Genomic DNA, 62,115 nt, shown 5'->3' on the forward strand with positions numbered 1-62,115 from the left:
AAATATATTCTAAAATATTTCATTATTTTAATTTTAAGTCGTTCGATTTTTGCATTTATTCAATTAATTTTCACCGTTTACTTTTTTTTTCGTTATTTCGCGATTTAATTTTTTTTTAATTTTTCACATTTCTTTTTATTGATTTATTTCTCAGAAAAAAATTATTTTTATTTTTCGTTTTATTTACAGTACATTTTTTTTTATTACACTTTTATTTATTTATTTATTAATTATTCAGGTTTTTTATTATTTACTTTCCCCCGGTTTTAATTATTTATTGCTTTATTTTTTTCGCTCTTCGTTTATTTATTTTTATATTTGTTTTATATATGTGTATCGCAATAAATAAATATTTTCATTATATTCCATATAATATTTTATATTTACGTTCCATCATATTTTTAATTTATATATTCATATACTTATTATGTATGCGTATCGGAACGATAATAATAAATATAGATATTACGTAATTATATCACGTACTATATATTTCATATATTTTATATTGTAGTATTATCATATTATATTCCACAGATTTTATTTTTCATATTTATATATATATATATATATATATATATATATATATATATATATATATATAATATAATGATAATAAATAAATAAAAAATATATACACATAGGCGTAAATTTTTAATCAATTTTTTTCGTCATTTAATTTTCCGTATCTTAATTGTTTTTTCGTTCTTTAGGTCACGATTTTAATATTTTAGTTATCTTTTCTAATTTTTCGCTGTTGATTTTTTTATCTTTTTCACGCGTTTATTTATTTATCTCAAAATATTTATTTCGCTTTTTTTTTTTAATTAATTAATTAATTAATTAATTAGTCCGCTACATATATTTTTTTTTCTTTTTAATTACTTATGCTTTTCGCACTTTCGAACGATTGATTTTTTTTTTTATTTTTTTATTTTTTTCACGAAAACGTACTTTAAATTTTGTGATTTATGTATGTATTTTCACCCTTGGTTATTATTTTTCGTTTTTTAAATTATTTTTCGATAAAAGTATCTATATATTTTTTAAAATTTCTCGTTTATTATTCATATATTCGTATTTAATTATTTATTTGTTTGTCTCTCGGAAGTAGATTTTTTTTTTAATTATTTGACTATTTGTTCATTTCTTTCATTATTTTTCCTATACGTGCACGTATATTTCATTTATTTATTTATTTATTTATTTATTTATTTTACCGCGATCGCCCCCCCCCCCCCCCCCCCCCCCCCCCCCCCCCCCCCATTGTCTGCGGCGGCTTCTTCCACGAGGGCTGGCTGGCTGGCTGACCCGTCGGCCCGCTCGATTCCCCCTCCCCGTCCCTCTGCCCCGTTTTTTTTTGTTTTTTGTTTTTTTTTTCACGTATTTATTTATTTATTCCCGTTTTTTTTTTGTTTTTTGTTTTTTTTTTCACGTATTTATTTATTTATTTATTTATCTATCGCGACTGTTTTTAATTTTTACTTGTTAATTATTTTTGTCCGGCTGAAGCTTCCTTCTTCTGCTGGGTAGACGTGATGAGGCGGCTGGGCTCGTCGTCCTCCCACCCTCAACACCTACCCCCCTCCCCCGCCCCCCCAACACACACACACACACACCCCCGCTCCTCAACCTTACCCCCCAAAGATTCACCCCGCCCGACATCTGTGTCATGTTTTTACCCGTCTCTTTTAGTATTTCTATTTTAAGTACTATTTTTTTTTTTTTTTGAGGAAGGGTTTATTTTTTTTTGTGGTGGTGAAAGGCGTTTTTCTCTTTTTAATTAGATGACTACTTATTTAATAGAAATTGAAACAAACGCCTTCTTTGGGTTTTTGTCTTAAGATAAAAATATGCCTTTATCTTTTTATTTTTTTTTCCTTCTATTTATCTTTTATTTGTTTTTAGTTTCTGGCCCTTTTTTTTTTTTGGGGGGGGGAAGGGGTTTGTCGTGAGGGGCACCTTTTTATTTTTATATTATTTATATACGCATTTAGTATCTATGTATTTAGTATGTATATATGTATGTACGTACGTACGTATGTATGTATGTAAGTATTGCACCACCGCCCCCCCCCCCCCCCCCACCCCCCCCCGAACCCATTTCTTTTATTTTTTTCTTTTTTTCCTTGCCTGCCCCCGGCAGGGCAGTCACGACCCTTTGTCCGGACAACAGCCGGGCTCGGCGACCGGCTCTGCTCGAACCCCCATCCACCACCCCGGATCTGCCCGCCAGTTGTTTTTTATTTTTTCCTCCCCCCGGATCCTTCCTTCCGTGGTGAGATCAGTCATCTTGTCAGCCGCCCGTTCTTCCTTCTTCTCGCCGGGACGCCGCTTGCTCGAGCGAGCGAGCCGCGGGCTTTAGCCGTCTTCTTTTGGTTTTTCCTTCCTTCTCCCTTCCCTTCCCTTCCTTCCTTCCCTTCCCTTCCCTTCCCTTCCCTTCCTTCCCTTCCCTTCCCTTCCCTTCCCTTCCCTTCCCTTCCTTCCCTTCCTTCCCTTCCCTTCCTTTCCCCTCCCCTCCCCTCCCAGCGTCCTCCCCGTTTCCCGCCCTGGTAGACATCACGTCGGGCGGGCGGCGTGAATCGACCACCCCATCTCCCTCACCGTGGACCCGCTCCGGCCCGCCACCCGTCTTCTGGGCTGCCCTTCCTTTTTTTTTTTTTTTTGGCGGGAAGGAAGGGGCCGCACGCCCGTACTGGCGCGCTTTTCCGTTTCTTCCTGTCGCGGCGCCGACCCGTGTCCCGAACGACCGTGTCTTCTGGGAGGTGGACTGCCCTCCCGCCGGCCGGGAGAGAGGCTCAGCGGGAGCCCGGAGACGCGACTAGTCGAACGAACCCCCGGCTCTCCCCTGACCCCCCTCCCCCACCAATCCCCTTCCGACGTACGAGGCCGTCTCCCACCGGCCAACTCTGCTGCAGCCTTCCCGCCGTTTTTTTTTTTTTTTTTTTTTGGTGCCAGCGAGCGAACTGAGCGTGTGTGCGTGCGTCCGCTGGCGAACCCGCTAGAACTTTCCTGCCCGCGCTCCCTCTGGAGGTCGGGGACACGCCCCCGCCTCGTCCCCGTCCCTCGCCTCTCCCCCCCACCCCGCCACCGTACCTTAAGGAACCCCACCAAATCGCGTACGCCTGGATACCGCTTGGACGGCCGTCCGCGGGCATGCCGAGGTCTGGGGCTTGCTTTTCTGCCCGCTCCTCCCCGAGCCCGTGCGGCGGCCCGGGGTGGCCGTGACCGACCCTGAGCTCCCGCCGCTTGGCCCCTTCCAAGCGCTTACGGCTTACTCGGCCCGTCCGCCCGGGTCCCTCCGCAGCACCCGCCGCGAGCCCTAGGTGCGCTTAGGTCTCAAATACCCGACCTAGGATGCGTCCGTCGGGAGTCAAAGGAAACAAACGCGAGAGCGATGCCGACACGCAACGGGAGCGCTCCCGTCCGACCGCGCCACGCGGCCGCCGACAAGATGGCGGACGGTCGCTTCCGGTTCCGGCTCGGGAATGTCGGGAGGGCTCCGCCCGGCCCCTGCCGGCCCCGCCCGACTCGCGCGCTCCGCAGCGGCGGCAAGAGGGCGCTGCCGGCGGGAGCTCGCCATCTCCGGCCAGGTCTACCCGGCGCCGCACACGCACCCGAAAGTTCCGCATCGGGTCGGCCCGGCCCGCGGCGAACCGTGCTTCCCGTACGGCGGCGGCAGCCCGAGTTCGCTGCCGTGCGGCTCGGGAACGCCGGCCAGGGCTAACCGGCCGCGGACCGCTCAGGCTTCCGTAACGGTGGCAGACAGAAGCCTCGCTGCCGGTGCGGCTGGTGTTCCCCGGGCCAGGTCGGCCCGGCTCCGACGGAGTCGAGGGCTCCGCGGCGGCGTGGAGATGGCGCAGCCGGGTGGCTTGCCGTCTCCGGCCAAGTGTGCCCGGCACCGAGCAAACCTCTCGTGCTTCCCGAACGGAGGTGGCGAGAGCTCGCTGCCAGTGTGTCTCGGAAACGCCGGCCAATTCTACCCGGCTACAGCCGCCTCACGCGCTTCCCGAGCCGCGGTGAGCGAGCGCTCGCGGCGCGGGAGGCTTAGAAACGCCGGTTCTGCCCGGCAAAGGGGAACACGCGCGTCTCGAATGGCGGCGCCCGCTGCAGATGCCAGTGCCGCTTTTGAACGCCGGCCACGTCTTCCCAGCTATGGCCGTTCCTTGCGAGCAGCGGCCACGGACGGAGGCGGCTGCCGGGCCGCCGGGCCATCTCCAGCCACATCTGCCCTGCTCTGAAGGAGCCGAGCTCCCGAACGGCGGCGTCTGGAGGATGCTGCCCGGGCGGCTCGCTGCTCCGGCCGCTTACCGCCGGGCACCTGGCGTGACCCACGCTTGCTGAACGGCGTCAGTGGGAGCTCGCAGCCCAGGTGTTTTAGAAACGCTGGCCACATCTAGCCGGCCACCGCCGTTCTCGCGCTTCCCAAACAGCAGCGGGGGCGGCGACGGTGGTGCCGGAGAGAGCTCTCCTCCGGTGCGGCTTGCCCACCTCCAGCAACGTCCACGCGGCAACGGCACGACTCTTTTGTCCCGAGCGGCGGTGGCCAGATGTGTGTGCCGCGGCCCGCGGTTTGCCATCTCTGGCAAACACGTCTACCCTGCTCTGACAGAGTTGAGCGCGCCATACGAACGGTGGCAGACAGAGCTCGCCGCCGGTGCGGCTTGCGATCTCATCCAGGTCAACCCGGCTCCGGCCGACTCGCACGCTCCGCGCCCAAGGCTGGAGGCTGCTGCCGGGGCGGCTCGCGGTCTACAGTGACGTCTACCCGGTTTCGGTTCTCTTGTTCTCCTTCCCGGTGCGGCTTGGGTGGGGGGGGGGCGGCTGCCGCTTCGTGCCTCCACTTACGTCTACGTCAACTGCGGCTGGTGTCCGAACCCCTGCGGTAGTTGACGTCCTCTTTGCTCGGCTTTTTTTCCTGTCCGCCTGGAGAGAGTGCATACTTTGCTCCGGAGGCGGCGATGCGTGGGTGCTCACGAGCACATTCGGAGAGAAAGGGGGGCGGCAGCGACGGCAGTGCGGTTTTCTGGGGCGCCGGTTCATTCTACCGGGTCAGGTCGCCTCGGTCGATGTGCGTGTCATCCCTCCCAGCACGGCCCAGCCCGGCCCACCACTCAGACGACTAAGATGGTCTGCCGGGCCACGAGAGAGAGGAGAGAGAGAGAGAGAGAGAGAGAGACAGAGAGAGAGAGAGAGAGAGACAGAGAGAGAGAGAGAAGAGGGTGAAGCCAGTTCCTGCGGCACCAGGGCAAACGCTGGAGAGAAAACGAGCGGGAGGGAGAGAGAGAGAGAGAGAGAGAGAGAGAGAGAGAGAGAGACAGAGAGAGACAGAGAGAGAAAACGAGCGGGAGAGAGACAGAGAGAGAGAGAGAGAGAGAGAGAGAGAGAGAGAGAGAGAATTTTTCTTCTTTATTTTTGTCGGGTTTTTTTCTGGGGGGTGGGTGGTGTAAGGCGTTGTTTGCCTTCCAATTGAAATTAATTAAATAATTAATTTAAACATTTGATCAATCTTTTTATTAGGCGGTGTGGGGGGCAACTGGTCGTGACGGGTGCCTCATTCTTTTTACGTTATTTATGTACGCAGTTAGGTAGTTACGTGTGTGTGTGTGTGTGTGTGTGTGTGTGTGTCTGTGTACACGTATGCACCTATTCCGACCCCCGGCCCCGTTTCTTCCCTATCTTTTTCGCTCGCCTCTGCCAGGCGGCGCTAACGACGGCTGCAGGCAGGACGGTGGCAGGACTTGGCGTCTGCCCCCCCCAGCCTTACCCTCAATGATCCGCCCCGCCTGAGGTCCGTGTCATGCATGTTTTTACCATTTTTAATCATTTTTATTTTTTTTCATTGACTTTTAATTTAAAATCGTTCTTATATTTGGGGGGGGGGGGGGGGGGGGGGAAGAGAGGGGGAGGGAGTGACAGTGAGGGGCACCTCTTTATTTTTATATTATTTATGTACATATTAAGGTACGTACGGGTGTGTATGTGTGTGTGTATGTACCCTATCAGACCCCCGGCGGAGTTTCTTTTCTTTCTTCTCGCTCGCCTCCGCCAGGCGGCGCTAACGACAGCTCGGCCTAATAACGGCGGCAGAACTCGGCGTCCGGCCCTCATCCTTTCCCGCCCACCCCTCCCCCCCACCCTTACCCCCACAGATCCAACCCCCACCCAGATCGAGATCCGTGTCGTGTTTTTACCCATATCTTCTATCATTTTTGTTTTTTTACCACCTTTTTATTTAAAATCTTTTATTTATTTCTTCTTTTTTTTTTTTTTGTGGGTGGAGGGGTGGGGGTGGTGAGGGGCATTTCTTTATTTTTATATTATTTTATACATACGTATTTAGGTACGTACGTATGTACGCGTGTACGTGTCCCGCTCCCCGAGCCCAGTCTCTTTCCTTTTTTCTTGCCCGCCCCCCCGGGCAGGGCAGTCACGATGCTCCGGCCGGAGTCGGTGGCCAGCTTCCCCGAATCCCCCTCCACCCCTGGATCCGCCCGACAGTTGGTTTTTAGTTTTTCCTTCCCTGTATCCTTCCTTCGTTCCGTGAGATCAATCGTCTCGTCAGCTGCCCGTCCGTCCTTCCTTCTTCTCACTGGGACGTCGCTCGCTCGAGCGAGCTGCAGGGGTTTTTCCGTCTTGTTTCCCCCCCCCCAACCGTGGACCTGCCCCGGCCCACCGTCCTGCTTTCGGGCTGCCCTTCCTTGGGTTCTTTTGGGGTTGTTTTTTTTTTTTTCATTATTATTATTATTATTCTTTTTTGCGAGGCAGTGGCGCGGGGCAGAGATGCGGCGCAGGTAACACCATCAGCCTCATGGCTGCACCACGGGGCTTGTCAGTGCCCCACTGTTCCCCCATAGATTCAGTGCCGGGTCCCACATCAGCCCCGTATCACCTGTGCCCCATAGTTTCCCCAGATCCTTCTCCACATCCACCGCACGGAGGCCTCACGCGTCCCTCGAGAGTTCTCCCCCCAAAGAAAGCCTGTCCCACGGAAACACCATTAAGACCCCATAGTGCCCCATCAAAACCCAGAGAGCCCCACAGAGACCCCTTAGAAGACCACTGAGCCCCACGGAGGCCCCACAGAGACACACTGAGACCCATAGAGCCTCACAGAGGCCACTTAGTGCACCAAAGGGACCCCATAGGGACTGACTGAGGACCATAGAGATAACAATGTGCCCCGTAGAGCCCCATAAGGACCCTAGAGAGCCCCACAGGGACACGTAGAACCCTGCTCGGCTGCCCGGGCATGCTGCTGGCTCCTGCTCGGACAGCTGTCAGCGGGCACGCCGAGGTGCCTCCCCGTCAGGTGCTTTTCCACCCGCTCCTCCCCGAGCCCGTGCGGTGGCCTGGGGTGGCCGTGACCGACCCTGAGCGCCTGCTGCTTGGCCCCCCTTTCAAGGACGTACGGCTTTGCCTCGGCCCATCCACCCGCTCTGCCCGGGTCCCTCCGTAGCGCCATTCTCCTCAAGGTGTGTGTGTGTGGGGGGGGGGGTGCAGAGGCAAGTGCAGCACGGCACGGCGGCAGCAGCTTTAGCGGGGGAAAGTCATTCGCAGGGCCCCTCTCGCTCTGTGTGGCTTAGGTCTCAAGTCCTGGACGTTCAACCGCATCGAGAGTCACCCGGGCACCTGGTGAAAAGGAAACATAGAGCAAGAAGAGAGACGAAGAAAGAAACAAACCGGCGCAGGAGGGACACCGAGACTTTACGGGCGGTCTCCCACCGGACGAGGCCGCTGAGATTCTCGTCCTCCTCACCTGTGCCGCACAGCCGTCCCATAGCTGGCCCAGATCCTTCCCCACGTCCGCTCCACCGATGCCCCACATTTCTCTATGGAGTTCTTTCCCCCCCCCCCAAAAAAAGACCCGTCCCACAGAGACCCCATTAAGACCCCATAGTGCCCCATCCAAACCCCTAGAGCCCCACAGACACCCCATAGAGCCCCATAGGGACGCACTGGGACACACAGAGTTCCACAGAGACCCTATAGAGCCTTACAGAGACCCCTTAGTGCCCCATGGAGAGCCATAGGGACCCCATTGTGCCCACAGAGTGCCCCATAGGGACCCACAGAGAGAACATTGTGCCCCCGAGGGGCACCTAGAGCCACACAGGGGCCCATGCAGAACTCATAGCGCCCCATAGAGACCCGCAGCGACCCATAGGGTCCAACAGAGAGCGATTGGAACCCCGCTGTGTCTGCACAGCGCCCCGCAGGAACCCATAGAGACCCATAGGGATCCTTTTCTGGGCGGAGGGAGGGGCTGGACGTCTGCACGCCTGTAGCGCCTCGCTTTCCCGCTTTTCCATTTTTTCCCGCTCGTGGCGCCGACCCAATGGCTCCCCGGCCGCCCGGCTCTTCCGGGAGGCCGAGGTCCCACCCCGTCAGGCGCTTTTCTGCCCGCTCCTCCCCGAGCCCGTGTGGTGGCCCGGAGCGGCCGTGACCGACCCCGAGCTCCCGCCGCTTGGCCCCCTTCAAGCGCATAGGGCTTACCTCGGCCCGTCCGCCCGCTCTTCCCGGGTCCTTCCGTAGCACCCGCCGCGAGCCCGGTGCCGCTTAGGTCTCAAATACTCGATCTAGGATTGCGTCGGGAGTCAAAGGAAACAAACGGGAGAGCGACGCCGACACTCAACGGGTGCGCTCCCGCCCGACCGCGCCACGCGGCTGCTGACAAGATGGCGGATGGTCGCTTCCGGTTCCGGCTCGGGAATGTCGGGAGGGCTCCGCCCGGCCCCTGCCGGCCCCGCCCGACTTGCGCGCTCCGCAGCGGCGGCCAGAGGGCGCTGCCGGCGGGGGCTCGCGGTCTCCGGACAGGTCTACCCGGCGCACACGCACCCGAAAGCTCCGCATCGGCGTAGGTTCCCGTGTGTGCACAGGGTGGCTCGCCGGGTCGGTCCGGTCCTTCAGCGAACCGCGTGTCCCGTACGTCAGCGGCAAGAGTCCGCTGCCGGCGAGTTTGGCATTCCCAGGACCAGGTCTGCCCAGCTCGGATGGCTCCATGCCGGTGCCGCTTGGGGATACCGGACCCGACCCGCGTCCCCGGCCACGGACGATCCGGTCGCGAGCGGAGGCGACGGCGGACGGAGGTGTCAGCTGGGGAGCCGTGCGATCTCTGCCCACGTCTACCCGGTTTCGAGGGAGCTGAGCTTGCCAAGTGGAGGCGCTTGGAGGGCGCTCCGGGGTCGTCGTGCAATGTTCGGCCACGTCTACCCTGCTCCGACGGAGCTGAGCGTTCCGAGCAGGGGTCTAGAGGGCGCTCCCGGGGCGGCTTGCGTTTTGCGGCCACGTCTACCTGGTTACGACGGAGCTGGGCGTACTAAGTGGTGTTGCCTAGAGGGCGCTCCGGGGTCGTCGTGCAATGTCCGGCCACGTCTACCTTGCTCCGACGGAGTCGAGCGCTCCGAGGAGGCGCCTAGAGGGCGCTGCCGGGGCGGCTTGCGGCCTCCGGCCACGTCTACCCGGTTTCGAGGGAGTTGGACGTGCCAAGCGGAGGCGCCTAGAGGGCGCTGCCGGGGCGGCTTGCGGCCTCCGGCCACGTCTACCCGGTTTCGAGGGAGTTGGACGTGCCAAGCGGAGGCGCCTAGAGGGCGCTGCCGGGGCGGCTTGCGGCCTCCGGCCACGTCTACCCGGTTTCGAGGGAGTTGGACGTGTCAAGCGGAGGCGCCTAGAGGGCGCTGCCGGGGCGGCTTGCGGTCTCCGGCCACGTCCACCCGGTTTCGAGGGAGTGCGTAAAAAACGGGAGATGCCTAGAGGGCGCCACGTGGTTGTCGTGCAATGTCCAGCCAGGTCTACCCAGCTCCGACGGAGTCGAGAGCTCCGCGGCGGCTTGGAGATGGCGCGGACGAGTGGCTTGCCGTCTCCAGCCAAGTTGTGCTAGGAACCGGGCGAACCTCTCGCGCTTCCCGAACGGCGGCAGCGAGAAATCACAGCGCGTGTCTTTAAAAAACGCCGGCCACGTCTACCCGGCAACAGCCGTTCCGCGCTAACCCGAACGGCGGCGGCGAGAGCTCTCTGCCCGTGCTTCTCGGAAACGGCGGCCACGTCTACCCTGCTAAAGCCGTCTCGAACGTTTGCGTCCGGTGCTCGATGCCGGTGCCGCTTGGGAACGCCGGACCCGCGTTCCCGGCTACGGCCGTTGCGGTCGCTCGTCGCGAGCGGCGGCGCCGGCGGACGGAGGCGTCAGTCGGGGCGCCGCGCGGTCTCCGGCCACGTCTACCCGGTTCCGACGGAGCTGAGCGTTCCGAGGGGTCTAGAGGGCGCTGCCCTGGCGGCTTGCGTTTTGCGGCCACGTCTACCCGGTTTCGACGGAGATGGGCGTACTAAGTGGTGTTGCCTAGAGGGCACTCCGGGGTCGTCGTGCAATGTCCGGCCACGTCTACCCTGCTCCGATGGAGCTGAGCGCTCCGTGGAGGTGTCTAGAGGGCGCTGCCGGGGCGGCTTGCGGCCTCCGGCCACGTCTTCCCGGTTTCGAGGGAGTCGGACGTGCCAAGCGGAGGCGCCTAGAGGGCGCTGCCGGGGCGGCTTGCGGTCTCCGGCCACGTCTACCCGGTTTCGAGGGAGTGCGTAAAAAAACGGGAGATGCCTAGAGGGCGCCACGTGGTTGTCGTGCAATGTCCAGCCAGGTCTACCCAGCTCCGACGGAGTCGAGAGCTCCGCGGCGGCTTGGAGATGGCGCGGACGAGTGGCTTGCCGTCTCCAGCCAAGTGTGCCCGGAACCGGGTGAACCTCTCGCGCTTCCCGAACGGCGGCAGCGAGAAATCACAGCGCGTGTGTTTAAAAAACGCCGGCCACGTCTACCCGGCAACAGCCGTTCGGCGCTAACCCGAACGGCGGAGGCGAAAGATCACCGCGCGTTTTGAAAACGCCGGCCACGTCTACCCGGCAACAGCCGTTCCGCCCTAACCCGAACGGCGGCGGCGAGAGCTCTCTGCCCGTGCTTCTCGGAAACGGCGGCCACGTCTACCCTGCTAAAGCCGTCTCGAACGTTTGCGTCCGGTGCTCGATGCCGGTGCCGCTTGGGAACGCCGGACCCGCGTTCCCGGCTACGGCCGTTGCGGTCGCTCGTCGCGAGCGGTGGCGGCGGCCGATGGAGGTGTCAGCCGGGGCGCCGCGCGGTCTCCGGCCACGTCTACCCGGTTCCGACGGAGTCGGACGTGCCAAGCGGAGGCGCCTAGATGGCGCTGCCGTGGCGTCTTGCGGTCTGCGGCCACGTCTACCCGGTTTCGACGGAGATGGGCGTACTAAGTGGTGTTGCCTAGAGGGCGCTCCGGGGTCGTCGTGCAATGTCCGGCCACGTCTACCCTGCTCCGACGGAGTCGAGCGCTCCGACGAGGCGCCTAGAGGGCGCTGCCGGGGCGGCTTGCGGCCTCCGGCCACGTCTTCCCGGTTTCGAGGGAGTTGGACGTGCCAAGCGGAGGCGCCTAGAGGGCGCTGCCGGGGCGGCTTGCGGTCTCCGGCCACGTCTACCCGGTTTCGAGGGAGTGCGTAAAAAACGGGAGATGCCGAGAGGGCGCTACGTGGTTGTCGTGCAGTGTCCAGCCAGGTCTACCCAGCTCCGACGGAGTCGAGAGCTCCGCGGCGGCTTGGAGATGGCGCAGACGAGTGGCTTGCCGTCTCCGGCCAAGTTGTGCTAGGAACCGGGAGAACCTCTCGCGCTTCCCGAACGGTGGCGGCGAGAAATCACAGCGCGTCTTAAAAACGCCGGCCACGTCTACCCGGCTACAGCCGTTCCGCGCTAAACCGAACGGAGGAAAGGGTCTATGATTTCTGGGGAGGGGGGGACTTCGCTGATTTCCGCCCTCCCGGGGTCTCTCAGTGCTTTGTTTCTTTCTGGGAGGGTCCCCGCCCGTACCTTTCCCGGCGGGGGGCAGCCAGGGGGGGGCTGTGCCACGCGCAGCGCCAGCCTGTACCCCCCCGGAAGGAGGTGCTGTCGCGGACGAGGAAGGCGCCGGGCTCACGGTCCTTCAGCAGCGCCACGGCTAGGGGGCACAGCGTCACGGGAGGGGCCCTAATGAACGCCCCCCCCCTAGTTAAACCCCACGGACCTTGCTCCCGCGACATTCCTGGTTTGTACCAGAACCTGGACGTGTCCTGGGCGAAAGCGGGGGGGTCGGCCGCGGCGGGAGGCGGGCAGGGGGAGGTCGTGCCCCCCCCTGGGGTGCTGCGCTCCTCTCGGGGAGGTCCCGACATGGGAGGGGCACAGTAAGAAGAGGGGGAGGAGAAGGAGGGAGAAGGGGAGGACTCCCCCTGGGGGTGGTCCTGAGTGGGGGAGTCCTGGGGGCTGCCGGGCTCTGTTAGGGGGATGGGGGAGCAGTGAACCCCTGAGAGCCCCCCATAGTCCCCCACAAGAACCCACGCAACCCCCATTTTCCATAACCCCCATCACCCTGACTGCCTTCCCCTATGCCTCCTCCCCCCCAATACCCCCCCACCCTCATAATGCCCTAAAGCCCTCTGCTCCCAACTCATCAAGTCCCCCATAAACCCCCCCTGGCCCCACCCTTCCCACACCCCCCATTTCCCTCTTGCCGACCCCACCGCAGGGCCCCCCCGACCGTCCCATGAGCGCCCTATAGCCCCCAGCCCACCAATAGCCTCCTCCGTATTCCCCTGCAACCCCCCCACAACCCCAACACCCCCTCCCCGTAGCCCCCCCCATTCCCTACCACTCCCCGCACCCAGCCCGTATCCACTCTCAGCCCCACCGCCCCTGCCCACATCCATTTTAGTAGTTGGGTAGAGATAGTGATAGGAGGATGGTTGGACTAGATGATCTTATAGGTCCTTTCCAACCTTATGAACTTATGAACTTATGAACTTATCCCCCCCCCCTCACCTCCCGCGCTCTCCCCGGGGCTCCCGGGGGTTCCACTTTTGGGGAGGGGCGGTCCCACAGGGAAGGGGCGTGGCTCGCAGAGGGGGCAGAGGGGCGTGACCAAAACAGACCCCGCCCCTTCAGACAGCGACCGCCGCGCGCGACGCCACCCCCCGTCCTCGACCCCGCCCCCCGGGCACGGACAGGGATGGGGAGGGGCCAGGCTGGGGCGGCGCTGGAGGGCGTGGCCTAAGTGGGCGTGGGCATGGGGTGCCATTGAGGTTTGGGTGCCATGGGGCATGGGGGCACTGTGGGGTGTCAGAACACTGCTGTGGTGCAATGGGCTGCAAGGGGTCATCGGGGGGCTGTTGTAGGCACTATGAGGGACATGGGCACTGTGGGGCGCTGAGGCGCTGCTATGAGTTGACGGGGTGCTATGAAGTGGCACATGAGTCCTATGGGCAGTTTGTGTGCTATAGGGTGCCAGAGTGTCATAAGGCACAGTAGGTCTATAGGGTGTTGGGGGACTATAGGATGCTGTGGGGCTATATGGTGTCAGGGGGCTGTGGGGTGATGGGGGGCTGTACGATGCTGTAGGGCTGTAGGTCATTGGGGTACTATAGGGTGTCAAGGTGCTATAGGGGTGGGAAGGGCTGTAGGGTGACGGGGGGCTATAGGATGCAGGGGGGGTACAGGATGTTGGGGGGCTGTGGGGTGTGGTGGGGGCACTATAGACTGTGGGGCTGCTATGGGGTGGTGTGGCACTACAAGGCACTGAGTCACTATAGGGTGTTGGGGTGCTATGGGGCATTAGGGAACAACAGGGTGCAGCAGTGCTATGGGGCACAGCATCACCATGAGGTGGTAGAGCACTATAGGACTCAAAGCAGCTGTGGGGCACAGGGTCCCTGTGGGGTGGCACAGTGCTATAGGGTGCTGCAGTGCTATGGTGCAAAGGGCAGCTATAGGGCATGGGGTCTCCGTGGAGCACTACATTGCCGTGGGGCACCAGAGTACTATAGGATGCTGCAGTGCTATGGGGCACAGGATCCTCGTGTGGGAGAGGGCAGTTATGGGATGCTATGGTGCTATAGGATGCTGTGGTGCTATGGGACACGGGGCTGCTATGGAGTGCAGGGCCACTATGGGGCACTGCATCACTGTGGGGTGCCAAGGTGCTATGGGGCACAGGGTTTCCATGGGCCGCAGGGCTAATATAGGGCACAGGGGTTCTGTGTGGGGCACCAGGGGGGCTCTCCTCCTGCCCCCCCCCCAGCCCACAGCCTCCCAGCAGCTGCTCCAGCTCCCAGTGCTCTGCAGCCGTGGGGGGCGGGGGGTGCCCTGGAGAGCTCTGCAGTGGTGGGGGTGCAGCCGTGGAGGATTCCTCTTTCCATGGGTTGTCCCCGGGGGCCCCCTTGTCTTGCACGAGTGTGTGGGGGCTCTCCTCCTGCGGTCCCCCCTTCTGCGTCAGGTCTGTGGGAACACAGCACCATTGGGGGGGATGGGAGGGGTCCCAGGGGCATCCCACTGGAGTTTGGGGCCCCATGGGATGGGGTCCTATTTGGGGTTTGCAGACCCACAGGGGCTGGAGGTCCCATTCAATTTTGGGGTCCCATAGGGTACCCTTGCTTCCCATTGGGAACTGTGGTCCCACCGCATCCCGTCGGGGTTTGGGATCCCTCTGCTGTCCCACTGAGGGGCAGTACCGGGGTGGCCCTTGGTGTGGGGTACTGTTGGGGGGCAGGGAGTCCTGTGGGTGCTGGCCCCTCACCGTCACTGCTGTCCTGGTGCCGCACATTGAAGCCATGGAAGGAATCGCGCCGCACCGTGGGGTCCCATGTGCACAGATCCACACACACAGTGCCACAGGGGGATGCCCAACCTGGGGGGAGATGTGGGGGTGGGGTTATAGGGGCTATGGGGGTTTATTATGGGCTGTGGGGGTGACCCCCTCACCTTCCACTTTGTCAGGACTAGATGAGAACACAAACTCCACGGCAGCATCGGGGGGGAAGCGCTCATCTGAGGGGGGAAAGTGGGAACTGGGGGTGTGCAGCCCCACACCGCAGCAGAGCCCCCACCCATTGAGTCCCCGTGAACCCCCATGACTCAACGGAACACCCCCCTGACCCCCTCCCCCCATAACCTCTGACTCCCCCCAAGCCCCAACCACCAATGAATGACACCAAACCACTATGACCCCTCCCTGACCTCATGACACCTAATGACCCCTGACCCCCAGGGACCCCATTGATTCCCCAACCCCAGAACCCAAACGACCCCATAACTCCCCAACCATTGACACCCCTGACCCCATCACCCCCAAGGCCCCCCTGACCCCGCCGTGCCCCACCCTCGCACGCCAAGTCCAGCTCCTCCTTGCACAGCTGCAGCCGCTGCCCCTGCAGCGCACACGTGTGGAACTGCGCCCAGAACACAGCGCGGCGCGCGGAGCCCCAGCGCTGGTAGCACTGCACCTGCACGCGTGTGGCACGTGGCACGCTTCACGGCACACATCGTGGCACACACTGTAGCATGTTATATCACATCATATCGCATCACACACGTAACACACATCACAGCGTATCGCAGCATTTTCACACCTGCCATATCCACATCACACACGTCCATGTCACATGCACACAGTACGGGGGGTCCTGCACTGCCCCCATCCCATTCCCCTGTTGTATGCCCGTTTGGCACTCCCCCCTTGCACACTCACCAGGACATCGCCCTTCAGCAGCAGCGTGGGCTCCAGGCTGATGCAGACACTCTGTGGGCCGGGGGCACTGCGGGGTGGGGGGGGAGGGGAGGGTTTGGGAACCCAAACTGGGGCAGGGGTTGGGGAGGTCAGGGGGCTCGGGTCCCCCCATGGGGTGGGGGCACTCACTATACGCCTGAGGTGTGCACCAGCTGCAGCGCCTGGTACAGCTTCAGGAATGGACGGAAGTCTGTGGGGCACAGCATGGGAAAGGGGGGTGTGGGGGCAGGGTTGAGGGCCACTTCCTGGGTGGAGTCACATTTGGGGATCACTTTAAAGGGGAAGGACCCCACTGTGGGGTCCCAATGGGGTGGGACACTCACCAGGCTGGAATCGGGGCAGGGGAGGCAGCAGCACATGGTGCAGGAATACAGGGCGGCTGTTCACCCGTGTGGCGCCTGACAGCAGCGCCCCAAAGTGCGCTATGTACCTGGGGGGCAGCGCCCCACATCAGCACCCCACAGTGCCATGCCCCAAACTGCATGCAGCCCAATACCACCCCACATCTCAGAAACAAGCATGTGCACCCAAACCTTACCCACCCAAACCCACACCCTGCACACCCCACACCTCTGCCCCCCAAATTCCACCTCCAACCCCCCTCCCCCCGCCCCTGTACCCCTCCCCACCTGCGCTGGGATGGCAGCATGTCACCCCCCACTCTCTCTTCACAGAACTGCTTCATGGTGGCGGTGCCCAAAGCCTGCTCCGCACTGTGGGATCAGCACAGCCCCACTGGGCCCCATAGATCCCCGCAGTCCCCGCCACTGTCCCCTGCAGCCCCATGCCCCAGAACTCTCCCATATCAGCCCCCATTCCCCATAAGTCATAGCCTCCCATAGCCCCCAGACCCCCCACCAATGCCTCCCCCAACCCTCAGCCCCCCCCACCTCCCATAACCCCCCAGATCCCCATCACTTCCACATACCCCGTAACTCCCCGCAACACCCAACGCTAACACCTCCCCCCATAATCTCGCCCTTCCCCACTCCATATCCCATATGTCATAGGCCCCCCCACCCTACATCTCATAGACCCAGCCAGCCCCCACCCTGCACCCCAATCCATAGACCCCACATCCCTCACCCCATACCCCATAGTTCTCTGCACCCCACTATGACCCCCCTACCTGGCGCAGACGTGGCTGTAGTGCATATACGCTGCCACCACGACGCCCACTTTCCCCGTTGCCCTGAGGGAGTTGTGGGTCAGTGCTCCTCAGCCCCCCATCTTACAACCCCCTGTGACACTCCACTCCCCCCAAGACTCCACAACCCCGAGGCCCTATATAGTCCTGCCCCTACAAACACCAAGGCCCTATACCTCCCCCCCAACCCCCCCCCACGATGCTGTGACCCCACCCCACGCACCCGGCAGTGCAGCACGGCCACACGGGGGGGCAGCGCACGCAGGCAGCGCTCCAACGCTTTGCAGATGGCGCACAGTGTGTCCAGGGGGGGGGCCAGCAGGTCTGGCCAGCCAAACTCCTGTACCTGTGGGTGGCCACGGAGTGACCCACAGCACGACCCATGTCCCTGACCCCACAGTCCGATCCCCCGAGGGCTCCACATCACGACCCATACTCCAACTCTGTGGCCCAAACCTCCCCAGGACCCCACACTCCAATCCCACACACCAACGCCACTGGAACCCCACATCTCAACCCCCACACTCCCCAAAACCCCACACTCCATGCCCCCCAGGACCCCAATGGTCCTGATTCCATAGCCCCAACCCCACACCATGGGACACCCTCGGACTCCCCCCCTGCAGTGCTGACCGTGGGGTGCAGGTGGATGAGGTCATGGCGCTTCTCTGAGAGGTTGAAGAGCTGCAGCAGAGAGGACACTGAGTCACAGCCCATGGTGGAGCCCCCCTCCTCCAACCGTCCCCAGGGATCCCCGGCCCATCTTTATGGGGCTCTGTGTCCCCAGCGTCCTGTTCCCCTCTGCCCAGAGGACCCCATGTCCTGTTCCCATGTCCCCCTGCTTTGACCCTACATACCCCCATGTCCCGTCCCCAGTCCATCCCCACAGTCCCTGTCCCCATGTCCCCCAGTGTCTTATGTCCCATCCCCAGTCTCCACATACCATTCCAAGGACCAACCCCCCCGCCCCCCCCCCACTGTGTATCCGTCACGGTGCCGCGCACGCAGGAGGAGTGCGACATCACGGAGATCTCCGTGGAAGCGCCGCTCATCCGTCCCCACCGGGAACCGCACTGCGATCATCCGCTCCGTCACATAGCTCAGCTCCGCAGGGGGGGCACTGGGCACAGCCGGGGGGGGCAGCCTGGGGGCGTCACAAGGCAATAGATGGGGTCACTGGGGACTATATGGGGACACGGAGTCATGGGGGACTGTACAGGGACACGGGGGACTACATGGGGACACGGGGTCATGGAGAGATAAATGGGGCTATGGGGTCATGAGGGGTTACGAGGCTATAGGACATGGGTCCACATCCATGCTGGGGGGCAGGGGATGTGGGGACCGGTGATGGGGACAGTGCCCACAGAACCCCCCCCCTCCCCACATCCATCGCACCTGGGCAGGGAACGATGCTGCCAGGGGGCACTGGAGGGCAGACTTCTGTCCTGGGGGCACACAGAGCTCCAGTCCACACCCCACCCCAGTTCCAACCCCACCCCAATCCCACCTCAACCCCCAACCCCAATCCCACTCGCCTCTCACCGGCTTCTCTCCATGCCTCGGTGGGGCAGTGTTTCTCCGCTGTGGGGCACACAGAGCTTAGGGGGCACTGTAGGGTGCGCCAACATTGCTGCAGGGTGGGGGTGGGGGTGCGGGTGGGGGTGGGCCCCAGCCCCATAACTTACCAGCTCGGGAGGGGGCGGGGGGTGGCACGGAGATGTGACCTACAGGGGCAGAACAGTTACTGTAGCTCCATAGAAAAAATCTGGCCCCATAGCGGGCCTCCAGCCCCACAGACGTTCCTTCCACAACCCACAACCCAAACCCCCAGGGGAACTGAGGCATGGAGCAGTGCTTCCCCCGCCCATGTCCGTCCGTCCATCCGCTGTTTATCCAGCTGCAGCCCCTGGCGCACAGCCAAGCGCTCTGCGTGGGGGCACAGGGACATCACGGGGATGTGGGGACAGGGAGTTGTGGGGAAGCAGGGACGTGGGTCTTTCTCTGCCTACAGAATCCCAGTGGCTCTGGGGACCTGGAGGGGGCATCCCTGGACCACCAAACATCACCGAATGTCACCCCATGGCCCCCGTGCCCCCCCGGTCCTCACCTTGGCCTCACAGCGCTTATGGGATACGATCTTGCAGACTGTGGGGACAAGGACATAGGAACATGCGGACACGTAACTTTGAGACCACGGGCACACAAAGACATGGGTCATTGGGACACTGGGGACACATGGGGATACAGTGCTGCGTCACCTCGGCAGAGCAGCCCATGGGCGCCCACGCTGTCCTGACAGACGGCGCAGGACCGGGACCTCTTCCGGAACGACTTCTCCTGGAAAGTGTGGGGCGGCACTGGAGGGGGGCTGTGGGGCGGTATAGGGAGACAGCGAGGGAACGGGGAGACATGTGGACACAATGGGGATGTGGTGCTTGGGGATGACCCCCCCCCGCTGCCTCCGTGTTTGTGACCCACATCCCCCACACGCAGTGTCCCTCTGCAGGAAGCAGTTCAGGCACAGTCCAGGAAATGGCCCTAGGGGGAGCGGGCGTGGGAAACGGGTGGGGGGGACACAGAGCGGAGCGCACTCCCAGTGCACACTGTAGGGCAGCCTCACAAGGGAGAACACAGCAACGGGGTGAGCACACACCACACTTGTCTCCCCCAATGGGGGCACCCTGATCCCAAATGTGACCCTCTCTGCCCCATGTGTGTCCCCATCCCCATGAAATTCCACTGCCCCTCAACTCTGTTCCCCCCCACTCCATCCTTGATCCCCAAACCCACAGATCTGCCTCCCCCTCTGCCCCCCTCCCCATGTCCCCACCACAAAGGGAGCTGCAACGCAAAGTGTGACCCACTCTTCCCCCCCACAGTCCAAATCTGCAGTGCCACTTCCCACCCCATTTCTGATCCCAAACCCCATAGAGCTGTCCCTCCACTCACAGCCTACCAGTGACTGTTTTAACCCCAGGAGTACACTATCACCTGACATGTGTCCTCAATCCCTGTGGACTTCCAACCCCCCATAATCCCCCACCCCTCCCCAGTCCCCCATCCTGGTCCTCATGTCATTGCCCCACAGTGCCCCCACCCCACACATGACAGACCCCATCGTCCCATCTGCACGATCCACCACGGAGTTCCTATTATACCATATATCCCCCCACACTGTGCCACCCATCCCTCCACTCCCACACGTGACCACACCTCACCCCACGACCCCCCCACTAGAGACCCCTACAAATGTGACGCACTTCTAAGATTCCACGTGGGACCCTCTTATACGCCCTCAAACCCCCTCTCACGTAACACCCCCCCCTCCCCCCATTCCCACACACACTCAACTCATGCGATGCCGCGCGGGACTCCCCCAACCCCCATCCACGCCCTCCCCACCCTCCCGTGTCCTCCCCCTCGTCTCCCTGTACCGGGTGGGGTTCTCTCCGCCCCAGGACCCGCAGGAGACCCCCCACGGCCCCGCGTGGGTTCATGGTGATGCGCACGGCACTCGGGAGGCGGTGTGTCTAGGGGGGCCCTGTGCTCCACCCGCTGCTGCCGTTTCCCGTCCAAAGTGCCCCCCCGCGAGGTGGAGGAAATGGGGAGGGAGGGGTCGGACCCACACCATGGCCCCACCCCCTTCACCGCCCCCCTGCCCCACTTCAGGGCTGTTTAACCCCTTCGGGGCCAGAGGGGAGACAAGCGGAAGCCCCCTCCATGTGGTCATGGAGTGTTGTATGGAGTGCCCTATAGGGCTGTGGTCGGGGGGACATCCCCTCACGGGGATGCTCCCATAACCCACATTGCACCTCCACCCTGCAGCCCCCCTAATGCTACCACAGAGCTCAGAACTCCACAGTCCCATACCCACAATGGTTCAAGGACTTTGCTGCCTGAACATCTCATTTCTTCTCTGTTCCGTCCCCCGGTGGAACCACAGCCCCCAGCCTACACAATGTGGCTGCCGCTCCCTTTCCTCCTCGGGGGAGGTCCCTCCAATTGGAGCTTCATCCACACATCGATGACATTTCTGTCTCTGAGGCTGTGAAACAGTAAAAGTTCAGCACAGGTAGCGTGAGCGGGGGGGGGAAGATGCATACACCCCCGTGGGGTCTGATGACACTGTAGATGTCCCCTCCTGGGTGAAAGTGAACGTTTCTTTGTCCTCTTCCTGCAACAGAACCATCAAGAATGTACCTTTCCCCTCTAACACAACTGTTGTCCATGGCCGTGTGGCTGCTCGCCAAAGAGTGGTGACGTTGGCCACATTCGTGACGGCAGCTGCTGGCGGGGCTCTGTGGCAGCATTCAGGCACCAAGAACCGATTGTTCATCGCCACCTTCTGTCTGGTTTCCGAAGTGGACACACAGACAGGTTCTATGGGGTGTGTGTCCTGGACTTCATCGGTCCGTTCTCTCTGAGCTCTGTGACATGAGAATTCCTGCATTGTGGTGCAGCAGAAATGGGGAACTGTGGTACGGAGCGACCTTTGATTCAAGGAGCGCACTGTAAAGCATCGCTATTTGGGGTCTGGGACTGACGCTTGAGCCAGAAGACTGCATGCCGCCATGCAGGTGAGCACCAGGTTCGCCTATTGAGGACGCCTGCAAAGGCAAAGCAGCACAAAGAAGGAGGTGCTACAGAAGGAAGGAAAGGGAATGCTCACCTGCCTCTGAGGACTGAGGCTCACAGGGAAAGAGCACTGAAAGAGGGAGCTCCAACAAAAGACCCTTCCTCAGTGGCAGTCAGCACTGGGAGCACAGGTGGAAACAGTTCAGCTGTGGGAGAGGATACGTGGTTCCACAGCTCCCTACCCACATTTAAGGGCTGACTGCCACAGGAGTAGGATCTCTACCTGCAGTCTACCTGCCATGCACTGTGAGGTGAGCTCCAGTCCTCAAGAAAGGATACGCGATTCCTTCTTTATCACTGAATTGTGATCTCCGCATTTATTGGGGGGTTGGACACTGCTTGAAGGCAGCTGTAAGCACCCTAAGGCTGCAGCAGGCCGACTGCATTCTGCAGTTCCAGGAATGCTCTTTTCCACGAAGGGATTCTGTGTCCTCATGATCCAGTTTGAACATTTCCTGTTAATTCTTGATTGTCTGGAGATTTCTAAGGGCCATAAACTCCACCTTTTATTGCACACCAAAAAAAGCAAAAATAAATGCTTTTCTTGTACTCCATATTTAGTAAACAAATGCATGAAAACACAAACAAAATGGAGACTGAGAGGACATCCCTATAGCCCTGTGCTTTCTGCTAACGAGCCGTCGCTTCGTAACCATTACACTGCCACAGTTGTAGGAGTTTGGTGCATGAATGTTAAACAACAGTGTAACTGATACTGGCAAAACAAAACAAAAAAACCCCAAACAAACAAAAAGCATGACCACGCCAATTTTTTGACCATTTTCTACAGATATTCATGAGGACTTAACACAGGTTTCTTGGGTTTGAAAAAGATTTCCTTGAGTACATTCATGGTTCATTTTGTTTATTTATACGTTTCCGCCCATCTCCTAAATGTGATCTTCTCTGACATCAAAAGGAGAACGGAACGTCAGGGGCGGCGCTACGGATCCGCGTCAGTGCCGAAGAAGTTCTTTACGCGGTCTCTGCTGCCGCCGCGTGGACACTGCGCGGAACTGCCACGAGGTTGTTTGGTCACGGTGGCAACAGAACGCATGCGCGAAGAAGCAGCGAACGTACGTTCTGATCGCTCAGCGCTGTTATAGTTCAGTGGTGGTGCTCTCAGTGCAGGTGTGTACAGGTGGGGTGGGGTTGTGGGGCCCATCCTGTGCTGAGATGGTTGTCAGCCACTACACTACCAAACTGGAAGACACCACGTAAGCTGGGTGACACTGTGAGTACTGAAGCTCCTACTTCTTGAGTAAATGGGAAGCGTGGCTTTTTGATAACAGTACCTATAGAGCCCTAGAAGTGGGGATGAATGCAGTGCAGTCAGCACACAGAACTGCAAAGCGACCCTGCTAACTGATGCAGGGCTGTTTGGGAACCCTATGAACCTATGCACAGCCAGTCCGCCAATCTTTATCATGCTTACTCCTCAGAACGATACTACGCATGCACAAAAAATTTTTATAACATAATCAAACTGCTGCTTCCTCTGAAGTACCGGCGAGCAGCTCGTTTGTGGCCCGCCAGACCAACAATGTTTGCCGCCTCCACGTTTAGTATTCCGCCTCTTTTTTCTTGCCTCTTATGTGCTGATGGCGATTCCGATGCGGGAAGCGGCCATTTTCGTTCAGTTTTCCCCTATGCACGCCGCAGGCACCCGATTGGCTGGTCTCCGCACGAGAGCACCAGGAGCCTGCCCGGGCCACGGGCACACGCAGTAGCCACCACAACTATCACCAGGAACAGCATCTCCCCCCCCCAACCAACACCAGGAACAGCATCTCCCCCCCAACAACAACACCAGCAACATCACCTCCCCCCCAACAACAACACGACCAACAGCGTCTCCCCCCCAACCAGCACCACCAACAGCGTCTCCCCCCCAACCAACACCGCCAACAGCATCTCCCCCTCATCCCCTTTCTCTCCCCCCCACCTCCGTGTCTTCTCTCAGTATGACTCCCTGATCTCACCCCCAGTGATACCTCAACATCACCCCAGTGATAGCAAACAATGTCCCCCCAAAAACGTCATCTTCCAGCATCTCCCCAGTGTCACTCCTGGACTTCAGCCCCCACTGATACCCCAACATGACCCCCCCATGTCACTGCTTTTTGTCACCCTCCAACAGTGTCACCCCAAATCTCCCCCACGTCTCTCCTCAATGTGACCCATTAGCAGTCCCACAGTGCCCCATCACTTTATGACCCCCGGAAGGTGGCAAAGCGCCGGAAAGCAGAGAGCAGGACCCGGCAGCAGGGGGTGGGACAGGCAGTGCCAGCAAGGCGTCCCCTGCACCAAAGGGCACTGTGCCCCTCCCCCACAGCTGCCTCTCTCCAGCTGTGCTTCTCCCCAGGGTCTGCAGGGTTTGTTCCATTGCGGCACCACATCTGCGTGGCCAGCGCAGGACACGGAGCCCAAGTGGAACTCCTGCTCGCACAACAGCTCTTGGTTTGGTGCCCTGACACAGCTCCCAACAATGTCACCCCAAAATGTCACCCCACAGCCACTCCCTGATTCCACCCTCAGTGGTTCTCCAACATCACTCCCAGCATGACCCCATCATCCACACCCCACATCAGTCCAAAACAGTGCCCCCAGTAACATTCCCAGCATCTCTCTCCTAAGTCCCACCCAGTGTCACTTCCCAACATCACAACAATGTCACTGTGTCACTCGGGGATGTCCCCAGGAGCGTCACCCCCACATCACTCCTTGCTGTTAAACATCAGTGGTATTCCAACATTACCACACCACTTTGCTCTCCAGTGTCCCCCCAATATAAGCGCAGTACCATCCCTCAGTGTCACCCATCAGTGCCACCCCAACCAACACCAGGATCAGCATCTCCCCCCCCCAACCAACACCAGGAACAGCATCTCCCCCCCCCAACCAACACCAGGAACAGCATCTCCCCCCCCCCAACCATCATGAGGAACAGCATCCCCCCGCCAACAACACCACCAGCGACAGCATCGCCCCCCCCAGAAACACCACCAGCGACAGCATCGCCCCCCCCAGAAACCACACCAGCGACAGCATCGCCCCCCCCAGCAACAACACCAGCGACAGCATCGCCCCCCCCAGCAACAACACCAGCGACAGCGTCTATCGCCCCGCAACCAACACCACCAACAGTGTCTATCCCCCCACAACCAACACCACCAACAGCGTCTATCCCCCCGCAACCAACACCACCAACAGCGTCTATCCCCCCGCAACCAACACCACCAACAGCGTCTATCCCCCCCAACCAGCACCACCAACAGCGTCTATCCCCCCCAACCAGCACCACCAACAGCGTCTATCCCCCCCAACCAGCACCACCAACAGCGTCTATCCCCCCCAACCAGCACCACCAACAGCGTCTCCCCCCCAACCAGCACCACCAACAGCGTCTCCCCCCCAACCAACACCGCCAACAGCGTCTCCCCCTCATCCCATTTCTCTCCCCCCCACCTCCGTGTCTTCTCTCAGTATGACTCCCTGATCTCACCCCCAGTGATACCTCAACATCACCCCAGTGATAGCAAACAATGTCCCCCCAAAAACGTCATCTTCCAGCATCTCCCCAGTGTCACTCCTGGACTTCAGCCCCCACTGATACCCCAACATGACCCCCCCATGTCACTGCTTTTTGTCACCCTCCAACAGTGTCACCCCAAATCTCCCCCACGTCTCTCCTCAATGTGACCCATTAGCAGTCCCACAGTGCCCCATCACGTTATGACCCCCGGAAGGTGGCAAAGCGCCGGAAAGCAGAGAGCAGAACCCGGCAGCAGGGGGTGGGACAGGCAGTGCCAGCAAGGCGTCCCCTGCACCAAAGGGCACTGTGCCCCTCCCCCACAGCTGCCTCTCTCCAGCTGTGCTTCTCCCCAGGGTCTGCAGGGTTTGTTCCATTGCTGCACCGCATCTGCGTGGCCAGCGCAGGACACGGAGCCCAAGTGGAACTCCTGCTCGCACAACAGCTCTTGGTTTGGTGCCCTGACACAGCTCCCAACAGTGTCACCCCAAAATGTCACCCCACAGTCACTCCCTGATTCCACCCTCAGTGGTTCTCCAACATCACTCCAAGCATGACCCCATCATCCACACCCCACATCAGTCCAAAACAGTGCCCCCAGTAACATCCCCAGCATCTCTCTCCTAAATCCCACCCAGTGTCACTTCCCAACATCACAACAATGTCACTGTGTCACTCGGGGATGTCCCCAGGAGCGTCACCCCCACATCACTCCTTGCTGTTAAACATCAGTGGTATTCCAACATTACCGCACCACTTTGCTCTCCAGTGTCCCCCCAATATAAGCGCAGTACCATCCCTCAGTGTCACCCATCAGTGCCACCCCACCCAACACCAGGAACAGCATCTCCCCCACCCAACCAACACCAGGAACAGCATCTCCCCCCCCCCCAACCAACACCAGGAACAGCATCTCCCCCCCCCAACCATCATGAGGAACAGCATCCCCCCACCAACAACAACACCAGCGACAGCATCTCCCCGCCAACAACAACACCAGCGATAGCATCGCCCCCCCCAACAAAACCACCAGCGACAGCATCGCCCCCCCCAACAAAACCACCAGCGACAGCATCGCCCCCCCCAACAAAACCACCAGCGACAGCATCGCCCCCCCCAACAAAACCACCAGCGACAGCATCGCCCCCCCCAACAAAACCACCAACAGCGTCTATTCCCCCCCAACCAGCACCACCAACAGCGTCTATCCCCCCCAACCAGCACCACCAACAGCGTCTCCCCCCAACCAGCACCACCAACAGCGTCTCCCCCCAACCAGCACCACCAACAGCGTCTCCCCCCAACCAGCACCACCAACAGCGTCTCCCCCCAACCAGCACCACCAACAGCGTCTCCCCCCCAACCAGCACCACCAACAGCGTCTCCCCCCCAACCAGCACCAACAACAGCGTCTCCCCCTCATCCCCTTTCGCTCCCCGCCACCTCCGTGTCTTCTCTCAGTATGACTCCCTGATCTCACCCCCAGTGATACTTCAACATCACCCCAGTGATAGCAAACAATGTCCCCCCAAAAACGTCATCTTCCAGCATCTCCCCAGTGTCACTCCTTGACTTCAGCCCCCACTGATACCCCAACATGACCCCCCCATGTCACTGCTTTTTGTCACCCTCCAACAGTGTCACCCCAAATCTCCCCCACATCTCTCCTCAATGTGACCCATTAGCAGTCCCACAGTGCCCCATCACGTTATGACCCCTGGGAGGCGGCAAAGCGCCAGAAAGCAGAGAGCAGAACATGGCAGCGGGGGGTGGGACAGGCAGTGCCAGCAGGGCATCCCCTGCACCAAAGGGCACTGTGCCTCTCCCCCACAGCTGCCTCTCTCCAGCTGTGCTTCTCCCCAGGGTCTGCAGGGTTTGTTCCATTGCTGCACCGCATCTGCGTGGCCAGTGCAGGACACGGAGCCCAAGTGGAACTCCTGCTCGCACAACAGCTCTTGGTTTGGTGCCCTGACACAGCTCCCAACAGTATCACCCCAAAATGTCGCCCCACAGTTACTCCCTGATTCCACCCTCAGTGGTTCTCCAACATCACTCCCAGCATGACCCCATCATCCACACCCCACATCAGTCCAAAACAGTGCCCCCAGTAACATTCCCAGCATCTCTCTCCTAAGTCCCACCCAGTGTCACTTCCCAACATCACTACAATGTTACTGTGTCACTCGGGGATGTCCCCAGGAGCGTCACCCCCACATCACTCCTTGCTGTTAAACATCAGTGGTATTCCAACATTACCGCACCACTTTGCTCTCCAGTGTCCCCCCAATATAAGCGCAGTACCATCCCTCAGTGTCACCCATCAGTGCCACCCCACCCAACGCCAGGAACAGCACCTCCCCCCCCCCACCCAACGCCAGGAACAGCACCTCCCCCCCCCCACCCAACGCCAGGAACAGCACCTCCCCCCCCCACCCAACGCCAGGAACAGCACCTCCCCCCCCCCACCCAACGCCAGGAACAGCACCTCCCCCCCTCCACCCAACGCCAGGAACAGCACCTCCCCCCCCCACCCAACGCCAGGAACAGCACCTCCCCCCCCACCCAACGCCAGGAACAGCACCTCCCCCCCCCACCCAACGCCAGGAACAGCACCTCCCCCCCCCACCCAACGCCAGGAACAGCACCTCCCCCCCCCACCCAACGCCAGGAACAGCACCTCCCCCCCCCCACCCAACGCCAGGAACAGCACCTCCCCCCCCCACCCAACGCCAGGAACAGCACCTCCCCCCCCACCCAACGCCAGGAACAGCACCTCCCCCCCCACCCAACGCCAGGAACAGCACCTCCCCCCCCCCAACCAACACCACCAGCAACTGCCTCTCCCCCCCTACACAACACTAGCAACAAAATCTCCCATCACTGAACAGCACCAGGAACAGCGTCTCCCCCCCAACCACAACACGACCAACTGCGTCTCCCCCCCAACCACAACACGACCAACTGCGTCTCCCCCCCAACCACAACACGACCAACTGCGTCTCCCCCCCAACCACAACACGACCAACTGCGTCTCCCCCCCAACCACAACACGACCAACTGCGTCTCCCCCCCAACCACAACACGACCAACAGCGTCTCCCCCCCAACCACAACACGACCAACAGCGTCTCCCCCCCAACCACAACACGACCAACAGCGTCTCCCCCCCAACCACAACGACCAACAGCGTCTCCCCCCCAACCACAACACGACCAACAGCGTCTCCCCCCCAACCACAACACGACCAACAGCGTCTCCCCCCCAACCACAACACGACCAACAGCGTCTCCCCCCCAACCACAACACGACCAACAGCGTCTCCCCCCCAACCACAACACGACCAACAGCGTCTCCCCCCCAACCACAACACGACCAACAGCGTCTCCCCCCCAACCACAACACGACCAACAGCGTCTCCCCCCCAACCACAACACGACCAACAGCGTCTCCCCCCCAACCACAACACGACCAACAGCGTCTCCCCCCCAACCACAACACGACCAACAGCGTCTCCCCCCCAACCACAACACGACCAACAGCGTCTCCCCCCACACCTCCGTGTCTTCTCTCAGTATGATTCCCTGATCTCACCCCCAGTGATACCTCAACATCACCCCAAGTGATAGGAAACAATGTCCCCCCAAAAACATCATCTTCCAGCATCTCCCCAGTGTCACTCCTTGACTTCAGCCCCCACTGATACCCCAACATAACTCCTCTATGTCACTGCTGTTTGTTATCCTCCAACGGTGTCACCCCACATCTTCCCCACATCTCTCCTCAATGTGACCCATAGCAGTCCCACAGTGCCCCATCACGTTATGACCCCCGGGAGGCGGCAAAGCGCCTGAAAGCAGAGAGCAGAACCCGGCAGCAGGGGGTGGGACAGGCAGTGCCAGCAGGGCGTCCCCTGCACCAAAGGGCACTGTGCCTCTCCCCCACAGCTGCCTCTCTCCAGCTGTGCTTCTCCCCAGGGTCTGCAGGGTTTGTTCCATTGCTGCACCGCATCTGCGTGGCCAGTGCAGGACACGGAGCCCAAGTGGAACTCCTGCTCGCACAACAGCTCTTGGTTTGGTGCCCTGACACAGCTCCCAACAGTATCACCCCAAAATGTCGCCCCACAGTTACTCCCTGATGTCCTCCCACCAGGTGAGGCCCTAAAGTCACCCCCCCACCGTTCATGCCGCACATCAACCCAACAACATCAGCCCAAAGCATCACTTCTCTACAGGAACCTAACGCTCTCAGCCCCCAGCATCCTCCCCCAACATCTCTTCCTGATGTCACCTCAGCATCGCCCCACAGCATCTCCCCATAACAGCACCCCCCCATAACTGGATGGACAGCACAGCATAACAGCATAACAACCATCTCCCATAAAATGAGAACAATGCCCAAATACAACAAACATGGACACAAGCACCAAAGAGAAAAACTACCCTACCTTGGAAGATCTCCAGTACGTAGAGAGCTCCAGGAAGAACTGCTCAGCTCCACTTCCTGCCCTTAAATGAGGGCAGGGAAGGGGTGGTCCTGGCCCCTCCCCTTCCTGTCATCAGCGGCATTGCAAACACCTGAGCTCCCCAGGTTTGGCCCGCCCCCCCACCACGTGCGCTGTCACTGCTCCAAGTCCTCTCTCAGCATTTCCTCTGCACCCCTAGCATCACCCCAACATCACCACTACAGTGTCACCCAAACATCATCACTACAGCATCACCCCAACAGCGTCACCCCAACAGGGTCACCCCAATATCACCACTACAGTGTCACCCCAACATCATCGCTACAGCATCACCCCAACAGTGTCACGCCAACATCACCACTACAGTGTCACCCTACAGCGTCACCCAAACATCGCCCCCCAGTGTCACTCCTAATCACCCAAATGTCATCTCAGCGTCACTCCCTGGTGTCACCCCAATTTCACCCCCACTGTCACTCCCTGGTGTCACTCCCCCAGTATTACCCCAACATCACTGCTGCTGTCACCCCACACTGTCCCCCTGTCCTCCAATCCCCATGCTGTACCCCTGTCCCTCCATCCCTCCCCAGCCCCCATCCCTGCTGTATCCCCCCCATTCCCCCATGTCCCTCTGGTCCCACCTGCTTACTCTGACCCCCAACTGCAGTGCAGTGCCCCATGAGTAGTTCTGTGTCACCTTCGGTGTCACCTCCACCAGCATCTTCAGGGACAGTCCAGTGCTGTGTCCCCTGTCTCCTATGTTGCCACGTGCGCCCCACGTCCCCCCATGTCTCCGTGTCCCCTCTGTGCCCTCATGTACCACCATGACCTCACTGTGGCGATGGTGCACAGCACGGGGTGGCCGACATGGCACAGTGGTGTCCCCACCTCTGTCCCTGCTGTCACCACCACCTCCCCACAATTGATGGGCACCGGGGATGTGCCCCTGGGGGATGCGGGGACACTGTGGACATTGGGGAGACATTGCGGATGTTGTAGAGACATCGTGGAGCAGTGGGGGATGTGGGGACACTGGGGCAGTAATGCGGGAGCTCATCCGTCGATCATCCCCCCCGCTGGACAGGCAGACCCGGTTTATTTTAGTTCATTCACAGCTGTATGGGAACTGTCAGCCATTACTTACACCTGTATGGGAACTGTCAGTCACAGCCCGAGCTGTGATGGAGCACCTGGTGAGGGGGCGTGGCCAGCCCTGGGAGCACAGGTGGGAGCAGTTGAGCCGTGGGAGGGGATAGGAGGAGATCCCTGGCTCCACCCCCCCCTGCCCTCATTTAAGGGCCGGCAGCCGCAGGGGCAGCATCTCAGCCTGGAGCTGCTCCCTATGGAGTTTCTGTGTGAGTGCTGTTCCTTGGAATAAGGTCAGTGGTTTCTGTTTTGCTTCTGGTTTATGCTTTTTGTCATTTTTTATGCTCTTTGTTGTTCTGGGGCTCTGATTCTGGTTTAAAGGGGCTGTGTTTGCTCTCTGTGTTCTCTCTATGCCCTTCCTTTTTTCTGTAAGGGAGGTGCTGGGGTTATTTCCTTTTCTCTGAACTGGTGATGGAGGAGCTGCTGTTTATTCTGTTCTTTCACCACTGCCTCACTTCTGGAGTGCTTCAATCAGCCCCAGGGTGATGCTGCTCAGCTGATGGAGCACTGCAGCTCTGGGGATGCCTGGAGCTTATGCCCTTTTCTGTAAAGGGGTTCAGTATTCTCACAATGTTTTTTGTGCTTCTTTCTTAAGTTTTTTTTTTTTTCTGGTTAAGCCTTTGTTTCTTTCTTTACAGTTTTCATCTCATCATCTCCCCCCTGGGGTTCTAAACTTTGTCTGCTCCTGCATCATCCCAGCCTGTGGTAAATGGTGCTCTACATCAGCTCAGGTGGAGTATTGTTTAGAGGCATTTTGTGACTCGTTATCACATAATGAATTATGTTTTGTTTCTTTGCTCTGATTTGTTTTTACAGCTCAGTGGTGTTTAAGGCTTGCTGGGACTCCTCTAATTGATGGTGTAAGTATTGTGGGATCTGCAGAGCAGGAAAAGGAACACCGTGAACCCCTTGTTGGTGCATCACTTGTATGCAGGCAGGTTTTCTGCTGGCTGTGGTAAGAGATGAAATGGGGTTACTAGTGCTCCTTTCTCAGAGGAGCGCGTTTGTGTAAGAGGTGCTGCTCTGTATGTGTGGGGCAGTGCCTTCATTGCTGTTCTGTGTCCAACAGGTGGCCATGGGGAGCTGCACTGAGGAACGTGGGGTGCTCCACGAAAGCAGTGAGGAAACCAAAGCTGCATCTGCTGGGATGGCTCAGAACCGGACTCTGCTGACTGGTAACTGGTCACCCACACAGGTAAGGACAGCACACACTCACTGCTGCTTTTCTATCACCTAGTATCGCACAATGTAGTCCTCCCAGAGCTTTTCCCTGTGCTTTAGGGTACCCAAAAGCTGCCTGTCCATTTTCCTCCTGGGTGTTGTCCTTGCCCTTTCCCTTGTGTTTCTTTGCCTTGTTCTTCTTCTCTTTGTGCTGCCTCCTTACTTTTGCTTGGTCTTTCTCCTGGCATCGTTCTCTTGGCCCCTGAGTGCATTCCTTGCACTGTTTCCCTTCCATTCCCTGTGCTTTCCCTGCTTCTCCTCCTTGTCCTTTGCCCTTTCCCTGGGCATTTTAGTGCCATTCTCTCATCCCAGCTCTGGGCCTTTTGGCGTCGCTCTGTTGTTCCTGTAGTGCATTCCTTGCACTGTTCCCCTTCCATGCCCTGTGCTTTCCCTGCTTCTCCTCCTTGTCCTTTGCCTTTTCCCTGGGCATTTTAGTGCCATTCTCTCATCCCAGCTCTGGGCCTTTTGGCGTTGCTCTCTTTGCCCCATAGCGCGTTCCCTGGGCTTTCTCTGTTTCTCCTCATTGTCTTTTGCCCTTTCCCTGGGCTTTTTAGCGCCGTTCTCTCGTCCCAGCTCTGGGCCTTCATTTGGCGTCGCTCTGTTGTCCCTGTAGTGCATTCCTTGCACCGTTCCCTTTCCATGCCCTGGGCTTTAGTGCATTCCTCATGCCATTCTCCTTGCCCTCATCTTTGCTGTGTCTTTCCCTGGTTCTTCTCCTTCCCTTGGCCCAGCTCTGGCCCTTTTCTTTGCACTGCTCTCTTGTCCCCGTAGTGCAGTCCTTGCGCCATTCCCCTTTCATCCCCAGGGCGTTCCCTGTGCTGTTCTCCTTTGTTCTTCCCTTGCCTTTCCCTGCACCATTTTCCTTGTCTTTCTTTTGCTTCATCTCTCTCTGGGATTTCACTTTAGTTTTTCCTTGCCTGGGTGTTCAGCTTACCTTTGCCTCCCTGGGATGCGTTGGAGGCAGCTTTGATTTTAATCATCACCTGAACTGTAATCTTAATGGGAGCTCTAAAGGTAATTGTAATCGAGCAGTGTAACCCTAAACCCAATGCTAATTGTCTTTTTCCTACTTATCTCTGTTAACCCTCTTTAACAATATCTAGATCCTCCAATAACACCGCTTGCCTGGAGCACTGCAGCCAGAGTCCAGCAGCCGGACCTCGGCCTACAGCAGTCAGCATCAAGACCCTGCATTTCCTGACTCTACTGAGCCTCTGTATCCCTGCTGCCCCCACCCCTCTCCCTCCCATCTCCCAGGCCCTATTTTGAAGGGAGCTGTGCAGCTGCGGGACTCGGCGGCCCACAGAAGGTAATTCCTCAGAGCCCCGCACGCTGGGATGGAGCTGTTCCACTGTAGGTGCAGTAGAGCCCGGGGATCGCACCAACAGGAGCACTCGGTGAGTTTCCTGGGAGCTGTCAGCAGGCAGACTTGTAGGTTCTCCCATATTGTGTCCTGACCTTCCACGTGTCTCAGCAGCGCTTCTCTGAGGATCCGCTGCACCATCTTTCCCTACACGGAAGTGAGATTGAGGGGTCGGTGGTTCCTGGGGTCATCCTTTGTCTGTGTTTTCGTAAGAGGTGTAATGCTGCCTTTATTCTTCTCACCAGGGACTTCACCTGATTGCTCTGACTTCAAACACCATTGAGAGCAGCTCTGCGACTCCATCAGCTCGTTCCTCAGGACTCCAGGATGCGTCTCATGGGGACCCATAGACTTTGGGATGCTCCGGTTCCCCAGGCGGTTCGGTACCTGATCTCGGCTCACGGTGGGGGGTGGGCGGCATTGCTTCCCCAGTCCCCATATCCCAAACTAAAGCAGCTGAGGGCTGTGCGATGAGCAGTCATCAGAGGGGACAAGCAATAAAACTGAGCACCGAACCTTCTCCTTGTGCTCTGTTACAGCTGCAGCACTGCTCCTGGTGAGCAGCATTGTGCACAGGGTGCAACCACGTTGCTCTGGGCAAGGAGCACTGCTGTGCGTGTTTGTGTAAGAGACGTTGTCCTGTATGTGTGGGACAGTGCCTTCATTGTTGTTCTGTGTCCAGCAGGCGGCCATGGGGAGCTGCAGCACTCCTGGGGATGGAACGCGGAAGCGGCGAGGAATGGGAAGCTGCATTTCCTGGATTGTTCTGGAACCGGACTGTGCTGACTGGTAACTGTTCTCCCAATCAGGTAAGGGCTGTGCACACCCACCGGCGATTGCCCATTGTGCCGTGCAGTGCTCCCAGAGCTTGTTCCAGTGCTGTAGGGTACCCAGAGCTGCCTGCCTGTTTCCTACTGGCTGTTTTCTTTGTCTGTACCCCTTAGCTTTCCCTGTGGTGTTTTCTTTGCCTTTCCCCTTTGCTTTTCCCTGCACCTTTCCCTGTTTCTTCTCCTTGCCCTTTGCCTTTCCCTGCAGTGTTCTCCTTGTGTTTGCCCTAAGTTCTGCCCTGACCTCCTCTTGGCATCGTTCTCTGCCCCCCATTGCTTTCCCTGCGCCGTTCCCCTTCCTCACCCTTTGCTTTTGTCTCTGCCTGGGCCTTTATGTGCTGTTTTCTTGGCCCATTTCCAGGCCCTCTCTTGGCATCATTTTCTTGGCCTCTTAGATGCATTTCCTGCATCATTCCCCTTCCTTGCCATGGCTTTCCCTGCAGTGTTCTTCTTGTGTTCGCCGTTAGTTTTGCTGGGGCCTTGTCATTGTGCCATTCTCTTGGTCCAGCTCGGGGCCTTCTCTTGGCACTGTACTCTTGACCCCCATAGTGCTTTCTCTTTTTTGCGCCGTTCCCTCCCTCCCTTTCTCCTTCTTGGGTTTTTGCGCCGTTCCCTCCCTCCCTTTCTCCTTCTTGGGTTTTTGCGCCGTTCCCTCCCTCCCTTTCTCCTTCTTGGGTTTTTGCGCCGTTCCCTCCCTCCCTTTCTCCTTCTTGGGTTTTTGCGCCGTTCCCTCCCTCCCTTTCTCCTTCTTGGGTTTTTGCGCCGTTCCCTCCCTCCCTTTCTCCTTCTTGGGTTTTTGCGCCGTTCCCTCCCTCCCTTTCCCTTTCTTGTTTTTTGCACTGTTCCCTTGTTTTCTCTTTGTGTTGCTCTGGCTCTGTGTTGTTATTGCTGTCTTTGCCCTTTGTTTTGCCTTGGCTTTCCCTGTGATGCTGTGCACGCCCTTCTCCTGGCACTGTTCTCGTGGTGCTGCTGTGGCCCTTCTCCTCGTGCTGTTCTGTTTCCTCCTGTTTTCCCCTCGCCATTCCCTGCACAGTTCTCCTCGCCTTTGCCTTTATCCCATTGTCTTTTCCTGAGATGTTCTTGAGTTTGCATGCCCTGCCTCTTCTCATTTCCTTTTCTTTGTTTTTTCTCTTGGGATTTCACCTTGCTTTTGCCTGCCCTGGGTTCTTGCTTGCCTTTGCTTCACTGGGTTTGGTTGGGTGGCAGCTTCATTTTTAATGCTGATTTGAACCCCAAGCTTAATGGGAGCTCTAAAGATAATTGTATTAATGCACACTGTACCTGTAATACTAACCCTAACTGTCCATTTCCTATTGATTATTAACCCCATGAAAAACCATCCAACCTTGGTGATGGTAACGCCCAACCCTCCAGTCTCTGTGATCGCACAGAGACATTCCTGCACTCCCAATGGCATCAGATCACCAAACTCCTTTGTGTCACCATGTCTCTTGGCCCCAGGCGTCTTGAGCAGCGCACACAGTGCAGCCCCCGTGGTTCTGAACAGCGCACTCACTCTTTGTTGCGTTCTGCAGGTGGGAGCGGAGAACTGCGCCGCCAAAACCACAGGGAGGGATCCATTGTTCTTCACAGACTCTGTGAGAAACGGTAAGCTGCAACTCCTGGAATGGCACTTTGCTGCCCAGCTGCCTTAAGAGGTAAGGACAACGTGTGCGCACCAATGTTTATTTATGAATAAATTACTGCATTTCTAGAAGATGGTTATCCCGTTGTGTTGTACTGCATCACTTTGTGCCCTGGATTTCAATCTGGGTCACCGTAGTGTAGAAGTAGAGTGTGCGTGTGTGTGTGCATGTGTAGTTGTAACCTAAGAACCGTACAGCAGTACAGGCATAGTGACAGAACTCTACACCTCAGTTGTGCATTGTGACCATCTATGACCTTCAAAGTCATATCTCAAACAACTCTGAAAGTTCTTTGTAATAATGCTAACCTGACTCTTGCACCGTTTACAGGGCCGGGCTGACGGCGAGCTCTACTTGTGTCTTTGCGTTTGTAGAGTTACCTATGTCTCTTTCTAAATGATGTCTCTTGTTGTTACAGGTGAAGGTCTTTTCAGCACTGCTCAGTTCCGGCCCATAGTATCACCTGCAGTTGTAAACACACCGTGTGGGATGCAGCACTCACATCGATTGTACTTCGTTTCATCGTCCTCAGCCCGGCGATCGAATGCATCCACGTCCGTCTGTCCACATCTCTTCTGTGGCAGCTGATCCATGCTTCCTTCAGCCATGACGCCGTCTCCAGACTTGCACAGGTGCACTCGGTCCCTCACCCAGTTCATCAATAAAGATTTTGGACAGGCCCGAATTCCACTTGGGACATGACACTGGTTATAGTACCACCCTATGGGCGCAGCCATGGCACTTGTTCTTTACGCAGCCAATAGTGTCCCCGTCCCAGCACCCCCCTGTACTTATCTCCTGGAGAATCCCATGGCTCATGGTGTCCAGTACTTTGCCTCGCTTACGGGGTCGGGTTAGCTTTGCTCTGAGTTTGCTTGTCCAGCAGGCCGACCCAAACCCGTAACCAACACCCAGAGTTTGCAAGGAGTCCTTTTGGACTCCTTTCCAATTGGATTAAGACTTGTGCCGGTTTGCGGCCGATTGGAGTTCAGCGCTGATTTCAGCGCAGCAGGGGCTTTTGCCTCTCCCAAATTGAATTGAGTTAGGCCTTGCTTACGGGGTTGGGTTAGCTTTACTCAGTTTTTCCTTGTAGAGTAGGCTAACCCAACCTCGTAACCAACGCACGGCCGTTGGTCAGAGACCTTTTGCTCCTTCCCGGCCACTTTGAGACTCGTGCCGGTTTGCGGCCACACTGAGACGGATGCCGATTTCTGCTCACGCAGCGATTTTTGCCACTTCCAATTTGACTTTAGCCATTGCTTATGGGGTCGGTTTAACTTTGCTCTGAGTTTGCTTGTCCAGCAGGCTAACCCAACCCCATAACCAACACCTCCATCTCACACAGAGTCCTTTTGCACTCCTTTCCGATTGGATTGAGACTCGTGCCAGTTTGCGGCCAGTCCAAGATGAGCGCTGATTTCAGCGCAGCAGGGGCTTTTGCCTCTTCCAAATTGAATTGAGTTAGGCCTTGCTTACGGGGTTGGGTTAGCTTTGCTCAGTTTTTCCTTGTAGAGTAGGCTAACCCAACCTCGTAACCAACGCATGGCCGTTGGTCGGAGACCTTTTGCTTCTTCCCGGCCACTTTGAGACTCGTGCTGGTTTGCGGCCAGTCCAAGATGAGCGCTGATTTCAGTGCAGGCCATGATTTTTGCCTCTTAGAAATTGTGTTAAATTTGAGTAATTGGCTTGAACTAAATTGAAAAATTAAATTTCAAATTGAGTTAGGCCTTGCTTACGGGGTTGGGTTAGCTTTGCTCAGTTTTTCCTTGTAGAGTAGGCTAACCCAACCTCGTAACCAACGCACGGCCGTTGGTCGGAGACCTTTTGCTCCTTCCCGGCCACTCTGAGACTCGTGCCGGTTTGCGGCCACTGTGAGACTCGAGTTCTGTCCCGGACGCCCTGAGGTCCGTGTTGGTTTTGATGTGGCCGTGGTCCTTTGATTCCATGTGCCCAATTAAGGAAAGCATTTGGTTTTTTGTATATTGGGTATGTGGATTGCGTGCAGAACGCGGTGTTTGGGTACCCAAATGATACTGAGGCCTCATGACCCTTGTCTAGTTGGTCTGATATGGATTATGTATGTAAAGTGAGTTTTGGAATGTCTGTGTACAATATGGCTGTAAAAAATGTCTGGGACCCGCTCTGATGCTGTGTACAATTTGTGGACCCCGCTCTGATGCTGTGTACAATGACGATGCTGCCTGGGACCCGCTCTGATGCTGTGTACAATGACGATGCTGCCTGGGACCCGCTCTGATGCTGTGTACCATTTGTGGGACCCGCTCTGATGCTGTGTACAATGACGATGCTGTCTGGGACCCGCTCTGATGCTGTGTACGCTGTGGCTGTAACCATTTCTTAGACCCGCTCAGAGTCTCTGTATGACAAAAATGATGTCTGGAACCCAGTCTGTATTTGTATCTGCTGTGGTTGTAACTTGTACTGATGCAGGTGATGTGTATGCTGTACCTGTAAACTGTGCCTTGTATTGTTTTGAACGTTTGTGCTCTGTATGTTGATGTGTATTGTTTGCACTACTCTGTAATATCACAGCATGCAGTAAACATTGCTCATTATGGAATAAAGGAATATTTGTCACACAGAATTGAGTGTTGTGTTACCTGTTCTGCCCCAGGAGCATATCACCATACAAGGTAGGTGTGACAGGTAAGTGTGGGGCTAGTGTGGTTAGATTTAGGCTCTAGTTGGACTTAGTGCCTAATTAGTTGCGGTAGGACTTAGCGGTGGTTGCAGTGGTTGCGGTAGGACTTAGCGGTGGTTGCGGTGGTTGCGGTAGGACTTAGCGGTGGTAGCGGTGGTTGCGGTAGGACTTAGCGGTGGTTGCGGTAGGACTTAGCGGTTGTAGCGGTGGTTGCGGTAGGACTGAGCGGTGGTAGCGGTGGTTGCGGTAGGACTTAGCGGTGGTAGCGGTGGTTGCGGTAGGATTTAGCGGTGGTTGCGGTAGGACTTAGCGGTGGTAGCGGTGGTTGCGGTAGGACTTAGCGGTGGTTGCGGTAGGACTTAGCGGTTGTAGCGGTGGTTGCGGTAGGACTTAGCGGTGGTAGCGGTGGTTGCGGTACGACTTAGCGGTGGTTGCGGTACGACTTAGCGGTGGTTGCGGTAGGACTTAGCGGTGGTTGCGGTGGTTGCGGTAGGACTTAGCGGTGGTTGCGGTAGGACTTAGCGGTGGTAGCGGTGGTTGCGGTACGACTTAGCGGTGGTAGCGGTGGTTGCGGTAGGACTTAGCGGTGGTAGCGGTGGTTGCGGTAGGACTTAGCGGTGGTTGCGGTAGGACTTAGCGGTGGTAGCGGTGGTTGCGGTACGACTTAGCGGTGGTTGCGGTAGGACTTAGCGGTGGTAGCGGTGGTTGCGGTAGGACTTAGCGGTGGTTGCGGTAGGACTTAGCGGTGGTAGCGGTGGTTGCGGTAGGACTTAGCGGTGGTTGCGGTAGGACTTAGCGGTGGTAGCGGTGGTTGCGGTACGACTTAGCGGTGGTAGCGGTGGTTGCGGTAGGACTTAGCGGTGGTAGCGGTGGTTGCGGTAGGACTTAGCGGTGGTTGCGGTAGGACTTAGCGGTGGTAGCGGTGGTTGCGGTACGACTTAGCGGTGGTTGCGGTAGGACTTAGCGGTGGTTGCGGTGGTTGCGGTAGGACTTAGCGGTGGTTGCGGTGGTTGCGGTGGTTGCGGTAGGACTTAGCGGTGGTTGCGGTAGGACTTAGCGGTGGTTGCGGTAGGACTTAGCGGTGGTAGCGGTGGTTGCGGTAGGACTTAGCGGTGGTTGCGGTAGGACTTAGCGGTGGTAGCGGTGGTTGCGGTACGACTTAGCGGTGGTTGCGGTAGGACTTAGCGGTGGTTGCGGTGGTTGCGGTACGACTTAGCGGTGGTAGCGGTGGTTGCGGTAGGACTTAGCGGTGGTAGCGGTGGTTGCGGTAGGACTTAGCGGTGGTTGCGGTAGGACTTAGCGGTGGTTGCGGTAGGACTTAGCGGTGGTAGCGGTGGTTGCGGTACGACTTAGCGGTGGTTGCGGTGGTTGCGGTGGTTGCGGTAGGACTTAGCGGTGGTTGCGGTAGGACTTAGCGGTGGTTGCGGTAGGACTTAGCGGTGGTAGCGGTGGTTGCGGTACGACTTAGCGGTGGTTGCGGTAGGACTTAGCGGTGGTTGCGGTGGTTGCGGTACGACTTAGCGGTGGTAGCGGTGGTTGCGGTAGGACTTAGCGGTGGTAGCGGTGGTTGCGGTAGGACTTAGCGGTGGTTGCGGTAGGACTTAGCGGTGGTTGCGGTAGGACTTAGCGGTGGTAGCGGTGGTTGCGGTACGACTTAGCGGTGGTTGCGGTGGTTGCGGTGGTTGCGGTGGTTGCGGTAGGACTTAGCGGTGGTTGCGGTAGGACTTAGCGGTGGTTGCGGTAGGACTTAGCGGTGGTTGCGGTGGTTGCGGTAGGACTTAGCGGTGGTTGCGGTAGGACATAGCGGTGGTTGCGGTAGGACTTAGCGGTGGTTGCGGTGGTTGCGGTAGGACTTAGCGGTGGTTGCGGTAGGACTTAGCGGTGGTAGCGGTGGTTGCGGTAGGACTTAGCGGTGGTTGCGGTAGGACATAGCGGTGGTTGCGGTAGGACTTAGCGGTGGTAGCGGTGGTTGCGGTACGACTTAGCGGTGGTAGCGGTGGTTGCGGTAGGACTTAGCGGTGGTAGCGGTGGTTGCGGTAGGACTTAGCGGTGGTTGCGGTAGGACTTAGCGGTGGTTGCGGTAGGACTTAGCGGTGGTAGCGGTGGTTGCGGTACGACTTAGCGGTGGTTGCGGTGGTTGCGGTGGTTGCGGTAGGACTTAGCGGTGGTTGCGGTAGGACTTAGCGGTGGTTGCGGTAGGACTTAGCGGTGGTTGCGGTGGTTGCGGTAGGACTTAGCGGTGGTTGCGGTAGGACATAGCGGTGGTTGCGGTAGGACTTAGCGGTGGTTGCGGTGGTTGCGGTAGGACTTAGCGGTGGTTGCGGTAGGACTTAGCGGTGGTAGCGGTGGTTGCGGTAGGACTTAGCGGTGGTTGCGGTAGGACATAGCGGTGGTTGCGGTAGGACTTAGCGGTGGTAGCGGTGGTTGCGGTAGGACTTAGCGGTGGTTGCGGTAGGACATAGCGGTGGTTGCGGTGGTTGCGGTAGGACTTAGCGGTGGTTGCGGTAGGACTTAGCGGTGGTAGCGGTGGTTGTGGTAGGACTTAGCGGTGGTTGCGGTAGGACTTAGCGGTGGTTGCGGTGGTTGCGGTAGGACTTAGCGGTGGTTGCGGTAGGACTTAGCGGTGGTAGCGGTGGTTGCGGTAGGACATAGCGGTGGTTGCGGTAGGACTTAGCGGTGGTTGCGGTGGTTGCGGTAGGACTTAGCGGTGGTTGCGGTAGGACTTAGCGGTAGTTGCGGTGGTTGCGGTAGGACTTAGCGGTGGTAGCGGTGGTAGCGGTACGACTTAGCGGTGGTTGCGGTAGGACTTAGCGGTGGTTGCGGTAGGACTTAGCGGTGGTTGCGGTAGGACTTAGCGGTGGTTGCGGTAGGACATAGCGGTGGTTGCGGTAGGACTTAGCGGTGGTTGCGGTGGTTGCGGTAGGACTTAGCGGTGGTTGCGGTAGGACTTAGCGGTAGTTGCGGTAGGACTTAGCGGTGGTTGCGGTAGGACTTAGCGGTGGTTGCGGTAGGACTTAGCGGTGGTTGCGGTAGGACTTAGCGGTGGTTGCGGTAGGACTTAGCGGTGGTTGCGGTAGGACTTAGCGGTGGTTGCGGTGGTTGCGGTAGGACTTAGCGGTGGTTGCGGTAGGACTTAGCGGTAGTTGCGGTGGTTGCGGTAGGACTTAGCGGTGGTTGCGGTAGGACTTAGCGGTGGTTGCGGTAGGACTTAGCGGTGGTTGCGGTAGGACTTAGCGGTGGTTGCGGTAGGGTTAGGGTTAGGGTTAGGGTTAGGGTTAGGGTTAGGGTTAGGGTTAGGGTTAGGGTTAGGGTTAGGGTTAGGGTTAGGGTTAGGGTTAGGGTTAGGGTTAGGGTTAGGGTTAGGGTTAGGGTTAGGGTTAGGGTTAGGGTTAGGGTTAGGGTTAGGGTTAGGGTTAGGGTTAGGGTTAGGGTTAGGGTTAGGGTTAGGGTTAGGGTTAGGGTTAGGGTTAGGGTTAGGGTTAGGGTTAGGGTTAGGGTTAGGGTTAGGGTTAGGGTTAGGGTTAGGGTTAGGGTTAGGGTTAGGGTTAGGGTTAGGGTTAGGGTTAGGGTTAGGGTTAGGGTTAGGGTTAGGGTTAGGGTTAGGGTTAGGGTTAGGGTTAGGGTTAGGGTTAGGGTTAGGGTTAGGGTTAGGGTTAGGGTTAGGGTTAGGGTTAGGGTTAGGGTTAGGGTTAGGGTTAGGGTTAGGGTTAGGGTTAGGGTTAGGGTTAGGGTTAGGGTTAGGGTTAGGGTTAGGGTTAGGGTTAGGGTTAGGGTTAGGGTTAGGGTTAGGGTTAGGGTTAGGGTTAGGGTTAGGGTTAGGGTTAGGGTTAGGGTTAGGGTTAGGGTTAGGGTTAGGGTTAGGGTTAGGGTTAGGGTTAGGGTTAGGGTTAGGGTTAGGGTTAGGGTTAGGGTTAGGGTTAGGGTTAGGGTTAGGGTTAGGGTTAGGGTTAGGGTTAGGGTTAGGGTTAGGGTTAGGGTTAGGGTTAGGGTTAGGGTTAGGGTTAGGGTTAGGGTTAGGGTTAGGGTTAGGGTTAGGGTTAGGGTTAGGGTTAGGGTTAGGGTTAGGGTTAGGGTTAGGGTTAGGGTTAGGGTTAGGGTTAGGGTTAGGGTTAGGGTTAGGGTTAGGGTTAGGGTTAGGGTTAGGGTTAGGGTTAGGGTTAGGGTTAGGGTTAGGGTTAGGGTTAGGGTTAGGGTTAGGGTTAGGGTTAGGGTTAGGGTTAGGGTTAGGGTTAGGGTTAGGGTTAGGGTTAGGGTTAGGGTTAGGGTTAGGGTTAGGGTTAGGGTTAGGGTTAGGGTTAGGGTTAGGGTTAGGGTTAGGGTTAGGGTTAGGGTTAGGGTTAGGGTTAGGGTTAGGGTTAGGGTTAGGGTTAGGGTTAGGGTTAGGGTTAGGGTTAGGGTTAGGGTTAGGGTTAGGGTTAGGGTTAGGGTTAGGGTTAGGGTTAGGGTTAGGGTTAGGGTTAGGGTTAGGGTTAGGGTTAGGGTTAGGGTTAGGGTTAGGGTTAGGGTTAGGGTTAGGGTTAGGGTTAGGGTTAGGGTTAGGGTTAGGGTTAGGGTTAGGGTTAGGGTTAGGGTTAGGGTTAGGGTTAGGGTTAGGGTTAGGGTTAGGGTTAGGGTTAGGGTTAGGGTTAGGGTTAGGGTTAGGGTTAGGGTTAGGGTTAGGGTTAGGGTTAGGGTTAGGGTTAGGGTTAGGGTTAGGGTTAGGGTTAGGGTTAGGGTTAGGGTTAGGGTTAGGGTTAGGGTTAGGGTTAGGGTTAGGGTTAGGGTTAGGGTTAGGGTTAGGGTTAGGGTTAGGGTTAGGGTTAGGGTTAGGGTTAGGGTTAGGGTTAGGGTTAGGGTTAGGGTTAGGGTTAGGGTTAGGGTTAGGGTTAGGGTTAGGGTTAGGGTTAGGGTTAGGGTTAGGGTTAGGGTTAGGGTTAGGGTTAGGGTTAGGGTTAGGGTTAGGGTTAGGGTTAGGGTTAGGGTTAGGGTTAGGGTTAGGGTTAGGGTTAGGGTTAGGGTTAGGGTTAGGGTTAGGGTTAGGGTTAGGGTTAGGGTTAGGGTTAGGGTTAGGGTTAGGGTTAGGGTTAGGGTTAGGGTTAGGGTTAGGGTTAGGGTTAGGGTTAGGGTTAGGGTTAGGGTTAGGGTTAGGGTTAGGGTTAGGGTTAGGGTTAGGGTTAGGGTTAGGGTTAGGGTTAGGGTTAGGGTTAGGGTTAGGGTTAGGGTTAGGGTTAGGGTTAGGGTTAGGGTTAGGGTTAGGGTTAGGGTTAGGGTTAGGGTTAGGGTTAGGGTTAGGGTTAGGGTTAGGGTTAGGGTTAGGGTTAGGGTTAGGGTTAGGGTTAGGGTTAGGGTTAGGGTTAGGGTTAGGGTTAGGGTTAGGGTTAGGGTTAGGGTTAGGGTTAGGGTTAGGGTTAGGGTTAGGGTTAGGGTTAGGGTTAGGGTTAGGGTTAGGGTTAGGGTTAGGGTTAGGGTTAGGGTTAGGGTTAGGGTTAGGGTTAGGGTTAGGGTTAGGGTTAGGGTTAGGGTTAGGGTTAGGGTTAGGGTTAGGGTTAGGGTTAGGGTTAGGGTTAGGGTTAGGGTTAGGGTTAGGGTTAGGGTTAGGGTTAGGGTTAGGGTTAGGGTTAGGGTTAGGGTTAGGGTTAGGGTTAGGGTTAGGGTTAGGGTTAGGGTTAGGGTTAGGGTTAGGGTTAGGGTTAGGGTTAGGGTTAGGGTTAGGGTTAGGGTTAGGGTTAGGGTTAGGGTTAGGGTTAGGGTTAGGGTTAGGGTTAGGGTTAGGGTTAGGGTTAGGGTTAGGGTTAGGGTTAGGGTTAGGGTTAGGGTTAGGGTTAGGGTTAGGGTTAGGGTTAGGGTTAGGGTTAGGGTTAGGGTTAGGGTTAGGGTTAGGGTTAGGGTTAGGGTTAGGGTTAGGGTTAGGGTTAGGGTTAGGGTTAGGGTTAGGGTTAGGGTTAGGGTTAGGGTTAGGGTTAGGGTTAGGGTTAGGGTTAGGGTTAGGGTTAGGGTTAGGGTTAGGGTTAGGGTTAGGGTTAGGGTTAGGGTTAGGGTTAGGGTTAGGGTTAGGGTTAGGGTTAGGGTTAGGGTTAGGGTTAGGGTTAGGGTTAGGGTTAGGGTTAGGGTTAGGGTTAGGGTTAGGGTTAGGGTTAGGGTTAGGGTTAGGGTTAGGGTTAGGGTTAGGGTTAGGGTTAGGGTTAGGGTTAGGGTTAGGGTTAGGGTTAGGGTTAGGGTTAGGGTTAGGGTTAGGGTTAGGGTTAGGGTTAGGGTTAGGGTTAGGGTTAGGGTTAGGGTTAGGGTTAGGGTTAGGGTTAGGGTTAGGGTTAGGGTTAGGGTTAGGGTTAGGGTTAGGGTTAGGGTTAGGGTTAGGGTTAGGGTTAGGGTTAGGGTTAGGGTTAGGGTTAGGGTTAGGGTTAGGGTTAGGGTTAGGGTTAGGGTTAGGGTTAGGGTTAGGGTTAGGGTTAGGGTTAGGGTTAGGGTTAGGGTTAGGGTTAGGGTTAGGGTTAGGGTTAGGGTTAGGGTTAGGGTTAGGGTTAGGGTTAGGGTTAGGGTTAGGGTTAGGGTTAGGGTTAGGGTTAGGGTTAGGGTTAGGGTTAGGGTTAGGGTTAGGGTTAGGGTTAGGGTTAGGGTTAGGGTTAGGGTTAGGGTTAGGGTTAGGGTTAGGGTTAGGGTTAGGGTTAGGGTTAGGGTTAGGGTTAGGGTTAGGGTTAGGGTTAGGGTTAGGGTTAGGGTTAGGGTTAGGGTTAGGGTTAGGGTTAGGGTTAGGGTTAGGGTTAGGGTTAGGGTTAGGGTTAGGGTTAGGGTTAGGGTTAGGGTTAGGGTTAGGGTTAGGGTTAGGGTTAGGGTTAGGGTTAGGGTTAGGGTTAGGGTTAGGGTTAGGGTTAGGGTTAGGGTTAGGGTTAGGGTTAGGGTTAGGGTTAGGGTTAGGGTTAGGGTTAGGGTTAGGGTTAGGGTTAGGGTTAGGGTTAGGGTTAGGGTTAGGGTTAGGGTTAGGGTTAGGGTTAGGGTTAGGGTTAGGGTTAGGGTTAGGGTTAGGGTTAGGGTTAGGGTTAGGGTTAGGGTTAGGGTTAGGGTTAGGGTTAGGGTTAGGGTTAGGGTTAGGGTTAGGGTTAGGGTTAGGGTTAGGGTTAGGGTTAGGGTTAGGGTTAGGGTTAGGGTTAGGGTTAGGGTTAGGGTTAGGGTTAGGGTTAGGGTTAGGGTTAGGGTTAGGGTTAGGGTTAGGGTTAGGGTTAGGGTTAGGGTTAGGGTTAGGGTTAGGGTTAGGGTTAGGGTTAGGGTTAGGGTTAGGGTTAGGGTTAGGGTTAGGGTTAGGGTTAGGGTTAGGGTTAGGGTTAGGGTTAGGGTTAGGGTTAGGGTTAGGGTTAGGGTTAGGGTTAGGGTTAGGGTTAGGGTTAGGGTTAGGGTTAGGGTTAGGGTTAGGGTTAGGGTTAGGGTTAGGGTTAGGGTTAGGGTTAGGGTTAGGGTTAGGGTTAGGGTTAGGGTTAGGGTTAGGGTTAGGGTTAGGGTTAGGGTTAGGGTTAGGGTTAGGGTTAGGGTTAGGGTTAGGGTTAGGGTTAGGGTTAGGGTTAGGGTTAGGGTTAGGGTTAGGGTTAGGGTTAGGGTTAGGGTTAGGGTTAGGGTTAGGGTTAGGGTTAGGGTTAGGGTTAGGGTTAGGGTTAGGGTTAGGGTTAGGGTTAGGGTTAGGGTTAGGGTTAGGGTTAGGGTTAGGGTTAGGGTTAGGGTTAGGGTTAGGGTTAGGGTTAGGGTTAGGGTTAGGGTTAGGGTTAGGGTTAGGGTTAGGGTTAGGGTTAGGGTTAGGGTTAGGGTTAGGGTTAGGGTTAGGGTTAGGGTTAGGGTTAGGGTTAGGGTTAGGGTTAGGGTTAGGGTTAGGGTTAGGGTTAGGGTTAGGGTTAGGGTTAGGGTTAGGGTTAGGGTTAGGGTTAGGGTTAGGGTTAGGGTTAGGGTTAGGGTTAGGGTTAGGGTTAGGGTTAGGGTTAGGGTTAGGGTTAGGGTTAGGGTTAGGGTTAGGGTTAGGGTTAGGGTTAGGGTTAGGGTTAGGGTTAGGGTTAGGGTTAGGGTTAGGGTTAGGGTTAGGGTTAGGGTTAGGGTTAGGGTTAGGGTTAGGGTTAGGGTTAGGGTTAGGGTTAGGGTTAGGGTTAGGGTTAGGGTTAGGGTTAGGGTTAGGGTTAGGGTTAGGGTTAGGGTTAGGGTTAGGGTTAGGGTTAGGGTTAGGGTTAGGGTTAGGGTTAGGGTTAGGGTTAGGGTTAGGGTTAGGGTTAGGGTTAGGGTTAGGGTTAGGGTTAGGGTTAGGGTTAGGGTTAGGGTTAGGGTTAGGGTTAGGGTTAGGGTTAGGGTTAGGGTTAGGGTTAGGGTTAGGGTTAGGGTTAGGGTTAGGGTTAGGGTTAGGGTTAGGGTTAGGGTTAGGGTTAGGGTTAGGGTTAGGGTTAGGGTTAGGGTTAGGGTTAGGGTTAGGGTTAGGGTTAGGGTTAGGGTTAGGGTTAGGGTTAGGGTTAGGGTTAGGGTTAGGGTTAGGGTTAGGGTTAGGGTTAGGGTTAGGGTTAGGGTTAGGGTTAGGGTTAGGGTTAGGGTTAGGGTTAGGGTTAGGGTTAGGGTTAGGGTTAGGGTTAGGGTTAGGGTTAGGGTTAGGGTTAGGGTTAGGGTTAGGGTTAGGGTTAGGGTTAGGGTTAGGGTTAGGGTTAGGGTTAGGGTTAGGGTTAGGGTTAGGGTTAGGGTTAGGGTTAGGGTTAGGGTTAGGGTTAGGGTTAGGGTTAGGGTTAGGGTTAGGGTTAGGGTTAGGGTTAGGGTTAGGGTTAGGGTTAGGGTTAGGGTTAGGGTTAGGGTTAGGGTTAGGGTTAGGGTTAGGGTTAGGGTTAGGGTTAGGGTTAGGGTTAGGGTTAGGGTTAGGGTTAGGGTTAGGGTTAGGGTTAGGGTTAGGGTTAGGGTTAGGGTTAGGGTTAGGGTTAGGGTTAGGGTTAGGGTTAGGGTTAGGGTTAGGGTTAGGGTTAGGGTTAGGGTTAGGGTTAGGGTTAGGGTTAGGGTTAGGGTTAGGGTTAGGGTTAGGGTTAGGGTTAGGGTTAGGGTTAGGGTTAGGGTTAGGGTTAGGGTTAGGGTTAGGGTTAGGGTTAGGGTTAGGGTTAGGGTTAGGGTTAGGGTTAGGGTTAGGGTTAGGGTTAGGGTTAGGGTTAGGGTTAGGGTTAGGGTTAGGGTTAGGGTTAGGGTTAGGGTTAGGGTTAGGGTTAGGGTTAGGGTTAGGGTTAGGGTTAGGGTTAGGGTTAGGGTTAGGGTTAGGGTTAGGGTTAGGGTTAGGGTTAGGGTTAGGGTTAGGGTTAGGGTTAGGGTTAGGGTTAGGGTTAGGGTTAGGGTTAGGGTTAGGGTTAGGGTTAGGGTTAGGGTTAGGGTTAGGGTTAGGGTTAGGGTTAGGGTTAGGGTTAGGGTTAGGGTTAGGGTTAGGGTTAGGGTTAGGGTTAGGGTTAGGGTTAGGGTTAGGGTTAGGGTTAGGGTTAGGGTTAGGGTTAGGGTTAGGGTTAGGGTTAGGGTTAGGGTTAGGGTTAGGGTTAGGGTTAGGGTTAGGGTTAGGGTTAGGGTTAGGGTTAGGGTTAGGGTTAGGGTTAGGGTTAGGGTTAGGGTTAGGGTTAGGGTTAGGGTTAGGGTTAGGGTTAGGGTTAGGGTTAGGGTTAGGGTTAGGGTTAGGGTTAGGGTTAGGGTTAGGGTTAGGGTTAGGGTTAGGGTTAGGGTTAGGGTTAGGGTTAGGGTTAGGGTTAGGGTTAGGGTTAGGGTTAGGGTTAGGGTTAGGGTTAGGGTTAGGGTTAGGGTTAGGGTTAGGGTTAGGGTTAGGGTTAGGGTTAGGGTTAGGGTTAGGGTTAGGGTTAGGGTTAGGGTTAGGGTTAGGGTTAGGGTTAGGGTTAGGGTTAGGGTTAGGGTTAGGGTTAGGGTTAGGGTTAGGGTTAGGGTTAGGGTTAGGGTTAGGGTTAGGGTTAGGGTTAGGGTTAGGGTTAGGGTTAGGGTTAGGGTTAGGGTTAGGGTTAGGGTTAGGGTTAGGGTTAGGGTTAGGGTTAGGGTTAGGGTTAGGGTTAGGGTTAGGGTTAGGGTTAGGGTTAGGGTTAGGGTTAGGGTTAGGGTTAGGGTTAGGGTTAGGGTTAGGGTTAGGGTTAGGGTTAGGGTTAGGGTTAGGGTTAGGGTTAGGGTTAGGGTTAGGGTTAGGGTTAGGGTTAGGGTTAGGGTTAGGGTTAGGGTTAGGGTTAGGGTTAGGGTTAGGGTTAGGGTTAGGGTTAGGGTTAGGGTTAGGGTTAGGGTTAGGGTTAGGGTTAGGGTTAGGGTTAGGGTTAGGGTTAGGGTTAGGGTTAGGGTTAGGGTTAGGGTTAGGGTTAGGGTTAGGGTTAGGGTTAGGGTTAGGGTTAGGGTTAGGGTTAGGGTTAGGGTTAGGGTTAGGGTTAGGGTTAGGGTTAGGGTTAGGGTTAGGGTTAGGGTTAGGGTTAGGGTTAGGGTTAGGGTTAGGGTTAGGGTTAGGGTTAGGGTTAGGGTTAGGGTTAGGGTTAGGGTTAGGGTTAGGGTTAGGGTTAGGGTTAGGGTTAGGGTTAGGGTTAGGGTTAGGGTTAGGGTTAGGGTTAGGGTTAGGGTTAGGGTTAGGGTTAGGGTTAGGGTTAGGGTTAGGGTTAGGGTTAGGGTTAGGGTTAGGGTTAGGGTTAGGGTTAGGGTTAGGGTTAGGGTTAGGGTTAGGGTTAGGGTTAGGGTTAGGGTTAGGGTTAGGGTTAGGGTTAGGGTTAGGGTTAGGGTTAGGGTTAGGGTTAGGGTTAGGGTTAGGGTTAGGGTTAGGGTTAGGGTTAGGGTTAGGGTTAGGGTTAGGGTTAGGGTTAGGGTTAGGGTTAGGGTTAGGGTTAGGGTTAGGGTTAGGGTTAGGGTTAGGGTTAGGGTTAGGGTTAGGGTTAGGGTTAGGGTTAGGGTTAGGGTTAGGGTTAGGGTTAGGGTTAGGGTTAGGGTTAGGGTTAGGGTTAGGGTTAGGGTTAGGGTTAGGGTTAGGGTTAGGGTTAGGGTTAGGGTTAGGGTTAGGGTTAGGGTTAGGGTTAGGGTTAGGGTTAGGGTTAGGGTTAGGGTTAGGGTTAGGGTTAGGGTTAGGGTTAGGGTTAGGGTTAGGGTTAGGGTTAGGGTTAGGGTTAGGGTTAGGGTTAGGGTTAGGGTTAGGGTTAGGGTTAGGGTTAGGGTTAGGGTTAGGGTTAGGGTTAGGGTTAGGGTTAGGGTTAGGGTTAGGGTTAGGGTTAGGGTTAGGGTTAGGGTTAGGGTTAGGGTTAGGGTTAGGGTTAGGGTTAGGGTTAGGGTTAGGGTTAGGGTTAGGGTTAGGGTTAGGGTTAGGGTTAGGGTTAGGGTTAGGGTTAGGGTTAGGGTTAGGGTTAGGGTTAGGGTTAGGGTTAGGGTTAGGGTTAGGGTTAGGGTTAGGGTTAGGGTTAGGGTTAGGGTTAGGGTTAGGGTTAGGGTTAGGGTTAGGGTTAGGGTTAGGGTTAGGGTTAGGGTTAGGGTTAGGGTTAGGGTTAGGGTTAGGGTTAGGGTTAGGGTTAGGGTTAGGGTTAGGGTTAGGGTTAGGGTTAGGGTTAGGGTTAGGGTTAGGGTTAGGGTTAGGGTTAGGGTTAGGGTTAGGGTTAGGGTTAGGGTTAGGGTTAGGGTTAGGGTTAGGGTTAGGGTTAGGGTTAGGGTTAGGGTTAGGGTTAGGGTTAGGGTTAGGGTTAGGGTTAGGGTTAGGGTTAGGGTTAGGGTTAGGGTTAGGGTTAGGGTTAGGGTTAGGGTTAGGGTTAGGGTTAGGGTTAGGGTTAGGGTTAGGGTTAGGGTTAGGGTTAGGGTTAGGGTTAGGGTTAGGGTTAGGGTTAGGGTTAGGGTTAGGGTTAGGGTTAGGGTTAGGGTTAGGGTTAGGGTTAGGGTTAGGGTTAGGGTTAGGGTTAGGGTTAGGGTTAGGGTTAGGGTTAGGGTTAGGGTTAGGGTTAGGGTTAGGGTTAGGGTTAGGGTTAGGGTTAGGGTTAGGGTTAGGGTTAGGGTTAGGGTTAGGGTTAGGGTTAGGGTTAGGGTTAGGGTTAGGGTTAGGGTTAGGGTTAGGGTTAGGGTTAGGGTTAGGGTTAGGGTTAGGGTTAGGGTTAGGGTTAGGGTTAGGGTTAGGGTTAGGGTTAGGGTTAGGGTTAGGGTTAGGGTTAGGGTTAGGGTTAGGGTTAGGGTTAGGGTTAGGGTTAGGGTTAGGGTTAGGGTTAGGGTTAGGGTTAGGGTTAGGGTTAGGGTTAGGGTTAGGGTTAGGGTTAGGGTTAGGGTTAGGGTTAGGGTTAGGGTTAGGGTTAGGGTTAGGGTTAGGGTTAGGGTTAGGGTTAGGGTTAGGGTTAGGGTTAGGGTTAGGGTTAGGGTTAGGGTTAGGGTTAGGGTTAGGGTTAGGGTTAGGGTTAGGGTTAGGGTTAGGGTTAGGGTTAGGGTTAGGGTTAGGGTTAGGGTTAGGGTTAGGGTTAGGGTTAGGGTTAGGGTTAGGGTTAGGGTTAGGGTTAGGGTTAGGGTTAGGGTTAGGGTTAGGGTTAGGGTTAGGGTTAGGGTTAGGGTTAGGGTTAGGGTTAGGGTTAGGGTTAGGGTTAGGGTTAGGGTTAGGGTTAGGGTTAGGGTTAGGGTTAGGGTTAGGGTTAGGGTTAGGGTTAGGGTTAGGGTTAGGGTTAGGGTTAGGGTTAGGGTTAGGGTTAGGGTTAGGGTTAGGGTTAGGGTTAGGGTTAGGGTTAGGGTTAGGGTTAGGGTTAGGGTTAGGGTTAGGGTTAGGGTTAGGGTTAGGGTTAGGGTTAGGGTTAGGGTTAGGGTTAGGGTTAGGGTTAGGGTTAGGGTTAGGGTTAGGGTTAGGGTTAGGGTTAGGGTTAGGGTTAGGGTTAGGGTTAGGGTTAGGGTTAGGGTTAGGGTTAGGGTTAGGGTTAGGGTTAGGGTTAGGGTTAGGGTTAGGGTTAGGGTTAGGGTTAGGGTTAGGGTTAGGGTTAGGGTTAGGGTTAGGGTTAGGGTTAGGGTTAGGGTTAGGGTTAGGGTTAGGGTTAGGGTTAGGGTTAGGGTTAGGGTTAGGGTTAGGGTTAGGGTTAGGGTTAGGGTTAGGGTTAGGGTTAGGGTTAGGGTTAGGGTTAGGGTTAGGGTTAGGGTTAGGGTTAGGGTTAGGGTTAGGGTTAGGGTTAGGGTTAGGGTTAGGGTTAGGGTTAGGGTTAGGGTTAGGGTTAGGGTTAGGGTTAGGGTTAGGGTTAGGGTTAGGGTTAGGGTTAGGGTTAGGGTTAGGGTTAGGGTTAGGGTTAGGGTTAGGGTTAGGGTTAGGGTTAGGGTTAGGGTTAGGGTTAGGGTTAGGGTTAGGGTTAGGGTTAGGGTTAGGGTTAGGGTTAGGGTTAGGGTTAGGGTTAGGGTTAGGGTTAGGGTTAGGGTTAGGGTTAGGGTTAGGGTTAGGGTTAGGGTTAGGGTTAGGGTTAGGGTTAGGGTTAGGGTTAGGGTTAGGGTTAGGGTTAGGGTTAGGGTTAGGGTTAGGGTTAGGGTTAGGGTTAGGGTTAGGGTTAGGGTTAGGGTTAGGGTTAGGGTTAGGGTTAGGGTTAGGGTTAGGGTTAGGGTTAGGGTTAGGGTTAGGGTTAGGGTTAGGGTTAGGGTTAGGGTTAGGGTTAGGGTTAGGGTTAGGGTTAGGGTTAGGGTTAGGGTTAGGGTTAGGGTTAGGGTTAGGGTTAGGGTTAGGGTTAGGGTTAGGGTTAGGGTTAGGGTTAGGGTTAGGGTTAGGGTTAGGGTTAGGGTTAGGGTTAGGGTTAGGGTTAGGGTTAGGGTTAGGGTTAGGGTTAGGGTTAGGGTTAGGGTTAGGGTTAGGGTTAGGGTTAGGGTTAGGGTTAGGGTTAGGGTTAGGGTTAGGGTTAGGGTTAGGGTTAGGGTTAGGGTTAGGGTTAGGGTTAGGGTTAGGGTTAGGGTTAGGGTTAGGGTTAGGGTTAGGGTTAGGGTTAGGGTTAGGGTTAGGGTTAGGGTTAGGGTTAGGGTTAGGGTTAGGGTTAGGGTTAGGGTTAGGGTTAGGGTTAGGGTTAGGGTTAGGGTTAGGGTTAGGGTTAGGGTTAGGGTTAGGGTTAGGGTTAGGGTTAGGGTTAGGGTTAGGGTTAGGGTTAGGGTTAGGGTTAGGGTTAGGGTTAGGGTTAGGGTTAGGGTTAGGGTTAGGGTTAGGGTTAGGGTTAGGGTTAGGGTTAGGGTTAGGGTTAGGGTTAGGGTTAGGGTTAGGGTTAGGGTTAGGGTTAGGGTTAGGGTTAGGGTTAGGGTTAGGGTTAGGGTTAGGGTTAGGGTTAGGGTTAGGGTTAGGGTTAGGGTTAGGGTTAGGGTTAGGGTTAGGGTTAGGGTTAGGGTTAGGGTTAGGGTTAGGGTTAGGGTTAGGGTTAGGGTTAGGGTTAGGGTTAGGGTTAGGGTTAGGGTTAGGGTTAGGGTTAGGGTTAGGGTTAGGGTTAGGGTTAGGGTTAGGGTTAGGGTTAGGGTTAGGGTTAGGGTTAGGGTTAGGGTTAGGGTTAGGGTTAGGGTTAGGGTTAGGGTTAGGGTTAGGGTTAGGGTTAGGGTTAGGGTTAGGGTTAGGGTTAGGGTTAGGGTTAGGGTTAGGGTTAGGGTTAGGGTTAGGGTTAGGGTTAGGGTTAGGGTTAGGGTTAGGGTTAGGGTTAGGGTTAGGGTTAGGGTTAGGGTTAGGGTTAGGGTTAGGGTTAGGGTTAGGGTTAGGGTTAGGGTTAGGGTTAGGGTTAGGGTTAGGGTTAGGGTTAGGGTTAGGGTTAGGGTTAGGGTTAGGGTTAGGGTTAGGGTTAGGGTTAGGGTTAGGGTTAGGGTTAGGGTTAGGGTTAGGGTTAGGGTTAGGGTTAGGGTTAGGGTTAGGGTTAGGGTTAGGGTTAGGGTTAGGGTTAGGGTTAGGGTTAGGGTTAGGGTTAGGGTTAGGGTTAGGGTTAGGGTTAGGGTTAGGGTTAGGGTTAGGGTTAGGGTTAGGGTTAGGGTTAGGGTTAGGGTTAGGGTTAGGGTTAGGGTTAGGGTTAGGGTTAGGGTTAGGGTTAGGGTTAGGGTTAGGGTTAGGGTTAGGGTTAGGGTTAGGGTTAGGGTTAGGGTTAGGGTTAGGGTTAGGGTTAGGGTTAGGGTTAGGGTTAGGGTTAGGGTTAGGGTTAGGGTTAGGGTTAGGGTTAGGGTTAGGGTTAGGGTTAGGGTTAGGGTTAGGGTTAGGGTTAGGGTTAGGGTTAGGGTTAGGGTTAGGGTTAGGGTTAGGGTTAGGGTTAGGGTTAGGGTTAGGGTTAGGGTTAGGGTTAGGGTTAGGGTTAGGGTTAGGGTTAGGGTTAGGGTTAGGGTTAGGGTTAGGGTTAGGGTTAGGGTTAGGGTTAGGGTTAGGGTTAGGGTTAGGGTTAGGGTTAGGGTTAGGGTTAGGGTTAGGGTTAGGGTTAGGGTTAGGGTTAGGGTTAGGGTTAGGGTTAGGGTTAGGGTTAGGGTTAGGGTTAGGGTTAGGGTTAGGGTTAGGGTTAGGGTTAGGGTTAGGGTTAGGGTTAGGGTTAGGGTTAGGGTTAGGGTTAGGGTTAGGGTTAGGGTTAGGGTTAGGGTTAGGGTTAGGGTTAGGGTTAGGGTTAGGGTTAGGGTTAGGGTTAGGGTTAGGGTTAGGGTTAGGGTTAGGGTTAGGGTTAGGGTTAGGGTTAGGGTTAGGGTTAGGGTTAGGGTTAGGGTTAGGGTTAGGGTTAGGGTTAGGGTTAGGGTTAGGGTTAGGGTTAGGGTTAGGGTTAGGGTTAGGGTTAGGGTTAGGGTTAGGGTTAGGGTTAGGGTTAGGGTTAGGGTTAGGGTTAGGGTTAGGGTTAGGGTTAGGGTTAGGGTTAGGGTTAGGGTTAGGGTTAGGGTTAGGGTTAGGGTTAGGGTTAGGGTTAGGGTTAGGGTTAGGGTTAGGGTTAGGGTTAGGGTTAGGGTTAGGGTTAGGGTTAGGGTTAGGGTTAGGGTTAGGGTTAGGGTTAGGGTTAGGGTTAGGGTTAGGGTTAGGGTTAGGGTTAGGGTTAGGGTTAGGGTTAGGGTTAGGGTTAGGGTTAGGGTTAGGGTTAGGGTTAGGGTTAGGGTTAGGGTTAGGGTTAGGGTTAGGGTTAGGGTTAGGGTTAGGGTTAGGGTTAGGGTTAGGGTTAGGGTTAGGGTTAGGGTTAGGGTTAGGGTTAGGGTTAGGGTTAGGGTTAGGGTTAGGGTTAGGGTTAGGGTTAGGGTTAGGGTTAGGGTTAGGGTTAGGGTTAGGGTTAGGGTTAGGGTTAGGGTTAGGGTTAGGGTTAGGGTTAGGGTTAGGGTTAGGGTTAGGGTTAGGGTTAGGGTTAGGGTTAGGGTTAGGGTTAGGGTTAGGGTTAGGGTTAGGGTTAGGGTTAGGGTTAGGGTTAGGGTTAGGGTTAGGGTTAGGGTTAGGGTTAGGGTTAGGGTTAGGGTTAGGGTTAGGGTTAGGGTTAGGGTTAGGGTTAGGGTTAGGGTTAGGGTTAGGGTTAGGGTTAGGGTTAGGGTTAGGGTTAGGGTTAGGGTTAGGGTTAGGGTTAGGGTTAGGGTTAGGGTTAGGGTTAGGGTTAGGGTTAGGGTTAGGGTTAGGGTTAGGGTTAGGGTTAGGGTTAGGGTTAGGGTTAGGGTTAGGGTTAGGGTTAGGGTTAGGGTTAGGGTTAGGGTTAGGGTTAGGGTTAGGGTTAGGGTTAGGGTTAGGGTTAGGGTTAGGGTTAGGGTTAGGGTTAGGGTTAGGGTTAGGGTTAGGGTTAGGGTTAGGGTTAGGGTTAGGGTTAGGGTTAGGGTTAGGGTTAGGGTTAGGGTTAGGGTTAGGGTTAGGGTTAGGGTTAGGGTTAGGGTTAGGGTTAGGGTTAGGGTTAGGGTTAGGGTTAGGGTTAGGGTTAGGGTTAGGGTTAGGGTTAGGGTTAGGGTTAGGGTTAGGGTTAGGGTTAGGGTTAGGGTTAGGGTTAGGGTTAGGGTTAGGGTTAGGGTTAGGGTTAGGGTTAGGGTTAGGGTTAGGGTTAGGGTTAGGGTTAGGGTTAGGGTTAGGGTTAGGGTTAGGGTTAGGGTTAGGGTTAGGGTTAGGGTTAGGGTTAGGGTTAGGGTTAGGGTTAGGGTTAGGGTTAGGGTTAGGGTTAGGGTTAGGGTTAGGGTTAGGGTTAGGGTTAGGGTTAGGGTTAGGGTTAGGGTTAGGGTTAGGGTTAGGGTTAGGGTTAGGGTTAGGGTTAGGGTTAGGGTTAGGGTTAGGGTTAGGGTTAGGGTTAGGGTTAGGGTTAGGGTTAGGGTTAGGGTTAGGGTTAGGGTTAGGGTTAGGGTTAGGGTTAGGGTTAGGGTTAGGGTTAGGGTTAGGGTTAGGGTTAGGGTTAGGGTTAGGGTTAGGGTTAGGGTTAGGGTTAGGGTTAGGGTTAGGGTTAGGGTTAGGGTTAGGGTTAGGGTTAGGGTTAGGGTTAGGGTTAGGGTTAGGGTTAGGGTTAGGGTTAGGGTTAGGGTTAGGGTTAGGGTTAGGGTTAGGGTTAGGGTTAGGGTTAGGGTTAGGGTTAGGGTTAGGGTTAGGGTTAGGGTTAGGGTTAGGGTTAGGGTTAGGGTTAGGGTTAGGGTTAGGGTTAGGGTTAGGGTTAGGGTTAGGGTTAGGGTTAGGGTTAGGGTTAGGGTTAGGGTTAGGGTTAGGGTTAGGGTTAGGGTTAGGGTTAGGGTTAGGGTTAGGGTTAGGGTTAGGGTTAGGGTTAGGGTTAGGGTTAGGGTTAGGGTTAGGGTTAGGGTTAGGGTTAGGGTTAGGGTTAGGGTTAGGGTTAGGGTTAGGGTTAGGGTTAGGGTTAGGGTTAGGGTTAGGGTTAGGGTTAGGGTTAGGGTTAGGGTTAGGGTTAGGGTTAGGGTTAGGGTTAGGGTTAGGGTTAGGGTTAGGGTTAGGGTTAGGGTTAGGGTTAGGGTTAGGGTTAGGGTTAGGGTTAGGGTTAGGGTTAGGGTTAGGGTTAGGGTTAGGGTTAGGGTTAGGGTTAGGGTTAGGGTTAGGGTTAGGGTTAGGGTTAGGGTTAGGGTTAGGGTTAGGGTTAGGGTTAGGGTTAGGGTTAGGGTTAGGGTTAGGGTTAGGGTTAGGGTTAGGGTTAGGGTTAGGGTTAGGGTTAGGGTTAGGGTTAGGGTTAGGGTTAGGGTTAGGGTTAGGGTTAGGGTTAGGGTTAGGGTTAGGGTTAGGGTTAGGGTTAGGGTTAGGGTTAGGGTTAGGGTTAGGGTTAGGGTTAGGGTTAGGGTTAGGGTTAGGGTTAGGGTTAGGGTTAGGGTTAGGGTTAGGGTTAGGGTTAGGGTTAGGGTTAGGGTTAGGGTTAGGGTTAGGGTTAGGGTTAGGGTTAGGGTTAGGGTTAGGGTTAGGGTTAGGGTTAGGGTTAGGGTTAGGGTTAGGGTTAGGGTTAGGGTTAGGGTTAGGGTTAGGGTTAGGGTTAGGGTTAGGGTTAGGGTTAGGGTTAGGGTTAGGGTTAGGGTTAGGGTTAGGGTTAGGGTTAGGGTTAGGGTTAGGGTTAGGGTTAGGGTTAGGGTTAGGGTTAGGGTTAGGGTTAGGGTTAGGGTTAGGGTTAGGGTTAGGGTTAGGGTTAGGGTTAGGGTTAGGGTTAGGGTTAGGGTTAGGGTTAGGGTTAGGGTTAGGGTTAGGGTTAGGGTTAGGGTTAGGGTTAGGGTTAGGGTTAGGGTTAGGGTTAGGGTTAGGGTTAGGGTTAGGGTTAGGGTTAGGGTTAGGGTTAGGGTTAGGGTTAGGGTTAGGGTTAGGGTTAGGGTTAGGGTTAGGGTTAGGGTTAGGGTTAGGGTTAGGGTTAGGGTTAGGGTTAGGGTTAGGGTTAGGGTTAGGGTTAGGGTTAGGGTTAGGGTTAGGGTTAGGGTTAGGGTTAGGGTTAGGGTTAGGGTTAGGGTTAGGGTTAGGGTTAGGGTTAGGGTTAGGGTTAGGGTTAGGGTTAGGGTTAGGGTTAGGGTTAGGGTTAGGGTTAGGGTTAGGGTTAGGGTTAGGGTTAGGGTTAGGGTTAGGGTTAGGGTTAGGGTTAGGGTTAGGGTTAGGGTTAGGGTTAGGGTTAGGGTTAGGGTTAGGGTTAGGGTTAGGGTTAGGGTTAGGGTTAGGGTTAGGGTTAGGGTTAGGGTTAGGGTTAGGGTTAGGGTTAGGGTTAGGGTTAGGGTTAGGGTTAGGGTTAGGGTTAGGGTTAGGGTTAGGGTTAGGGTTAGGGTTAGGGTTAGGGTTAGGGTTAGGGTTAGGGTTAGGGTTAGGGTTAGGGTTAGGGTTAGGGTTAGGGTTAGGGTTAGGGTTAGGGTTAGGGTTAGGGTTAGGGTTAGGGTTAGGGTTAGGGTTAGGGTTAGGGTTAGGGTTAGGGTTAGGGTTAGGGTTAGGGTTAGGGTTAGGGTTAGGGTTAGGGTTAGGGTTAGGGTTAGGGTTAGGGTTAGGGTTAGGGTTAGGGTTAGGGTTAGGGTTAGGGTTAGGGTTAGGGTTAGGGTTAGGGTTAGGGTTAGGGTTAGGGTTAGGGTTAGGGTTAGGGTTAGGGTTAGGGTTAGGGTTAGGGTTAGGGTTAGGGTTAGGGTTAGGGTTAGGGTTAGGGTTAGGGTTAGGGTTAGGGTTAGGGTTAGGGTTAGGGTTAGGGTTAGGGTTAGGGTTAGGGTTAGGGTTAGGGTTAGGGTTAGGGTTAGGGTTAGGGTTAGGGTTAGGGTTAGGGTTAGGGTTAGGGTTAGGGTTAGGGTTAGGGTTAGGGTTAGGGTTAGGGTTAGGGTTAGGGTTAGGGTTAGGGTTAGGGTTAGGGTTAGGGTTAGGGTTAGGGTTAGGGTTAGGGTTAGGGTTAGGGTTAGGGTTAGGGTTAGGGTTAGGGTTAGGGTTAGGGTTAGGGTTAGGGTTAGGGTTAGGGTTAGGGTTAGGGTTAGGGTTAGGGTTAGGGTTAGGGTTAGGGTTAGGGTTAGGGTTAGGGTTAGGGTTAGGGTTAGGGTTAGGGTTAGGGTTAGGGTTAGGGTTAGGGTTAGGGTTAGGGTTAGGGTTAGGGTTAGGGTTAGGGTTAGGGTTAGGGTTAGGGTTAGGGTTAGGGTTAGGGTTAGGGTTAGGGTTAGGGTTAGGGTTAGGGTTAGGGTTAGGGTTAGGGTTAGGGTTAGGGTTAGGGTTAGGGTTAGGGTTAGGGTTAGGGTTAGGGTTAGGGTTAGGGTTAGGGTTAGGGTTAGGGTTAGGGTTAGGGTTAGGGTTAGGGTTAGGGTTAGGGTTAGGGTTAGGGTTAGGGTTAGGGTTAGGGTTAGGGTTAGGGTTAGGGTTAGGGTTAGGGTTAGGGTTAGGGTTAGGGTTAGGGTTAGGGTTAGGGTTAGGGTTAGGGTTAGGGTTAGGGTTAGGGTTAGGGTTAGGGTTAGGGTTAGGGTTAGGGTTAGGGTTAGGGTTAGGGTTAGGGTTAGGGTTAGGGTTAGGGTTAGGGTTAGGGTTAGGGTTAGGGTTAGGGTTAGGGTTAGGGTTAGGGTTAGGGTTAGGGTTAGGGTTAGGGTTAGGGTTAGGGTTAGGGTTAGGGTTAGGGTTAGGGTTAGGGTTAGGGTTAGGGTTAGGGTTAGGGTTAGGGTTAGGGTTAGGGTTAGGGTTAGGGTTAGGGTTAGGGTTAGGGTTAGGGTTAGGGTTAGGGTTAGGGTTAGGGTTAGGGTTAGGGTTAGGGTTAGGGTTAGGGTTAGGGTTAGGGTTAGGGTTAGGGTTAGGGTTAGGGTTAGGGTTAGGGTTAGGGTTAGGGTTAGGGTTAGGGTTAGGGTTAGGGTTAGGGTTAGGGTTAGGGTTAGGGTTAGGGTTAGGGTTAGGGTTAGGGTTAGGGTTAGGGTTAGGGTTAGGGTTAGGGTTAGGGTTAGGGTTAGGGTTAGGGTTAGGGTTAGGGTTAGGGTTAGGGTTAGGGTTAGGGTTAGGGTTAGGGTTAGGGTTAGGGTTAGGGTTAGGGTTAGGGTTAGGGTTAGGGTTAGGGTTAGGGTTAGGGTTAGGGTTAGGGTTAGGGTTAGGGTTAGGGTTAGGGTTAGGGTTAGGGTTAGGGTTAGGGTTAGGGTTAGGGTTAGGGTTAGGGTTAGGGTTAGGGTTAGGGTTAGGGTTAGGGTTATGGTTAGGGTTAGGGTTAGGGTTAGGGTTAGGGTTAGGGTTAGGGTTAGGGTTAGGGTTAGGGTTAGGGTTAGGGTTAGGGTTAGGGTTAGGGTTAGGGTTAGGGTTAGGGTTAGGGTTAGGGTTAGGGTTAGGGTTAGGGTTAGGGTTAGGGTTAGGGTTAGGGTTAGGGTTAGGGTTAGGGTTAGGGTTAGGGTTAGGGTTAGGGTTAGGGTTAGGGTTAGGGTTAGGGTTAGGGTTAGGGTTAGGGTTAGGGTTAGGGTTAGGGTTAGGGTTAGGGTTAGGGTTAGGGTTAGGGTTAGGGTTAGGGTTAGGGTTAGGGTTAGGGTTAGGGTTAGGGTTAGGGTTAGGGTTAGGGTTAGGGTTAGGGTTAGGGTTAGGGTTAGGGTTAGGGTTAGGGTTAGGGTTAGGGTTAGGGTTAGGGTTAGGGTTAGGGTTAGGGTTAGGGTTAGGGTTAGGGTTAGGGTTAGGGTTAGGGTTAGGGTTAGGGTTAGGGTTAGGGTTAGGGTTAGGGTTAGGGTTAGGGTTAGGGTTAGGGTTAGGGTTAGGGTTAGGGTTAGGGTTAGGGTTAGGGTTAGGGTTAGGGTTAGGGTTAGGGTTAGGGTTAGGGTTAGGGTTAGGGTTAGGGTTAGGGTTAGGGTTAGGGTTAGGGTTAGGGTTAGGGTTAGGGTTAGGGTTAGGGTTAGGGTTAGGGTTAGGGTTAGGGTTAGGGTTAGGGTTAGGGTTAGGGTTAGGGTTAGGGTTAGGGTTAGGGTTAGGGTTAGGGTTAGGGTTAGGGTTAGGGTTAGGGTTAGGGTTAGGGTTAGGGTTAGGGTTAGGGTTAGGGTTAGGGTTAGGGTTAGGGTTAGGGTTAGGGTTAGGGTTAGGGTTAGGGTTAGGGTTAGGGTTAGGGTTAGGGTTAGGGTTAGGGTTAGGGTTAGGGTTAGGGTTAGGGTTAGGGTTAGGGTTAGGGTTAGGGTTAGGGTTAGGGTTAGGGTTAGGGTTAGGGTTAGGGTTAGGGTTAGGGTTAGGGTTAGGGTTAGGGTTAGGGTTAGGGTTAGGGTTAGGGTTAGGGTTAGGGTTAGGGTTAGGGTTAGGGTTAGGGTTAGGGTTAGGGTTAGGGTTAGGGTTAGGGTTAGGGTTAGGGTTAGGGTTAGGGTTAGGGTTAGGGTTAGGGTTAGGGTTAGGGTTAGGGTTAGGGTTAGGGTTAGGGTTAGGGTTAGGGTTAGGGTTAGGGTTAGGGTTAGGGTTAGGGTTAGGGTTAGGGTTAGGGTTAGGGTTAGGGTTAGGGTTAGGGTTAGGGTTAGGGTTAGGGTTAGGGTTAGGGTTAGGGTTAGGGTTAGGGTTAGGGTTAGGGTTAGGGTTAGGGTTAGGGTTAGGGTTAGGGTTAGGGTTAGGGTTAGGGTTAGGGTTAGGGTTAGGGTTAGGGTTAGGGTTAGGGTTAGGGTTAGGGTTAGGGTTAGGGTTAGGGTTAGGGTTAGGGTTAGGGTTAGGGTTAGGGTTAGGGTTAGGGTTAGGGTTAGGGTTAGGGTTAGGGTTAGGGTTAGGGTTAGGGTTAGGGTTAGGGTTAGGGTTAGGGTTAGGGTTAGGGTTAGGGTTAGGGTTAGGGTTAGGGTTAGGGTTAGGGTTAGGGTTAGGGTTAGGGTTAGGGTTAGGGTTAGGGTTAGGGTTAGGGTTAGGGTTAGGGTTAGGGTTAGGGTTAGGGTTAGGGTTAGGGTTAGGGTTAGGGTTAGGGTTAGGGTTAGGGTTAGGGTTAGGGTTAGGGTTAGGGTTAGGGTTAGGGTTAGGGTTAGGGTTAGGGTTAGGGTTAGGGTTAGGGTTAGGGTTAGGGTTAGGGTTAGGGTTAGGGTTAGGGTTAGGGTTAGGGTTAGGGTTAGGGTTAGGGTTAGGGTTAGGGTTAGGGTTAGGGTTAGGGTTAGGGTTAGGGTTAGGGTTAGGGTTAGGGTTAGGGTTAGGGTTAGGGTTAGGGTTAGGGTTAGGGTTAGGGTTAGGGTTAGGGTTAGGGTTAGGGTTAGGGTTAGGGTTAGGGTTAGGGTTAGGGTTAGGGTTAGGGTTAGGGTTAGGGTTAGGGTTAGGGTTAGGGTTAGGGTTAGGGTTAGGGTTAGGGTTAGGGTTAGGGTTAGGGTTAGGGTTAGGGTTAGGGTTAGGGTTAGGGTTAGGGTTAGGGTTAGGGTTAGGGTTAGGGTTAGGGTTAGGGTTAGGGTTAGGGTTAGGGTTAGGGTTAGGGTTAGGGTTAGGGTTAGGGTTAGGGTTAGGGTTAGGGTTAGGGTTAGGGTTAGGGTTAGGGTTAGGGTTAGGGTTAGGGTTAGGGTTAGGGTTAGGGTTAGGGTTAGGGTTAGGGTTAGGGTTAGGGTTAGGGTTAGGGTTAGGGTTAGGGTTAGGGTTAGGGTTAGGGTTAGGGTTAGGGTTAGGGTTAGGGTTAGGGTTAGGGTTAGGGTTAGGGTTAGGGTTAGGGTTAGGGTTAGGGTTAGGGTTAGGGTTAGGGTTAGGGTTAGGGTTAGGGTTAGGGTTAGGGTTAGGGTTAGGGTTAGGGTTAGGGTTAGGGTTAGGGTTAGGGTTAGGGTTAGGGTTAGGGTTAGGGTTAGGGTTAGGGTTAGGGTTAGGGTTAGGGTTAGGGTTAGGGTTAGGGTTAGGGTTAGGGTTAGGGTTAGGGTTAGGGTTAGGGTTAGGGTTAGGGTTAGGGTTAGGGTTAGGGTTAGGGTTAGGGTTAGGGTTAGGGTTAGGGTTAGGGTTAGGGTTAGGGTTAGGGTTAGGGTTAGGGTTAGGGTTAGGGTTAGGGTTAGGGTTAGGGTTAGGGTTAGGGTTAGGGTTAGGGTTAGGGTTAGGGTTAGGGTTAGGGTTAGGGTTAGGGTTAGGGTTAGGGTTAGGGTTAGGGTTAGGGTTAGGGTTAGGGTTAGGGTTAGGGTTAGGGTTAGGGTTAGGGTTAGGGTTAGGGTTAGGGTTAGGGTTAGGGTTAGGGTTAGGGTTA

The 62,115-nt window shown here is 55.1% G+C and overlaps 1 protein-coding gene across 1 annotated transcript; it reads right to left on the minus strand.

Moving 5' to 3' along the window:
• Positions 1-8,566: 8,566 nt before the first annotated feature.
• On the minus strand, positions 8,567-20,225 carry LOC136044868 (tensin-2-like). The gene is given in 22 exon segments (XM_065730383.1): positions 8,567-9,295; positions 11,855-11,919; positions 11,922-11,981; positions 12,048-12,293; positions 12,839-14,290; positions 14,589-14,699; positions 14,774-14,839; positions 15,171-15,294; positions 15,540-15,606; positions 15,708-15,768; positions 15,902-16,008; positions 16,208-16,291; positions 16,708-16,770; positions 16,935-17,071; positions 17,359-17,409; positions 17,704-17,869; positions 18,124-18,173; positions 18,271-18,309; positions 18,414-18,452; positions 18,836-18,873; positions 18,987-19,096; positions 20,164-20,225. Coding segments are annotated over 22 exon segments (3,927 nt in total).
• Positions 20,226-62,115: the final 41,890 nt, after the last annotated feature.

Source organism: Cyrtonyx montezumae, unplaced genomic scaffold, assembly GCF_038088225.1.
Source record: "Cyrtonyx montezumae isolate F1298 unplaced genomic scaffold, pur_monq_1.0 scaffold_122, whole genome shotgun sequence".
NCBI classification, from domain to species: domain Eukaryota; kingdom Metazoa; phylum Chordata; class Aves; order Galliformes; family Odontophoridae; genus Cyrtonyx; species Cyrtonyx montezumae.